General features: G+C 43.3%; 1 pseudogene; it reads left to right on the top strand.

Moving 5' to 3' along the window:
- Positions 1–28,914: 28,914 nt before the first annotated feature.
- On the top strand, positions 28,915–61,275 carry LOC133372817 (2-hydroxyacyl-CoA lyase 2-like; annotated as a pseudogene).
- Positions 61,276–72,089: the final 10,814 nt, after the last annotated feature.

Below are 72,089 nucleotides of genomic sequence, written 5' to 3'. Positions count from 1 at the left end.
AGCCATTAGTAGATAAGATCCTCTGTAGCGCAGAGTGGTAAGTGGCAGTAACTCAGCCGAAGCTCTGCTCATGGCCGGAGTTCGATTCCAACGGAAGGAGGAAGTCGAATCTCCGGTAAAAGGGGTCGAGGTCCACTCAGCCTTCCATCCATCCATGGTCGGTAAAATGAGTACCTGGTATATGCTGGGGGGTAAAGAAAGGCCGGGGATGGAACTGGCAATCCCACCCCATATATATAGTCTGCCTAGTAAACGTCGCAAGATATCACCCTAAGAGTCGGAAACGGCTCGCACTACAAGTGCGGGGACACCTTTACTTTTTTTTTTTAGTAAATAAAATAAATGAGCACACACCTGAAAACAGGTTCTCCCTCACGGATCTAAGGTTAAAGGTAATCACTACCTTCTGGTAGTGAAACCAGCAAATTAATTCCACTTTGTGAAAACTGGTTCATGGCAAACACAAAGAGGTACAATTTGGTAAAAAATCGTTAGGATCAAGGGAAGGGAGGCAAAGTTCTGGTATTATGATAGAACAGCCCCCCATCTTTTTGCATACCATTCCTGTATTTATAAACCTCCATCATAACTTCAAAGCTTTAGAGATTTTCCATCCCAATTTGGGATAATAATAATAATAATAATAATAATAATAATAATAATAATAATAATAATAATAATAATAATAATAATAATATTTAATTTGTTTGTCGCCTATCTGGCAATTAGCCACTCTAGGTGACGTACATTAAAATGAGATAAAATACAAAAATTCAAATGCAATCACATAATAACAATAAATAAAATATTGGACAGTCATCGGTACATATAAAAACAGTTATAATAGCAGCATACGACAGATGACAAAATCATGGAGATTTACCCATCCCAAGGACCTCATAGGCCTGTTGGAATAGCCACGTCTTCAGGGATGGACAAATCAGCCTATTTTTGGTGTCTCTCTCACATGTGTTCAATCATCAGCCTTTTCCCTCCATTTCCTCACTGATATGCATCTCTCTCTGCTTTCTTTAAGAAATCTGCATGAAAAAACACATTGAAATGCATAATGTAAACATTTTAAACACATTTCTCTCTAAAGTTAGCCTTAAAATACATATCTTGAGACAAGAAATGGGTGGCAACATTTGGGAAGTGAGAAAACCACTGGGTAACTATTTGTTTGGTTCAGCACATTAATCTGGGAGATGAAGATTAGGTCAATTCATACTGGGTTTCACAAAGATCAAATCCCCCAGACACTTCCCCTGGCTGTCTCACTTTTCTTTCTCATCCATTGGTTTGCATGCAAAGGTATTTCTCATTAACAAAAGAGTGTTTGTGTCCTGCCTTCTGCACTCTTTCTGCAGTTGGTGGAAGTTGTGTGCAAACATTGCTGCTGCCAGTTCCTCTGACCTTGTTTGCCCATTTGTGACATGAACGGCTTTTCAACTTAGGAGGTTGTGAATGGTAAAGGACTCGTTGTGCCTCAGCCGTTGTGACTCAGCTGTTGTGCCTCTCCATATGTCAGACCGTATCCACCACACCGGCTTTCTCTGCATGATGTCAGTCAACACAAATTGATGTGACCTGACAAGATCCATCCACATGTGACACAAAGACCTGCCACTGTGTGATTAATGGAAGTGTGCTTGGCAACTTCAGTCCAACTTATTGCTGACATTTCCATCACAAAGACTCTGCTTCCAAGTGTCCATTAATGATGCCTCAGCCCCTTCCAGTCACAAAATTGCACGTCAGACACAGACAATGTTTTTATCATCTTTGAGATCTTGCCCTAGCACCCACAAAGCCTCTGAATCCCCCACTCCTGGTCAGTGGATGGTGAGGAGAGCTATTCTTTTCTCCCTTGGGAGAAAAAGGCTTTGATCCAATGGGATGGATACCACGGCGATTGGAAGTCCTTTATCTGCTGCAGCCTTCCTCCACCTTCACAGCCATTGTAACATACACATTGTTATCCTTTGCTTGTTCTGCCGTTGAGGACATTCTTGGATCGTTCTTTGTCTGGTTCCTCCCCCTTGACCTTACCGTCATGGGTGACCCTGCTGGGAGCACATGACTCCCAACGGCATCGCTCACAGGGTTCATTGGAACACGCAAGCACACTCACCACTGCAAGGTGACGATCCAGCGAGGGGTCCCTTGAGAAGTACATAGGGCTACAGGAAGAACTTGGAAGAGTGATGCTCTTTCACACGTCTTTCAGCTCTATGTGTTTTTCAAGGGCCAAATCAATTCTGGTGGATCTGAATTCTACCCAGATCCTTGGAAAAGCTATGTTTGTGCATGCACATGCACAGTAAGGATGTGCTAGAATTCCACTCAATTTGGATTTGGTACCAAATTTCCCATTAATTTGCTTATTCACTATAGCTGAGGATCAGATTTTTATGTAGTGGTTTTCTGTGGCTATTTTCAAAAATGGATATATTTTTTAAAAAAATATATGTACCTAAAATATTGATAGATGGATTGATTCCATAAACGAAGCCACAGACCTGGACTTACAAGATCTGAACAGGGTGGTTCATGACAGATGCTCTTGGAGGTCACTGATTCATCGGGTCTCCATAAGTCGTAGTCGACTTGGAGACACATAACAACAAAAAATATTGATATTCAATTTATCAATATTTCCTTAAACATATCAATATTTGCTTTAAAATATCAATATTAATATCAATATTTTTTCAGGGGGAACGGATTGGAAAACGTAGTAGCTTGCAGACAAAGAATGAATTCAAATCACTACCAGCCTGTTAGGTTGGTGGAATGCTTTTGAACTGCAACCAGCATTGGATCCCATCTCACATTTTTTCTCTTTCAGTGCAGGAAGCTGATCCAAGGGAGGACTCACTCAAATATTCAAATGTGCCTACAGACCTAAAACAGTTGGTGACTCCAATAGCTTTCCAGGATTTCAAACAGGGGCCTTTCCCAACTCGGAGATGCTAAGGATTGAACTTGGGACCTTCTGAATGCAAATCAGAGGCTCTGCTGGTGAGTTATGGCTGGTATGGCTGGTGGTAAGTGTACCCATAAGCAAAGATTGTCTGCTGCACCACCACAAGGTATTCTAAAATCCTTTTTGAATTCTGCAGGGCTTGGCAATGTCAGAGACATCCCTTGAGGCCTGAGCTCTTCACCCTACAGGGCAGAAGCAAAAGGCTTCCCCACTTATGGCTACCAAGACAAACCACCAGTGTGGCTTGGTGCAGCCAGCTATCACAACTCTCCTAAGCAGGACTGGTGCCAGCTATGGTAACCTAAGTGCCTAATAAAGAATGGGTCTTCCAAGAAAGAAGAGACAGGGCCATAATAACTAGTCCTCCTCTGCAGGGCGGTTGGAAAGAGTGGAGGTAGTACCAGGAGCTCCTCTCAGCTCGCACACCTCCCAATTCTTACCTGTATTAATAGGTCTCAGTCCTGCCTAGTCAGGGTTGCTGTAATATGAAAAGTCTTCTTTAGACATATGCCTAAGAGCATAAAGACCTAGCCAGTTTCCACATTGCCCCGAGCTCCTCCAAATGAAAGCCAGATGCAGTGTAGGGTCTTGAAGAGTTGAGAGAACCTGTGGCCCTCCAGATGTTGGACTCCCACCGTTCTTGGACATTGGTCATGCCGGATGGGGCTAGGGGTAGCTGAATACCAACAATATCTGGAGGGCCACAGGGTCTCAAACCCTGCTTGAGAGAGTTGGGTTATGAGTGGGGAGAACCAGCCTCAAATTTGCCACTCAGTCACGGGGGGCCCTGGTAATCTTGGGGCAGGCATCATTTCTTTCAGCCCAACCGACCCTGTTAAGTAGGTTAGGTGGAGAGAGGTGGTTGCTGTGAAGCTAAAGTGGGGACCAGTGGTTGAGAGAACACTTGGAGAAAGGACAGGATATAAATATAATTAATATGTTCTACAGGCATGTGTTTTTGAGGCACCTGTAATCATTTAAATGGGGCAATGTGTCACAGTGTGTTGCTATTGGTTATTATTGCTGCCTTAAATTTTTTTAAAAGCTGGTTTTGCAGTCTAGTTGTGATGGGACTGATTCCACCTGTACTTTTCTTGGATCTGATCTTGGGGTGTGTGTGTGTGAAATAGCTCATTTCTACTGGCCAGAGGTGATGGCTTTGTAATACAGCCAAGGAGAAACACTTTTGAAGCATGCTTCATTGAATAACTGCTTGTGCCTATGCAAAAACTTTGACACAAGTCTTGGCAAAACTGAGAGGGTCAGAGTCTGGACCAGTTTGATGAAAGATAGTTAATTTGGCAGTCTTTTAATTCCGTGGATCATGCCACAAATACTGTCTTTGGCCATTATATGTTGACACCCCCTCCCCAAGGGCTCATTTAGGTGGCCTTAATGAGATTATTTCCTGGCATAATTTTTATTGATGTTTGACAGATTAATGGCCAACTGAGGACCTTAATATTCATGTTGATATTATTGAAGATAAATTGGCTAGCAAAATTTATTAGTGTGTTAAAAAGGATTCATCATTTGCTCCCCTCCATTAACTATGACAATGTTAACTGCTAGAGAACTAAAGATCTTTAAGGGACTTTTTTTAACCGACAATGCTGGATCCAGCTGAGGGCCCATCTAGATGAGCATCTTCCACTCCACAATGGTCAGTCAGATTTTCCCAGGAAGCACACACAGAGACATAGGACATTGAGGCAAATCTCCAACCCCATTGTAATTGGCATTCAGAGGTATACTTCACCCGGACAGGGATCTGTTCCGATCCCGGTTCAGCATGGCCAGTGGTCAGTGATGATGGGAGTTGTAGTACCCCCACACTGCACTAGCATGGTTAAAAATAGACAGTATTTGCATTGATAGTCTCCTTCCCACACATCCATACACCTGCGCTTGTGCGGGAATTAAAAAAAAAGTATACCTTTCTGCACCCTTCCAAAAAAGTGTGTGAAAAGCAAACAACTATTATGAACCAGTCCCTGAAAAGGGGAGGACTTAGGGGAGTCGCCAATGGTAAAGCAAAAAAAAAAAAAAGCCCACATGTATGGACACTTGATAATTGGGTTTTCACAATAATCTGACCACAAACAGGACATAGATCTTGAGGCCATCAACCAAATATGGAAAATGCAGATTTTGCAGTTAGGTATGGATGGGCCCTTAATTTCTGGTCCAGCCCTCCCAATCTCTGCCCAGCTTGCCTGAAGAATGGAAACCAACAAAGGGCCAACTGTTTGGCCTGGATTCAGGGTCTTCCTCTCTCCACAACCCCCCTCCCACCTGCCATGCTACTTGCACCATTGGGCAGGTGTATCAGTACAGGAGGGACTTGGCTCTTCAGTCTTGCAGGAAGAGTAGTCAAGAGATTCCTGACTCCAGGTCAACAGGCTCAGGGTTATGACTTGTTCCACCTCATCAACTGGTGTCACGGTGGCCTGAGGCTCAGCCATATGCACTTTTGACTCAGGATTGGAGTCCAGGACGCAATGCAACTTTCCTTCAGTACTGCTCACTGCTCCCTTTCCTGTCAGATGCTGCTGGCTTAGATGCGGTGATGGTCTGACTCCGCACAAGGCACACTTATGTTCACCTGGCTACATCCATAAATAGCTGCTAATGTGTGTCACAAGAACCCCAGAAGCTGCAACTGCAGATCTGTTAATCACAGCTATTCTCAAGTGTGTTTCTCTGGAGTTCCAAAGCGCAACTGATGCATTAGGAAGGAGCCAGGCATTGCCCCATTTTTTAAAAGCAAACTTGAAGAAATTGTATGATGGCACTGAGATTCTTTTAGTTTGTTTTGCCTGTGTCCATGACAGGATGTGTGCAACACTGCATCCAAAAAAGATTATATACAGCTATTTTTTCCCTCAGAGTAGAAACCACTGCAATGAATGGAACTAAGTTAGTCATGCCCTTTAAGAACATAAGAAGAGCCTGCTGGATCAGGCCAGTGGCCCATCTAGTCCAGCATCCTGTTCTCACAGCGGCCAACCAGGTGCCTGGGGGAAGCCCACAAGCAGGACCTGAGTGCAAGAACACTTTCCCCTCCTGAGGCTTCCGGCAACTGGTTTTCAGAAGCATGCTGCCTCTTTAACATCAGTAGGCCTGCTCTAAGTAGGTCTCGTACTAGAGACAACCCAATACTCTTGATGGCCAGAACTCAGGTAGGATTAAGACGGTTATTGGCTGCGCTAGCTAAATTCTGCTCTGAGGAATATCTAGAAATAAATTATGATAAAACTAAAGTTATGATTTTCACCAAAAAACGCTTAAAACATTGCTGGCGGATCAATGAACATCAAATCGAACAAGTGTCTGCATTTCAATATTTGGGGATGATTTTTCAGTCGTCTGGAACATGGCAACTGCATATTAAAACGGGGGTTGCAAAGGCGAAAAGAACGTTGAAAGCCCTTTTATCCTTCTATTTTAACAAAGGTGGGCAATTCCTCCCTGCAGCCATAAAAGTTTTTGTGCTAAAAATTGTACCCCAATTACTATATGGGATCCAGGTCAGTACTTGTGAAAATTATACTGCGCTGGAGGCTGTCCAAAATAGTTTCCTAAGAACCATACTTGTGGTGCCTTCGTGCATACATAGTTTTATTTTAAGATTAGAAGTAGGATTGGCCTCAATCGAATCTCGAATATGGAGTTACAGAACATGTGCCTGGTTAAAAATATTATTTAACTCGTTAGGACTGGCGCCCTATATTCTATTAGACAACTTCCAATCTACCTGGAAGAGAATGTTAATAGATAAAATTACTAAATTAGGGTTCTCTATCCCAGTAATACTAGAAATGGGCTATATAAAAGCTAAATCGAACATTTAAAGATGTAGACTATCAGCAACATCTAATGCTTGTAACTAAGCAGAAGTACAATTCAAACCCTTATATGCCCATGCGATATCTAACAGAACTTACAATAGCTAAATATCGTAAAGCTTTTACACTGGCTAGGTTTAACATCCTCCCGTCAGCTCTTCTTGAAGGAAGATTTAAGAAAATCCCATACAATGACAGGAAGTGTCCATGTGGGGAAGGAACGGTAGAAACGGTGTCACATGTTCTTTTGCACTGTCCCTTTTATCGAGATCTTAGATCGCAAGTAATATCCCCTATCTTACGATCTATACCGGGCAGAAATGAAGTTTTTTACGTGGATTATCTTCTTGCTGATAAACAACCAGATGTTACTAAGAAAGTAGCAAAATATTGTGTGGCGGCTATTGCCTGTAGAAAACAAATGATAACCTAGATATACAATTAATTTTTAAATTCTTAACTTTTTAGATTTTTAAGTTGTCTTAAATTTTATTTTTAATGAATTTTACTGTATGAATCATGCTATATGTTTGAATTAGTCTATTCTCCATCCCAGTGTTTTCTACTTTTGCATGTTTTCCTCTTGTATTGGTCTTCAACCGTAATAAACAGTATGCTATGCTACCCAATACTTAGACACAATCGTTTGCTTTTTTTTTTTCAGTGTTTTCAATGCATTTCTGTGCATCAGTGATATGGGGGGAGGAGAGAGAGAGAGAAGTAACTGAAATGTAGAAAAAAAATCTACATGTGTGCCACTTCCAGAATTTACTTTTGAAATTCTCCTGGTTAAACTGGAATTCAAGAGGAGTGGGCTGAAAGTCAATAAAAGAACAAAATGGGGTGGAGAGAATCCCTTATCATAGCAGCAAGTTTGCTCCCTGCTGGTAAGAGACAAATGCTCTTATTCAAAGCTTTTTTGCATTGAATCTCCATTCTATAGTTAATGTGCCTTGAAAGTAGAAGCCTTTACTTAATCCTCTGTGCATAGGAAGTGAGGGCTGGCAAGAGATGAGGGCAGGTCAAGGGGGGGCTTTATTAACTATTCATGGCTGCTTGATTGCCTAAGTGGAGGGTGTTGCTTTCAAACACAGTAAGGTGCATTATAAAGGCACTAAAAGCATCATTGCCCATTGCAGCCTGGCCCTCATTGACTCAGGGGAGATTATATAAACTCTGAAGAGAACTTGGTTCTATTGTCTGAACCGGAAAAGAGAGTGAATTGCCGCGAAATGTGTTTGATGATTGCCAAGGAAACGTAACGTTGAGGATTACAAAGAGGGTGTTGAGTGGGTGGAGACAGTGACAAGCGAAGAGGAATCAAGATTCTGACGCTGGGAGTGACTTCTCAGATCTTTCCAATGAGGAGTCCCAGTTGGCCAACCCAACACGCAAAACTCTTTTCTCTCATAGGGGAGGAGGAAGATGGCCCATTCTGTGTTTGTGACAGGCACGGCGACTTCCCCGCCTGCTACAAAGAAGCGGATAGGCAAAGGGTGCTGAGAAGCCATTAGCAATTGTGGTGCATGTCAGCACCAACTGCACTGCGAAATGTATTTATGCAGTACTGGAAGCAGGAGTGGGGTAGCTAGGTAGGGTGTTGAAATCCAGCAACTCCACATTCCCTGAACTGGCAGAACTAATAGTCAGAGCTGTACACAGCCCCCTTAACCTGAACTAATCTGACTTGGGAACAACTTGCCTGAGATCAGGCCCCAATTCTGAGGGCTGGGCTTATATACTACTAGAAGCTGAGGCCTCCAATGAGGTTGAAGGGTGGGAGGTTCAGAGCCAGACCTACAAGTATTTGTGTGAGCAGACCAGAAACAAACAGGTAAGACACAATGGTGTGGGTTTAAACTAGGGCCACTTAATTCAATACTATAGTGATGGAGAATTTGTTGTTTTTCTCCTGTGGGATCTTTGCTGGGGGTCCTTTAAGTAAATTGAAGGCACAGGCTTAAAGCAAAAAGGTAGCCCTTTATTAAAAAAAAAAATAGAACAAGCATATGCAAGGTCAGTCCCCCAGAACACATCCAGGAAGTATCCAAGAGGGACTGCAAAGAGGCACCATGTGCAGTGTCCTTTTATAAGGTACCCTTTCGGCAATCATTTTACCAATCCCCTAAGTTCTTTGTAGTAGTTCTTCCCTCTTGAACTATTTCCAGCCAACCAGATAACTTTATTAAAATGAATACTTGTGTATTCATACCTCCCATCTCTGTTGTATTCATTGATGTCAACCTGTCCCCTTTGCTGATATTACCGCTATTCTCCTGTCATATATTACTGATGATTTTGTACTATGCATTCCATTCCCATCATGGCTTTCTGATCAGCCAAGCTGGGAAGGAACATCCGCAGGACACAACGGTATCTCTAGGACAATAACGGCACATTCCTCTTGACAATTCCATGATGCAGGGCCAATTTTGGTTCACATAGAGTGACTGGAAATTCCATGTGAGAATTCCTCTTACTACCTTGCTATAAAGAAAGATTAATTTTATATCATCATACTATAACCAAAAGCCACATAATATAAAGAATATAATATAAAGAATGATTGGGGAACACAGTGAAGGAAAAGGGGTAAACGGCAGCAAGCCACTCTCCATCAAACACAGAGGGGAGCAGAAAAGTGGCCCACACAATTATTACATTTATGGAATAAAATTATACATATCATGCTATTATAAAAATTGAATATCAAACTAAAACTTTATCTTGTCTTCCACTTCTGATTCTGTTCTGAAGATTTTCCCTTAGCTGCTCCATAATCTCAGAAACCTGGTTTCCAAGATCACATAGTAACAGGTATACTAATCAAGAGACACAATACTAAATAAATGATCTGCAGTCACGCATTTAACCATGTGGCACCGAAAGATGCTCAGGAATTTTGTAACAGGGTGAGCTTAACCCTTTTTCTGCTTGGTACACACAGGCCTGCTTTTAATGCCTGCTGTGTGCGACAAAGGGGAAAGAAACCCATTTTTCCTTCATTAATTTTCAAGGGCCTAAATCGCTTGGGGCCAGGGCCCCTTAAGGGGTTCTCCATCAATAGAGCTTATGATCTGCACAAGGGAAAGTCAATATGTGGAAAATATAGACAGCCAGGCTCCTATGCATGTCATCATTGGACGAGCCTACCCTGTAGTATGGAAAGGTGGCTTCAGTTCCACCCCTTTCCTTGTGTCACACCCTTGCAGGGGAGGGGGAGGCCTTCCTGACTCACACCCCCTTGTAGCCCCACAGCTCCAAGTGGGTGACACAGATATGCTCCAAAAGTGATCTATGCTCCGTCCCGCTTCTGGTGCTGGTGCTTTTGAGGACTGGGGGAGGGCAGCTCCATCTGATATTTTCAGCAGTTCTTCCTCAGGTATCACCCAGAGGGGTCCTCAGCATTGGATTCAGGGGGCTCTGCCTGCTCCTCAAGGTTCGTGACCTATGGGGTGTCTTATTCATCTTCTGAGGAGCCAGGATCTGACACCAGCTTAGGACTTGGCATGATATAGGAGTACCTTAAGGGAGAAAAAATTCTAGCTCAGATGGTGTTTGGAAACAGGCAAATAAAAACGGCCAGTGGGGCTCAGTGGGGCTTGGGTGATTGCCAAAGCAATGTCTGAGTGAGCTCTGGAGGGACTGACCCTGTGATGTGGAGTCTTCTACTTTCTGGTCACTAATGGATGACTTCTGCTTAAGCTCAACCCCCATCAGGCCTTGTTTCGTGCCTGGATCACTCACAGCTTAGTCAGGAGATGCAATGTGGATTGCTCTCAGCAAGAAGTACCAACACAAGAGAACGGAGCAAAACCCCAGATACTCACAGAAAAGGCTGTGGGCAGGAAAGGCTCATTTCCTTCACAGCAGTGCAGTACCTTTTGTACAAGGCATTCATAACCCATACAGCTAGCTGAGGCTCCACTTTCATGTTTTTCCAAGTAACCTTTGTTGCTCCTTTGCAGATTTTGCATCCTTGATTTTTGCCTGGTTACACTTGCTGTGGAGGAAAAATACACCACGGGAATTGACCAAGAACCAAGTGGTTCACAGTTTGTGGGAGGTATTTCATTGCTGACACACCTTGGAAGAAGATTTGTGCGAGAGAGCAATGGTGGAAAGGTCATATTTATTCAAATAGAACAACAGATGATCTGCCAAACAATAACCAAATCGTGTCCTTATGAGACAAGTGGCTTTGAGTTAATGTATATGAGAGAAGTGTCCTCCACTCCCTGGGGACATGTAAACAGTGGCATTCTGTGATGCCAGCCAAGGACTGGGATGCTAAGTGAGCCTTGGATATGTGAATCTGTGCCCCACTGTCCAGTGTTCACCAACATATGCACACCTTGCCTAAAGGGCAGCCCCAAGGACCCCTCAAGCTGAAGTCTGTGGAAGGTGACTCAAGAAGAGCGCCCTTAACCCAGGGATGCTTCAGGATGCCTATCAACTAAACTCTTAAATTCTCTTACCTGCCCACACGGAATGCCAACCAGGCCAAATGTGTACCTACATCAAGAGTAAATCAAAGAACCATATAGTATGGAGCAGGAAAAAAAGAGGACTCCCAGGGGTTAATTAGGGGCTCCCCTAAAATTCCTATTCAGCCCCCAGAAAGGGCAACTAGTAAAAGCCCACATTGTAGGGGGAGGGAGGGAAGGAGACAAGGAAGTGGAGGGGGTGGAGCAGGCGTCAAGAGCAGCCTGATTGCCCCCTCCCTACTGGGCACTCCAGCCTATGAGATCCCCAGGGCTCCTCTCCCCCTGGGAGAGGCCAATTCAAGTCTTCTCCCCAAAAAGTGTGTGTGTGACAAATTCACCTTTCCCCAAAGGATGGGAGCGGCAATAGCTGTGCTGTGGAAAACATTGAGAGTAGGGAAAATGGCCGTACACTTCTGCAAACAAAACAAACACGACAACAAAATCTGGTATTTCAAATGTAAAGAAAAGATAAAAGCAGAATCCACCTATAAGACTTGTTATCAGAATGGTTGCTTAATATATAGCTAGCCTCTGAAGTGCAAGCTTACTAGGAAATTGAAATTATTCATAGACAGTTTGGTCAATAATCCACATTATGGACTGCCTTAGCTCTTTATTTGCAATATTTAGGCCACAGATCATATACCTGCTGGGGAAGATCTATTAAGGGACATTCCTGGTAATAATCCAGAATGTTCAAAACTGATTTTAACATGCATTTCCTGAGATATCAAAGCTGCATCTATCTGGTCAATAAAACACGCCTGAAAAGGTCCTCTGATATGAGCTGGAGCTCAACCTGGGGGTTAAATCTATATATACACGTGAGACTGAGTTATCTCATGAAAGTCACTTTCAAAATACTTGATTTTCATTCTAAGTACTTTCCAACAGATTCACATTCTGTTACATATTAATGTCCCACCCACCCCGCAAAATATGTCTAGAAAGAGGACTGATTAAAAGGAAAAGAAAAACTATCCCGCATAAACCTTGAGACTGCGTGGGCATGAATCACACATGACCAGCAATTGTTTTCTGCCCCTTACCAACCCCATTGAATTTGGCAATTGTGGCAAAAACCCAACAACAGCACCACCAGCAGCAACAACAATAATAATGCTTTGATTTGGATTCCTGCATTGAGCAGAAGGTTGGACTTGATGGCCTTATAGGCCCCTTCCAACTCTACTATTCTATGATTCTACTACTACTTGTACTACAGCCCTGGGAGAGTAGAGAGGTTTAGACCACAGCACCCAGATGGAGCGGCAAATTGCCTACTCCCAGGTCAATCCTCTGATAAGCAGGGACAGGAGACAACTCCCTGCACAGCTGATTCAGCATATGCATTGTATGTGAATGTGGGGTGACAACATCCAACATTAACATGTGCCCACTGGAGGGTTGAAGGGCCAGATCAAGTTATGTACCGCTGCTATAGATAGATAAATAGATAATCTCTTATTGGAGAATCAATGGGGCCCTGAAACAGATCAAAGGGAACACGAGCGGTGCTGTGGACCCAGAAATTACAGAAGCCTTTGAGCCAGCAAGGTAGGCAACATTTGAAATCTTCTTCTGTACTTGGAAGGGTCAAAGGAAAAAACAAAACAGGGCAAGACTGTCTCAATAATCATTGGGCTGGATCTGTTCTGGCTCTCTCAATTTTTCATTTTTCCCTATGTTAAATTCAGTTTCCCATATTTCTACAGCAATGTGCAATATATTTAAAAAACACATGAAAATTCTTCAGATTTTAGTGCAAGTTTCTCGTAATAAACACATGTTTGTATGCAGTTTTGCACTGAGCAGAGGGTTGGACTAGATGGCCTTATAGTCCCTTTCCAACTCTACTATTCTATGATTAATGTACATATTTGGGCAAGCAATTTCTCCTCATAGAATGCATTTTTGTATGTTATTTTCACAACTATGTTCATTTTTATGCACACTCCCCCCTGAAAACACTTGTAAACATGATTTGATTGAAGAACTGCATCCCAAAATCCAGATTTCTCCCTTGGAGAAAGGTATGATAGGGAAGGGCTGTAGCTCAGCTTCGAATGCAGCACATTCCAGGTTCAGTCCCTGCTGTGTCCAGTTTGAAAAGGATTGGTGGTAGATGATGGGAAAGACCTGTGCTTGAGCCTCTGGAGATCTGCAGCCGGTCACAGCAGACCATACTAGATGGACAACGAGTCTGATGTGATATAAGGCCACTTCCCATGTTCTGTCTCCACATTGCAGAGGTTGGAAGCAGGCTGAGCGGGGGTGCAAGTGAAATATACAGGACAAAACCTGGAATAATGAAGTAGTGTGTCACAAGCGCCCCGTGAGAGTGAATAAATTCCAGCAGTAAGGGATTGTACAGTTTGTTCAGTGCAAACAGGATAACTTATGGCCTTCTTTCCCATAAATATCTCCACCTCCATACCAGTATTTTTCCACTGGCACAAGCATTTCCCTGGGGACATAGATGTTCAAGGGATTGTTTTCCATCATGAATGGATGGCATTTCCCCCCAATTGTTTATATGATTTCCACAGACTTGGTGCTTAATTATTACGCACAATATTTGTGTGATCTAGAACTACAGCTCCAGAAGAAACAAACTCAGATCCAAGATTTGTTAACGGACAATGTAGCATCAGAAGAATTGTTTGCAAGGCACTTTGAGGGCATGTTTGCTCACCTTCGTAGCAATCTTGATGCCTCTTCCACAGTATCATTATTATTTATTGCATTTACATCCCACCATTTCTCCAAGGAGCTCAAGGTGGCGTACAGACATGGTTCTCCCCCTCCTCATTTACTCCCCACAACAACCTGTGAGGTAGGTTAGGCTGAGAGGTGGCCCTAGGTCACCCAGCGAGTTTCATGGCTGCATGGGGATTCAAACCCTGCTCTCCCAGGTCCTAGTCCAACACTCTAACCACTACATCATGCTGGCTTTCACTGTCGTCTCCAGTAAGGCATCCAGTGAATTTCAATCCACATTTCAAGCCAAATCTATTTGCACTTCCAAAACAATTTGAGAACTGCCTCCATCTGGCATTCACCAAGAGGGGAGACCAGTTCTCGATATTCTGCCACAAGTGTCAGGGACCGAGACTATCAAAACAAGGAGTAGAAGATTGGTTAAGCCAGTAAACAGTTTGCTTTACAATATGGTTCATCTTAAGAAATAAGCACATGTTATGTAAACAGTGGAAAATCCCTGGCATATGAGTAACCCCAGGAAAAAACCCACCCATGTATAGGAGATGTAAATGAATGAGGGTTGTTGGTAAAGGGCATATCATTAGCAAAATGTGCTAAGCTGTGCAGAATGCAGGCCACATTCTGCTTATGTGAGTGGGTTGGGGGGGTGTTAGCTGACCCTCATCCTTTCTGAACCTTTAAGTGGATGTCCTACCCAGAGTGTGAGACACGAGACGGAGGCGAGACTGGAAGTAATTCTTGTTTTATTAGAGTAACGGTTACATGAAAAGCAGTGTGTTTCATAGACTTAACTATGCTGACTCACTACTATCCCTAACTAGGCTACCTAGGCATATTCTGCAGCATGCAAAGAAAATTGACTCAGCACCCGAGTCAGGGGGGCGCCGCCTTAAGTAGAGAAGGTCTTTGCTCATAATCTCTGACTCCTTCGAAGACTTACCTTCTGACCAACCCGCTTCTCACGGCGTCTTGCGCGGGGCGAGCCTCCACTGACTCATCTAATAGTACAGGTTCGATAGGTGCCAGCTCGGCTTCAGGAGGCGGGGAAGCTTTTGAAGTGCCAGGCGGGGAGTCCTGGGGGGGTGGAGTTGGCATGCGCTCCAGGTCACCAACACCCCCTCTCTCATTGTCCTCGAAAGCCTCATCTACCTCTGATTCCTCCCCCTGCTCTATCTGGGGAAGCTGGGGCTCGACCGACTCCCCTCCCTGATCCCCTCGAGAGAGCTGAGGCTCAACAGTGGGTAGTTCTCATACTCATAGGAAATGACGATCCCTATCTTTACTTAGTTCGCATGTTATTCCCTACGGATAGCAATGTCTCTTGGTATGCACTAGGCCTATTATTGACAGAACATTCTGTACAGAAAAGTTTTGGTGAAAGTTGAGAGGGGAGAATGCATCAGGGTGAAAACTGTTTAGTTTATTGCTTTTCAAAAAGTTTTGAAATTCACAATGAGCCCTTATGCAAAGCCTTGTACTTTTGTCCCGGTCCCTGGGAAAGGGAGGTGGTAGTGGGGGGGAAAGTGTGAAGTTAGAGAGTCTAGAAGGGCATGCAGCCCTGGCTTAGGCCTTTCCCCTTCTTTTCTTGTTAATAAAGTATTTTTTTTAATGACTGGCTTGTCTGTCACTGGGAAGCAACTGAGAAAAGCGGCAGATGTAAGCTAACTACACAAGCACTCTCACATCCCAAGTCACCCCTTCTTTCTCTCCTTACCATGTAATAAACACCAGCAGTACATGGTAAGATATATCCATAGCCTTGTGATGCCACAGCCCCACTCTGGCATGTGGCCTTTTGGAAACTTGTCTAGAAAAGGATGCGGCCTTTGTCCTGGAAAGGGTTCCCCATCCCTGCATTAATGGACAGCCAAACTTTAGCTGGAGTTTGTTTGAGGTGGCGTGAAGGGCCAGAGCTAGCTGGCTGTGACGATTCCTGCCCATTGCTACTTGCACATAGGGTTACCATCATTTTGTCATTTCAAAAAGAGTACATTTGGCTTCAATAAGTGAAAAGTAAGAGTATGCTGTTGCACCATCTCAAAAAGAGTACATGTACTCTTAAAAGAGTACGGTTGGTAAACCTACTTGCATGGCAGTGCATCCCCACCTTCTCCATCGGTGAAGCATCCTATGAACATCTTCTATGTGGGTGGGTGCTTCCACATGGCTATTTCACACAGCCGTTGCCTCCATCGCCGGAAAGAGTGGTCTCTCTGTTGGAAATAAAATTAATTTTTCACCATGGCAGATGCAGCTTTGTTGATAGACTGTGCTGCCATCTGGGAGAACTTCACCAAGGAGGGTGGGCCAGTGATATCAGGGAGCTTCTGTGGCAGGAAAGAAGAGCAAGCAACGAATGGGGATGTTTGTCCCCTTTATGAGGCCAGCTTTGCGTTTATGTGATGGAATAATAAAATCTAGAGCGGGAAAAAAGGAAGAAGTCTGGGATTGTGGAAATATAGTGATTTATCAGCAGAGAGAGAGAGAGAAGAATTCAGCCTCCTCAAGGACCACAGATATAGAAAAGCAATTTTGTTTCCAAACAGGGCTGTAGAACAATTGTCTTATTTTTGAACTTCACAATGGGCAAAATGGTTGTGAGTAAGCACGAAGGATCAATGCAGCTGTTGAGTGGAGGCATTGATCCTGCACAGGGTGGTTTGTAAGTGGTTTTCCTGAAGCTGTTGAGTAAATGCATTGATCCTGTGGGACACAGTGTCAGGCAGGAAGGAGACCTGTGATAATCAGCCTACTCAGTATACAATGAATTCTATTTTGCAAGAGGGGAAGATTCCTGATAGTTGGAAAAATGCTAATATAACATTAATACCTAAAGAGGAGCAGGACCTAACTAAAACAAAAAATTATCGGCCGATATCTTTATTGAATAATGATTATAAAATATTTACAATGATTTTGGCAGAAAGAATGAAAATAAAATTGCAACAATTTATCCAGGAAGATCAATCGGTTCTTTTTACCTAAAAGACAACTACGTGATAACGTCAGGAATGTTTTGAATGTGTTGGAATATTTAGAACAACGAAATGATAAACAAGCAGCTTTGATCTTTTTAGATACTGAGAAAGCGTTTGATAATTTGAATTGGAAATTTATGTTTAAGGTTCTGGAGCAAATGGATATTGGAGATAATTTTATTAAATGGATTAGATCGATTTATACATCTCAGAAGGCACAGATAATTGTCAACGGGGGCTTAATGGATTCATGTGAAATACAAAAGGGTACAAGACAGGGATGTCCGTTATCTCCCCTTTTATTTATCTTGGTCTTAGAAGTGCTGCTTAGAGATATAAGGCAAGATGAAAGGATTTCGGGATTAAAGATAAAAAAAGAAGTATATAAATTGAGAGCATTTGCTGATGATTTGATGATTGTATTAGAAAATCCTTTGGAAGGAATTAATGTATTGATGGATAAATTAAAAGAATTTGGACCGTTAGCAGGATTTAAGATTAATAATCAAAAAACAAAGATGTTGGTGAAAAATTTATCTCTAAGGGAACAAAAAGAGTTAATGGACAAGACAGATTTCACAATAGAGAAAAAGTTGAAATATCTAGGTATTATTATGACAAATAAAAATTCAAAGTTGTTTCATAATAATTATGAAAAATTATGGACAGAGATTAAGAAAGATATGTCAAGATGGGATAAACTACAGTTGTCATTAATGGGTAGAATATCTGTGATAAAAATGAATGTATTACCGAGAATGATGTTTTTGTTTCAAACAATACCTGTAATATCCTCTGATTTACCTTTTAAACAATGGCAAAAAGATATTTCTAAATTTGTATGGCAGGGAAAAAAACCAAGAGTTAAATTTAAACTATTACAAGATTCCAAAGGAAGAGGAGGATTGGGACTACCAAATCTGAGACTTTATTTTGCTGCCTGTTGTTTAGTCTGGATAAAAGAATGGATTTTACTGAGGAATAAGACTATTGGATTTGGAGGGCCACAACCTGAAGTGGGGTTGGCATGGATATCTATGGTATGACAAAGTAAAAGTTAATGTGGACTTTAATAATCATTTTATAAGACGTCCTTTGTTGAAAATATGGAATAGATATAAACCAAGGTTTTGTTCCAAAATACCATTATGTGTCTCAAGTCAAGAAGCGTTCTATAGAAGAAAAATGGCCGGAAAAGAGAAATTGTTAACTTATCAAGAACTATTAGAAAATGTGCATGGAGAATATATAATGAAACAGAGAGAACAACTAATAAAGGAAGGATATAGTTCTCAATGGTTTGCCTATTTACAATTGTTGGAAAGATATAAGATGGATAAGAAAATGTATGGTTTTGAAATAAGTAAATCTGATTTTGAAATATGTCTGTGTACAAATGATGAATGTATAATTGTGAAAATGTATAAACTTTTGTTAAAAATGGAAATGGAAGAAGAACAAGTAAAAGAGTGTATGGTAAAATGGGCAAAAAATTTTGGTTATAACATACAAATTGTTCAATGGGAAAATATGTGGAAAAAAGGATTGAAATTTACACTATGTTACAATCTTAAAGAAAATTTCTATAAAATGATGTATCGTTGGTATATGACTCCAGAAAAGTTGTCAAAAATGTATAGCAATGTTCCTAATGTTTGTTGGAAATGTAAACACCAAGAAGGATCATTGTATCATATGTGGTGGTTGTGTAAACAGGAGAAATCATTTTGGGCACAGATAGGTAGGATGATGCAAAAAATTCTAAAGATAAATATTCAATTAAAGCCAGAATTTTATTGGGTTTTATGGATAAACAAATAGAAAAGAAATATGGAAGAATAATATTATATATGATTACGGCAGCAAGATTATTATATGCACAAAAGTGGAAAATGGAATCAACACCAACAACGGAAGAATGGTTATTGAAATTAATGGACTTAGTAGAGATGGATAAATTGACATGTTTACTTAGAGAAAAATCGACAGATACATTTCTTAAGGAATGGAAGCCTCTCTTAGACTTTTTGCTGAAAGATCAAAATGAAATGATGATAATGGGATTTGACGATTAATTATGGAGAAAAGTGATCTTGTATGTATTAAGGGACAGGTTTGATATATATTATATACTTATAGCTGATCTGCGACAAATTGGAAGTCAAGATTTTTATTGTACTATTACGTTTTTGTTTTTGCCTTTTTTTGTTTTGTTTTCTGAAACTTTGAATAAAAATTATTTAAAAAAATAAAAGATAATCAGCCTACTTTCTCCCAGGAAAATGCAGAAGGTAAATCTTGGTATTTTTGTGGGTTTTCCAGCCTGATGACTGCTTCTCCCTTCTGCCTGATGCCTCACCCCCTGACAGCCCCAGATCTCTCTGGGCCATCAACCCAACCCAATCTGTGGCTGTCTCATCCTGACTCAGCCAATGCCTGAATTCCTCTGAATAGGCCCAATTTGGCTCGGGACTCAGGTGAATCTGGTGCATAGCCCTAATATGTACTACTATAACGCACTCTTTGTGGGGTTTTCCTTGGGATTGCAGCTGGTGTGGCCAGGTTGTCGAGTGGAGCCCTGGCATGCACACATGTTACACCTGTGCTTGCTTGTTCAGCAACATCTGGGGATGGCTGAGAAAAGCTGCTCTGGATAACTCAGGACCAGGTTTCCTGAAAGGCCATCTGTCCCAGTATAGACCATCTGTAAGATCACCTGAGGAATTTCTGCTCATATACAATAGATTGTGGCAGACAGAGGATAGTGACCCCAACAGGGCCTTTTCTGCTGTCACCCCTGAACTACAGAATGCTCGTTGTTCTGCCATACACAAAACAGCAACTGTGACCTTCAGACATCTTTAAAGATATCCTGTTGAACAGGCTTCTTCTGACCCTCTTTTATAAGTTTGAATCCCTTCAATTCCCATTTCATTTGTTCTCATCTCCTTTTACTATTTTTACTTGTATCTGCTATTACTATTTTATTGGTTTCATGTTGTAATTATATGTTTTGTTTTTGTATTGTACACTGCTGAGAGATATTTTTTTAAGTATTATGTGTGTTATAATTGCTTTCGAATGAATGAATGAATGAAATGTGCATTTTATGCACTGAAAGTGCATTGCAGTCAAGATTGAGGGCATCAGATCAGATCCATCTACAGCAAAAAGTGGACAGAATAGATTCCTTCTGCATCCTAGTGCCATTTTCACCTAGCAGGAAGCCAGTTGGAAGATTTCCAGGTAAATATATTGGGTGAAGGAGAAGGGCGTCTTGTCTGTGAACACACCAACACTCTTTGCAGAGATGCTCTGAGGAAGGATTGTGGCAGCTTAAAAAATGTAGAGATATAAACAGAGAGAGTGATGGTGGTTCCATCCGTGTTGGCTCTGGCTCCACTCACCAGTGGATTTGGCTCCACCCATCATTGGCTGTTCATAGGGTTTTTGTGGTAAGAGGTATTCAGAGGTGGTTTACCATTGCCTTCCTCTGAGTTTGGATGCATCTTAGTCTAATGTCTCAGCTTTGAACATTCTGCCTTGGGTGACCCTGCTAGGAGTCTAGCTTCTTGGTCTAGACTCCTGACTGCATTGCTGTCAGCTTCTTCGACACTCTCAAACCCCCTCACCACATTAAGGTGCAAAGACGTTCACTGAACACTAAAGCCAGGAACATTCAGACCATGGTATTCCCGATCTCTATGTGTGGATGTCAAAGTTGGACAGTGAGAAAACCGGGTAAGAGAAAAATCAGCTCTTTTGAAATGTTGTGTTGGAGGAGAGCTTTGCACATGCCATGGACTGGGAAAAAAGACAAATAATTGCATGCTAGAACAAATTAAACCAGAACTATCACTAGAAGCTAAAATGATGAAACTGAGGTTATCATACTTTTGGACACATCATGAGAAGGCATGATTCACTAGAAAATACAAAAATGCTGAGAAAAGCAGAAGAGAGTAGAAAAAGAGGAAAGCCAAACAAGAGATGGATTGATTCCATAAAGGAAGCCACAGACCTGAATTTACAAGATCTGAACAGGATGGTTCACTACAGATGCTCTTGGAGGTCACAGATTCATCGGGTCGCCATAAGTCATAATCGACTTGAAGGCATATAACAACAACAAACCACTGGCTCCATCATCTGGTTGACTTTCTACTTGTGTCAATGGCCCTCCATAGAGAAAAGATTCCTTACCACTGCTGTAAATGAAAAGAGGGAGAGAGAAAATGAGAAGAGACGGAAAACATCTCCGAACTCACCACCACCACAGGTATAAGCCCTCCCTCCTCTCCCCTGAAACAACAGAAACAGATCCTCCACCCCAGTTCTGCACATTCATAGCCATACGAAATGTGCCAGAATCTTGCTTTTAACACCTGTTGTTAATTCAGTAATGCTGGAAGTCTCATTAGGAAAATGCTGCTAATATCCACACAGCAGGGATTTTTTTCTATCCGACTCTGTAAGCCACAAGACCTTTCTAGAGGAAGAACTCATATTGTGGGTTTGTATGTAATGCTGTGCACTAGGGATGGGGTTTGCTGCCTGGTTCCGATCCACTTGTATTCCGATAGTCCAAGTTTCCACTTGTTTTGGCAGTTGCCGATTTGATCTGCTGGTTTATTTATTTATGTAATTTGGTTGCGGAAAAAGTTGCGTAATTTTTAACATAAATGCGTATGTAAATGATCACTGTGTTCCACGTGGTTTATTTTTTCCTATTTATCACACCTACACACTGTTATGAATGCATCAGGTTAGAGGAAATTGTGAAGACAATTACGTAAAATTGGGGGGAAATTTTGGGTAAAAATCCGTGCTGATTACAGCTGCAGCCTGCCGCAAGAAATCAGTGCCGATCCGAAAAGATAGATAGACTGTCAAATTCAGTGGGCATCTGGTACTAAGTCCGATTTAGCAGATATTCTCCCCCATGCCTACTGTGCACCTCATAAATCTGTTCCAGGGGTTCCTCCAACCCTCTGGTGCTTGGGGGTTGCAAAGGGGAGGCGAGGAAGGGGAAATTCTGTTGTGTATTCAGAAGTCTCTTGCCTGAGTGGAACAGCAGCACTACATACAAACCCCAAAGCTGACAGGCAAATATTCCGTTTGTGTCAGTCTTGCCCTTTTTCATTTTCATCTTTATCATCTTTTGCTCTACCTTGGCTTCCCCAGATTTCCACCTATGCAGAAAAAAAAAGTGATTCCAAAACGTCTGATGGCTGATGTACACATACTTTTTAATTACTATTATTCTGGAATAAAACAGAAGGTACTCTTGACCCTGATGGTCCAAATGAATAGCTTTCAGAGCAAGGCTGTTGCTGCGTACTAAGCAGGGTTAAGACATAGACCCAAGGCGTAAATTTGCATATGTTGATTTTAGACAGACAGACAGACAGACAGACAGACAGACAGACAGATGATAGATAGATAGATAGATAGATAGATAGATAGATAGATAGATAGATAGATAGATAGATAGATAGATAGATAGATAGATAGATAGATAGATAGATAGATAGATAGATAGATAGATAGATAGATAGATAGATAGATGGATGGATGGATGGATGGATGGATGGATGGATGGATGGATGGATGGATGGATGGATGGATGGATAGAGATGAAGGAAGGAAGGAAGGAAGGAAGGAAGGAAGGCCATAGATAGATAGATAGATAGATAGATAGATAGATAGATAGATAGATAGATAGATAGATAGATAGATAGATAGATAGATAGATAGATAGATAGATAGATAGATAGATAGATAGATAGATAGATAGATAGATAGATAGATAGATAGATAGATAGATAGATAGATAGATAGATGGATGGATGGATAGATGGATGGATGGATGGATGGATGGATGGATGGATGGATGGATGGATGGATGGATGGATGGATGGATGGATGGATGGATGGATGGATGGATGGATGGATGGATGGATGGATGGATGGATGGATAGATAGAGATGAAGGAAGGAAGGAAGGAAGGAAGGAAGGAAGGAAGGAAGGAAGGAAGGAAGGAAGGAAGGAAGGAAGGAAGGAAGGAAGGAAGGCCATAGATAGATAGATAGATAGATAGATAGATAGATAGATAGATAGATAGATAGATAGATAGATAGATAGATAGATAGATAGATAGATAGATAGATAGATAGATAGATAGATAGATAGATAGATAGATAGATAGATAGATAGATAGATAGATAGATAGATAGATAGATAGATAGATGGATGGATGGATGGATGGATGGATGGATGGATGGATGGATGGATGGATGGATGGATGGATGGATGGATGGATGGATGGATGGATGGATGGATGGATGGATGGATGGATGGATGGATGGATGGTTGTAGTCCAACACCTTAACCACTACACCATAGATAGATAGATATTACATTTATATACCGCCCCATAGCCAAAGCTCTCTGGGCGGTTTACAGCAATTAAAAACAATAAAAAATATACAAATTTTAAAACACAAAAAACAACTTAAAAACACAATTTTTTTTAAAAAAATTAAAAACAATTTAAAAACACATGCTAAAATGCCTGGGAGACGAGGAAAGTTTTGACCTGGCGCTGAAAAGATAACAGTGTTGGCGCCAGGCACACCTTGTCAAGATCATTCCACAATTTGGGGGCCACCACTGAGAAGGGTGGATTAGATAGCTAGATGATTGATGATTGATGATAGATAGATCCTCCGGGCAAAGAAAGATGGCAGATAGCTGGGGTCTCATCAACACTGCATTTTCCAGGGCACTTAGCTGCCCTGTAAGCAAAGGCGTGTGTTCTTTAGCGGTTGTTCGTTTGTTTAAATGGAAGGGAAAATGGGCAGGAGATATGTGGTCCAGGGCAAACGACGTGGGGCTTTGCCCCTTAAAAAGATTTCAAATATTTCATAGTATGAAAGAGTGAGATTTAGCCACCACTGGAGGATCCTGCCCACTGCACCTCTGTGTGAATAACAGAAGTGGAAGAGACCTCAAAGGTCATCTGTTTAGGAGCATAGGAAGATGGTTTATACTTCTTCCATCTAGCTCAGCATTGTCTACACTGACTGGCAGTGGCTCTCCAGGTTCCAGCCAGAGTTCTCTCCCAACCCGGCCTGGAGATGCCAGGGATTGAATCTGAGACCTTCCGCACGCAAAGCAGATGTTCCACAGAAATTTTCCACCGAACCAAATAAACAGTATAAATACATGCAGTCTCTGAGTGGTGACTCCAGGGGTCCCTGCGCTTGCCCAGGGTTTGGTTTCCTTGGAAAGAAGGCCAGTGGAGACTGTGGTGTCTTTGTGATATGTGGTTTATTTATTTACACACATTCCAACCTGAGCTTAGGATGGAAGGGTTCAAGGCATCAGCGGTCCAATTGCTTTTCCGTCAGGCTTACAGGAGGCATCCTACAGCCATGGCGCAGAGAGCCAGCCTCTCTGCCTGCCTCCAGCTCCCAGCCCTTCCTCCAACTCAACTAAAAACACAAGCCTCTCCTTGGCCTCAGGAAGGGGGGGCTCTCTTGAAGAGTTTCAATAACAATATGATCTCCCTGCCTCATTCACCAGTTAATGGGCACTTGATAGGCCCAATAACTTACCTGGCCACTCTATTAGACTAACAAAGGGGACTCATCTGGCCAGCGGAGCAGGTTCTCAAATCCAGGTGCAGGGTTCCAAATCAGAGGCTGGAAGGGGACTTATATTTATTATTTATTTATTTCTTACATTTGTACCCCACCTTTCTTTTCATGAAACCCAAGGCGGCTTACATACGGTTCCCAGGCAGTCTCTCATCCAGGCACTGACCAGACCTGACCCTGCTTAGCTTCAGCAGGGAGCTGGCCTCATGTGCCTTCAGACCATAGCCTGGAACTTATAGAAATCATCCATTTCAACCCCAAACCCATAACAATATTTTCTATCCAACTCTATAAGCCACAAGACCTGATCACTGTAGAAATGTAAGGGCTTATCCAAACGGAGCGGGATAATCCACGGTTTCCATATTCGGTTTGTCATCTGATAGTCCTCACTTTGCCTTTTAGTTCGCTCTTTCCCAATTAAAAAAAATGCTTTTTTGCACCTGCACATGCAGCAGTAAGACCCCTACATTCTTTTTGCTTTTTCCAAGCTCTGCCTCTAAAACCTCCCCCTATCAACCAATTGGTCAGCAAAAAAATTACGTATGCTCCTCTCCCCCTTTGCAACGAAGCACAATATGGCTGTAAAGGAGTTCTCACCTTGGAAGGAAAGGCTGCTGGTCAGTTTCACGCCTGCCTTGTTTTTATTTGTGATATTACACTTAAACGAATGTATGCTTTTCTGCCTTTATTGATATTTAAGGAGATACACACACTGGCAATTGCACTTATTTCTCCAAAAAAGCAAGAAAGGTGTCACACCCCCTTCTCCCTTTCCTTCTCACGGAGAATGAAATTGACAAAGCTTTCCGGAGCAGGCTTGAAACCGACCAGAAACCCATATTTGCGACATTACACTTAAACGAGTGTATGCTTTTCTGATTTGAAGCAAAAACCCCAGCAAGTAGAATGAAATTGACAAAGCTTTCGGAGGCAGGCTGAAACCAACCACCACCCCTTTCTCGCTTGCTGTGCATTGCAGATCTCACCCAGAGCGGCTGCCCAGTTTGCAGGCTGGCAAAAAATAAAAAGCATCTGCGCAGTAGTTGCAGACCCCCCCCCAACACCCCACCATTGCAATGATAGGTTCAATTTTCCCAGGCTTATTCTTGCACATGTGCAAAAGTGCAGATACATGATTGGCTGGAATGAGGAGAAGGGGCAAGGGGAAACGCCCAAGAACCACCCATCAGCTGTAAAGTCCGCGGTATTGCATCCTAACTCCTGAAGGCACAGCGGATGATTCCCAATTTTAAACAGCAAATCGCATTTTTGCCGGTATTGCAAGGAGCGGATTTAACCCACGAAAATGCGTAACAGCGCGAGACGTCATTTGGATGACCGAAAAATTATGAACACACATAGCGGGTGTGTCACACATTTTGCAGTCATCTGGATGAGCCCTAAGAGAACTGAATTTAACGTTGGAAACATGAGAAATGGAGAGAAACAAAAGAGACCCATCATTCCATTCCTTATTGTGGGACACAAACACCTAGTTTACAGCCACCCAGTTTACAATGCACCCTAAGATTTGTATCTAATACTGAGCAAGAGACTCGCCTTTCCTCAGCTCCACTGTGTACCCCATAAAGCACTTCTTTATCCCACTTATAGGCTTCTCACTGATTTTTCAAAGCAGTCTGGACATCTATATTGGAAATCTACTTTGATTCCCCCCCCCCCAAAGTAGTATAAATATTTGGCTGCTGAAAAAGCCAGAAATGTTGAAACACTTCTGGCCATTATGTTTTTAGGAGCACTTATTTTTAATTGGCAGTAGCCAGTTTGTGTTTATATACTTTATAATTGTATGTCGTACCTTAACTCTGTTGCCCTCACACCCAGGAAGAAGTCTCCAAACACAAACATTGGAATAATGTTATATTGATTTTAATAGAACAAATTATGGAGAGCACGCAGGCCAATTCAACCAAATCAACCACATTAAACCATTTGGGCAGGTGAGGCTTTGACTTACTCAGGGAGGGGCATGTAACCTCCTGGGCATGTAACCAGCTGCAGGCTGTGGCTTCCCAGCCAAGAATGAGGAGGAAAACCTGCCTCTTTGCGAGACAAGCCTTGGGTGTGCACGCAGCTTGAGCATCCAGGCCCCACCATACCTGCGTTCACCCCAATGCACAAGGCAAGCCACAAGTGGCACCCCCAGGTCCATCCCAGGCGTCAAGCACCAGGAGATTCCTAGAGGGTGCCGCTAAACCCAAAATGCCTCAGCACACCTAAATCTTTTGCCCCCAACTAGGAAGGGATGGGTGAGACTTTCGATTCAGTTCACATTTCAAGCAGAATTTATCAAATTCGCACTTTCCGAAACAAGATGAGAAGCGAAACACAGCCATCCTTTGAAATTTGCATTTATTAGGATTTTGCGAAGCAGTTCGCCAGCTAAACAGTATTTATAAAAATGCGTGCCTAAAAATGAATATATGACTGAAAATAACGTGCAAAAAGGCATGACGTGATGAGGAACGGCTTGCAAAAAATTTGCACCTTTGTCAAAACTGCCTACAAAAATGTGTTTATTTGGAGAAATTTGCACTAAAACGGTGGGGAATTTTCATGAGGATTTAAAAAAAAGTTTGCAGATTTCTGCAGAAATGTAGAAGACTGAATTTAACCATGGAAAAGTGAGAAACTGAGAGAAATGAAATGGACAGATCTTTCCATCTCTGCCTCCAGCCTCATCACCTGCCTGGACTCCAGACCAACAGGCAAGCAACCATCCCCCTCCTACAGCCACTTGAATTAAACCCCACCGGATGAAGTAGGTTACACAAGAGGGATCAAAACATGGATCCCTCCCCCACCCCAAATTCCTACTCAGTCCCTAAACAGTGACTAGACAAGCTCATACTGAAAAGGTTGGAGGGTGGGGGTGGGCACAGCCAATAAATAAAGAGGGAGATCTGGGGGTGATGCTAGCTTTTAAACCCTGTCCCTCACCCCCCTCCAGATTGGCCATCAGGTCCATGTGACACCCCCCCCAGGACTAAACCACCGGAGTCCTCTTTAGAAGGAGAGGGGTGGAGGCAAATGAGCCACCACAGAAAGCGGGAACAATATTTTTTTCCAAGTTGCATTTGATTAAGGGCAGTGACACCCCCCTTGTCAGTAGTATTTCTGCCTACTAACTGAACATCTTGAGATGTCTTGCAATATATTTTAAATTCAGTAAAACAGGCAGAGTTCCTAAGGAGGGTCAAATGAATGAATGGACTGCCTTCAAGTCGATCCTGACTTATGGTGCCCCTATGAAGAGGGTTTTCCTGGTAATTGGTATTCAGATGGGGTCTACCATTGCCTTCCTCTGAGGCTGAGAGGCAGTGACTGGCCCAAGGTCACCCAGTGCGCTTCATGGCTGTGTGGGGATTCAAACCCTGGTCTCCCAGGTCATATGTGTATATTTTACCCCCTGGTTCTACAATCCAACAAATGTCACTCTGAAGCTGACCTGGAAAAGGCTGCTAAAGCAGCCACAGGTTAGCCCCTCATACAGGTCAGAGCTTCCTTGCTGGGCTGCTGCCAATGCCTCTCACACCCTCTGGCTCTGGAAGCTGGTGCAGCAAGTGCTGGGGGAGCAAAGGTCTAAGTAGTCTCTCTCCAGTCCCTAGAGATTCTTGCAGCTCTAGGCTACCTCCCGGCCAGTGCTGGAAATCCACTACAACAGCACCTCTGACGGATGGCCATGCAGCCTCTGCTGAAAAGCCTCTAGTAATGGAGAGTGTTCTAAGTATGACATCTGACTGGAAGGAGGCAAGCCTAGAGCAGTAACTTATGGAGACCCACCAGTAGTCAACGTACTCTGAGGGCAGGTAACTGTATTGAATCTCTGCACTGAGAGTGATTGAACTATCCAACCTACTTCGATGCAGAGAGTTGGCAGAATTACCCTCTGACACTGATGGAAAGAAGGTGTGGCTAAAGAAAGGAGATGTGGCTGAAGCAGAGACTCATGTAGATATGCAGCAGGTAACCTTTTCCTCTTGGATGATAAGCTGGGCTCCTAGGAACTTTGTTTTTTTTTATTGCATTGGTGTTTTGAAACACTCTAACTGTTCTCTCACAGCAGACACTTTGGGAATCCCTGCCTGCAGGAATGGCCTGATCTCCTAGAATTCAGAATCCTGCCGACTGTGGTTCAGGGATTTTTAAATTACCCATCATCACATAATTTTCAGATCTATCTACCTGGTGAGAATTGGGCCGATGTCGGTATTGAGCTGAAATGTGGGCAGGGGGTAGGGAAAACACGCTTTGGAATAATTTTCAGCCTATTTAAAATGAGCTCATCTTTTCTTTCTTCTGTCCAAAGAGTGAACATCTGTTTGCAAGGGTCCCAGTGAGAGACCAGAAGACAGGTCATGGGGACGTTGCTCCTCCCTCTAATCTAATCTAGCCACATCTAATCGTCTAACTGGGGCAGAACCCATTACTTTCCCATTGAGAGTAGTACAGCATGGATAGATGTTAGCCACAACTGTATGTGCGTTTTTGAAAGCAGATGTCATCTATCCACAGTGGATTCTTTCAGTGGGATGCACTTTGAGATGCGCACCCAAAAAGGCATCCCTTATCCACATTGTGTTCCAATAGATTGTCATGCATAAATGCAGGTGACGTGCTAAAGCTAGATGGGGAGAAAGATTTTCGCTTTGAAATGCGAACCTCACTAAACCTTTGTAAAGTACTGCTCAGCACCAGTTGGCTTTTTTCCTTCTCTAGGCACAGTTTTTCAGCCTCTCAGGGAAATTCTGTTTTATTTTATGTTTTGGTAACAAAAAAAGCCAACAGTAAATGAGACAAAACTGTAAGATACTGTTGAGCGTAATTTTGTTTGCTATGGCATAAACTTGAGCAAGAATTGCATCTGATGTAGAGTTGAAAAGCACAGGGAGATAAATGTCTTAATTGGAATCAATATTAATTTTGTGCAATTTCATTTTCTCCATATTTCACAGCAAATATAATTATCCCTCCAGAGATCCATCAGAAGAAGACACCAGCTGCCAAAACAAACACTGGAAGTGCCCAGGAGGTAGGAATATCATATGTGGGATTTGTTAAACACTCAAGTCCTCTTCAGGGACTCAAAGGGCACTCTAAGGGTTCCTCATCTTGTGGAGGCATCTGAACAAGCTCTTTAAACCTCCATGCTCAACACAGGGTAGCTGGAGTGGCACATGCAAAATGAGGATGTTGGGGACAGGGACAATGTGTGCGCTGTCAGACTCCCAATACATATTGATGCATATTTTGCTTGAACACCACAACAAAGCTTTTGGGTTCATTTGCCATTTTAGTTCTCAGGGACAACCCGTTCTGAAGGCAGTTAACTTATGGCGACCCTATGAATCAGCGAACTCCATCTGTCGTGAACCACACTGTTCAGATCTTGTAAGTTCAGGTCTGTGGCTTCCTTTATGGAATCAATCCATCTCTTGTTTGACCTTCCTCTTTTTCTACTCCCTGCTGTTTTCCCCAGCATTATTGTCTGTTCTAGTGAATCATGTCTTCTCATTATGTCTCCAAAGTATGATAGCCTCAGTTTCATCATTTTAGCTTCTAGTGACAGTTCTGATTTGGTTTGTTCTAACACCCAATTATTTGTCTTTTTCGCAGTCCATGGTATGCACAAAGCTGTCCTCCAGCACCACATTTCAAATGAGTTGATATTTCTCTTATCTGCTTTTTTGACTGTCCAACTTTGACATCCAGACATAGAGACCAGGAATACCATGATCTGAATGATCCTGACTTTAGTGTTCAGTGATACATCTTTTCATTTGAGGACCTTTTCTAGTTCTCTCATAGCTGCCTTCCCCAGTCCTAGCCTTCTTCTGATTTCTTGACTATTGTCTCCATTTTGGTTAATGACTCTGCCGAGGTACTGATAATCCTTGAAACGTTCCATGTCCTCATTGTCAACTTTAAGTTTACATAAATCTTCTGTTGTCATTACTTTAGTCTTCTTGACGTTCAGCTGCAGTCCTGCTTTTGTGTTCTCCTCTTTAACTTTCATCAGCATTCGTTTCAAATCATTACTAGTTTATGCTAGTAGTATGGCATTGTCTGCATATCTTAAATTATTGATGTTTCTCCCTCCAATTTTCACACCTCCTTCATCTTGGTCCAATCCTGCTTTCTGTATGATATGTTCTGCATATAGATTAAACAAATAGGGTGATAAAATACACCCCTGTCTCACACCCTTTCTGATGAGGAACCAATTGGTTTCTCCATATTCTGTCCTTACAGTAGCCTCTTGTTCAGATAATAGGTTGCGCATCAGGAAAATCAGATGCTGTGGCATCCCCATTTCTTTTAAGGCATTCCATAGTTTTTCATGATCTACACAGTCAAAGGCTTTGCTGTAATCTATAAAGCACAGGGTGATTTTCTTCTGAAATTCCTTGGTCCGTTCCATTATCCAATGTATGTTTGTGATATGATCTCTTTGCCTCTTCCCTTTCAAAATCCAGCTTGGACATCTAGCATTTCTCGCTCCATATATGGTAAGAGCCTTTGTTGTAGAATCTGGAGCATTACTTTACTTGCATGGGATATTAAGGCAATAGTTCGATAATTACTGCATTCCCTGGGATGCTGGGGACCTAGAAGGGAGGGTGCTGAAAAGCAACTATATTAGCAAGTCTATCAGCTAGCACTAACACAGTTTTGAATAGGATTCTCTTTAAAAGGCAAAGTAGCAGCAGTGATTTATATTGGATGGATGCTAGGAAGCAGCGACTGTCCCTAATAAACTGGCAGCTTTGGAACATCTTTACTTTTTTATTTTTAACTCTTCTTTCTTCTCTTGCCAATGTACCAGCAAAACCTGACTTTCAAAGGGTTTTTTTTTTAAAAAGGAGACTCTATTTTCACCCAACCCAGCCCTTTCTTTCCACATCTTAAAAGATATCCCACCAATAAGTAATTAAATTTCTGTAACTAAAAGAGACACTTATATCTCTGATCTTTTTCTTATCCATAAGGCCAGCAAAAAGCACCCTAAAGGCTCATTATAACACATCTGATCAGGGCTCCTGCAATGCAAGGAGATATTTACAAATCATACATTGGAGCAGGCAGGATCATTAGACGGCTTCTTCCTCTACCCCCCCCATGTAGTTAAGGCACACAAATATCTCTCTCTGCAAAAAAATCAACCATTGCTTCAAAGCTTCCATTTCGAACAAGAGCTCTGATTCCTGCCAGCTTTTGTTCCCATTCTCAAGCCTGCCTGAGCAGAGATAGAAAGCTAATTAATGCTCCAATGCTTTTTTCTGGGAGGCGTCAGCCCACCCACCCGTGTTGTCCCTGCTGGCATGAGCTATGTGGGAAGTTGCTGGATTCAGTCAGCCTTCTTTCTTCCTCTCCTGTCAGCTTTGTCTTATTCCTGTTGCTGTTGGAGGAGGAGAAAACATGATGAGTTTCTTGTAATTCAAAGGCCACATGCGTCTTGGTAGGCTCTCTGGAGCAACAAGAGAATGCTGGCAATCTGGAGAGGTGCTTGTGCTGAATTTTCCAGCAAGAATTTGGGGGAGAGAAATTGTTGACTGGCCATGAAGAATGGTTACAAAATCACACTGGAGCTGACCAGGAGTGTGCCAATAAAATAGGAAGGATTTATTTAATGCCCAATAAATATGTGCTCAAATGTGAGTTGAATCAACACAACACAACAAAGAGCCGTAGTCCTGTGGAAGAGAACCTGTTTTGCATGCAGGAGGTCTCAGATTCAATCCCTGGCATTTCCAGATACGGTTGGGAATATCTTCTGTCTGAAACCCTGGACAGCGGCTATCAGTCGGGGTTGCACTCCCCCTGAAGGAGCAGGTTCGTAGCTTGGGGGTTCTCCTAGAACCATCTCTGTCCCTTGAGGCTCAGGTAGCCTCGGTGGCACGGAGTGCCTTCTACCAATTTCGGTTGGTGGCCCAGCTACGTCCCTATCTGGACAGGGATAACCTGGCTTGAGTTGTCCATGCTCTGGTAACCTCCAAGTTAGATTACTGCAATGCACTCTACGTGGGGCTGCCTTTGAAGACAGTTCAGAAACTGCAGCTTGTGCAAAATGCAGTGGCCAGATTGGTAACAGGAACCAGACAGTCAGAACATATAAAACCGATTCTGGCCCGCTTGCACTGGCTGCTTTTATGTTTCCGAGCTCAATTCAAGGTGCTGGTTTTGACCTATAAAGCCTTACACGGCTTGGGACCACAATAACTGATGGAATGCCTCTCCCGATACGAACCCACCCGTACACTACGTTCAAGATCAAAGGCCCTCCTCCGGGTGCCTACTCCAAGGGAAGCTCGGAGGGTGGCAACAAGGGAGAGGGCCTTTCCAGTGGTGGCCCCCAAATTATGGAATGACCTTTGTGACGAGGTGCGCCTGGCGCCAACACTGTTGTCTTTTCGGTGCCAGGTCAAGACTTTCCTCTTCTCCCAGGCATTTTAGCATGTGTTTTATACTGTTTAAGTTGTGCTTTAAATTGTTTTTATAAGATCTGTTTTAAATTGTATTTGTTTTAATGTTTTTAGTTACTGTAAACCGCCCAGAGAGCTTCGGCTATGGGGCGGTATACAAGTATAATAAATAAATAAATAAACTCCTTCCAAACATCTCCATGAGTTGCCATGAATCTTACCCCTATTCTTATATATCTGGGAAAGACCTCCCCCCCTCATGAGGGAAAATCCAGGAATTCCCAAATCTGCTCCCTGAACAATTCCCACTTTTGCTACAGCTGCCACAACTCCATGGTCATGGCTCAAAAGACACACATGACTTGGCTGTCTGGGAGAAAACATGAGTTGAAGAAAAACTGGTAGGAAGTTACCATTGCTTTTTGGGGTGAGTTATGGCCTCCAGATCCCCGTCTGTGTGGATTACATTATGTGTATATGTATATGTGCTTTATCAGTGCACCCATACATCATCCTCATCCTCATCCTTATATTATTATTGTTGTTGCTGTTGTTGTTGTTGTTGTTATCATTATCTACTGCTACTACTACTAGGGGCTGTGCCCCTGCTCATGTTGCTTGCAAACCCCACCTACTTCCACCCCTCCAGAACATAGGGGTTGCTGCAGAGAATACCCTCACCCAGGCCACACACACACACACAAATTTCGGAGGGTGGCGAAACTACGAAAAGGGCCCCCTTTGCTGTCCGTAGGGGAGAAAGGGTCTGAAGGTGGCCTCTCAGATGTTTGGGGCCAAGGAAGCTGTTTTGGTTCTAAGCCAGTGTCTGTCATCATTAATGATTGAATGAGGGCAAACAAATTGAAGCTTAACTCATACAAGACAGAGGTGTTTCTGGTTAACTCCCCCTGAAGATACAAGTTCACCATTTGGGTGTACTCCTGGATTCTGCCCTGAGCCTGGATGTGCAGATTTCAGTGGAGGCCAAGAGTGCATTTGGATTAGTCGCGTCCCATTTGGATTACTGTAACACATTCTACGTCGGCGTATCTTTGAAGAATGTTTGGAAACTTCAGCTGGTTCAAAGAGCTGCAGCCAGATTGTTAACAGGGGATGGTTACAGAGAGCACATGACCCTCTTGTTACAACAACTCCACTGGCTAGCGGTCTGTTTCTGAGCACAATTCAAAGTGCTGGTTATGACCTATAAAGCCATATACAGCTCGGGTCCAAGCCATCTGAAAGATCATATCTACCTATATGAGCCTGTCCAATTCCTGAGATCATCAGGAGAGGCCCATCTCTGGTCCTGCCACCCTCACAGGCATGCCTGGTGAGAATGTGGGAGAGGGCCCTCTCGGTGGCTGCCCCCAACTCTGGAACTGCCTTCCTAGAGTTAGACTGGCTCCCTTTCTGCTGTTCTTCCATCAGCAGGTAAAAAACTTGTCTTGTCTGACAAGCTTTTGGGAACCGACTGCAAGGGCTATTAATAGGGTGCTGTTTTACTTATTTTTAATTTGTGGGGTTTTTTTAATTGCTGCTTTAAATGGTTTTAATTCTAGAGATAGTTTCCTTTTAATTATAACTTCCTACACATTTGACTGTGTTTGTTTTCATTTTTGTAAGCTGCCTTGAGTCCCAGTTGTGGGGAAAAGGTGGGATATACTTGAATTAAACAAACAACTAACTAAATAAAGGGACAACCCAAGCTGGGGCCAGTCCGCTCCTCAACATCAGCAGGCATTATCCAGATCCCAGGGAACCAACTGAAGGCAGCTATCACAGGCTTGCCTCTGGTGCTGAGGCTGCTGAATTTTGCTGCAGATGAAAAGACCACCTCCTCAGTCGGTGAAGGCTGCTAGGAGCCAAAGCTGTGGTGGGCAGATGTCAAACTCCTCCCACTCCATTCCCACTCACCAGCAGAGGGCAACCTGACCCAAGGCAGGGGGGAGTGGAGTGGCCTTTTCATCTGTTCCAGGGAAGGGGGTGGAGTTGTGCCCCTACAAAGCCGCATAGGAATAACAGCTTTTCTTCAGCTCGCAGCTTCTGAAACCTTAATCTAACCCTGAGCAGGTTCTAAATCATGCAGGAAGCCTCCAGGCATGGACAGAGTTCCCTGCCGGAGAAGTCATGATCAAATGGGGCAGGGTGGAGCAGCACAGCTTTGGTGTTGGGGCAATATGTATGGACCTGCCCTCCCCTTCCACCACACTTGCCCTCTGCATTTGAGAAAGGCGTGAAGAGTACTGAACCTGTGCAAGTAGCTGAAATGATCGCATACTCTTTCCCCACATCTGCCCCCATTTCCTGACTCTAAGCCAGGAATGGGGAACCATTTATAGACTGAGGGCCACATTGCCTTTTGAGCAACCTTCTGGGGGCCACATGGCAGTGGTGGTTGGGACCGGAGGCAAAAGTGGGGGGAGCAATGAATGTAAATTTTACCTTTGTACAGTAGACTATTTTGTATATATGCTAATTAGAGATGGGATCTGTTGGCTGGTGCTAGTTCAAAAGCATTCTGTCAGCCTAACAGGCCGGTATTGATTTGAATTCATTCTCTGTCCTCTAGCCAATGCTTTCACCAATCCCTTTTCCCTTTCGCAAAAAGTATTGACATTAATATCGATATTTTGAAAGGAAATATCAATAATTTAAAAGGGAATATTGATAAATCAAAGAAAATATCAGTTATCATTCTTAATACTGATATTTTAGAGACAGATTGGGGTTTTCAAAAAAAGAAATTCAAAAATAGCGGTGGAAAATCACTACATAAAAAATCTGAGCCACAACTATAATTAATGGAAAATTTGGTACCAAATCGGAATTGGATGGAATTCTCATCCATCTCTAACACTGACATAGCTCTCCATCCTCCATCCAGGCAAGCAAGCAGCATTATTAAGAGTTCAAGCTCACTTTCCTATCAGGCAAATACTCCTAAGGGCTTGGAGGGTTCCCAATCACTGCTGTAAGCCCTTTGGTCAGGGGCTGCCCTCTGGTACATATAAAGTGCCATCTACTGTATTGTACAACAATGACAGCAGCTGTATACTATAGCCAGCATGGATTTTTCACATTCTTCAATGTTAAATTGAAAATAGCTCCCTTATTTATTTATTTATTTTATTAAATTTCTATACCGCCCCATAGCCGAAGCTCTCTGGACAGTTTACAACATAAAAAATCAATTACAATCTAAAATATACAATTCAGATTTAATACAAAAAGGAGAAACAATACACCACATTTTAAGTAAACATAAGTAAACAATAAATCTCATAACATAATAACAGAATAAATGAAACAAAACCTTCCCATTCTGATGCTTCCCATAAGCTCATTTCAAAACAAAACCTTACAAAATTTATAGTCCTGAACTCAGAAATGCTTGCTTCACAATCCTCTCAATTTTCATGGCGATACACAAAACAGTCAGAGAGAATCGAGAGTTCAAAGTGTAAAAGGAGAGAAAAAAAACTAGACCCCTTTTGGACTTTTTTCTGTCAGAGTTCTCATAATCTGTTGAAATTCATTAAAAATCAGCCATGTTCACAGAGTACCTCTAATCCTATTACTGATTTTGCCCCATACTTTGATCTTCAACATCTGCAGTTTAAAAGTTAAAAAAAAAGCCTGGCTGATTTTTAATTAATTAAAGAAAATTAACATTGAACTGAATGATAAGCCTGGGCATGCTCAGTAAGAACCAACTGTCAGTGTTCTAAAAGCCAGACTCACAGCTGCTGGGCTTGCCTAATCAGGGGGCCACACCCACACCAGACCTTGATTTCACTTGAGACAGTCATAGCTTCCCCCAAAGAATCCTGGGAAGTGTAGTTTGTGAAGGGTGCTGAGAGAAGACTCCTATTCCCCTGAGAGAGATCCAGTGGCCAGAGTGGTTGAACAGTCAGACACTCTGAATGAAGGTCTGTGAGGGGAAAAGGGCATCTCCTAGCAACTCTCAGCACTCTTCACTAACTACACTTCCCAGGATTCTTTGGGAGAAGCAATGACTATCCAAAGTGAAATAAAGGCCTGGTGTGGATGTGGCCAGGGACAGCTTTGCTTTAATTTGGGTGGGAGGCTACATGTGCCTGCTGTAGAATAAAAAGGTGAGGGAAACCCTGAAAAAGAATGATACTGTTCACAATGTTTTCCTTTTGGCAAGGAAAGGGGCTTCCCCTCTGCCCAGGGCCAACCCACCCAATTCCCTCCCCTTTCCCTCTCCTCCCTTTACTGCCCTCCTCCTCCCCCTCCCCTCCCCCAGGTCAGTTTCACCTATCCCAAGCATGATTGCACAGGAATAATCCCACTGAACTCAACAAGCATGCAAATGATCAAACTTGCCCTCCTCTCCTCCTCCCTCCTATTCCCTCCCTCTTGCCCCTTCTCTCCACCTTTCTTCATCCCTCCCCTCCCCTTCCAATCCCTTCCTTCTCCTTCTCATCCCCTCTGCCCTCCCCTCTCCCCCTCCCCCATGGTCAGTTTTACCTATCCTAAGCACCTCCTCCCTCCCATCACCTCCCTTTTGCCCCTTCCCTCTACCTTCCTTCACCTCTTCCCCTCCCCTCCCCTTCCCCTCCCCTCCTTCCTCTCTCCTGCCTTCTGCTCCCCTCTCCCCCTTCCTCCTTCCCTCTACTCTCCCCTCCCTCTCCTCCTCCCTCATGGTCAGTTTTACCTATCCTAGCCATAATTGCACAGGGGTAAATCCCACTGAACTCAATAAGCATGCAAATGGTCAGACCTGCCTTTTCCCTCCTTTCCTCTCCCTTCCTCTCCTCCCCTTTTCCTTCTTCTTCCCCCCCTGCCCACTCCAGGCCTCCCTCCCCATGGTCACTTTTACCTATCCTAAGCATGATTGCATTGGAGTAAAGCCCACTGAATCCAATAAACATGAAAATAATCAAACCTGCCCTCCTCCTCCCCCTTCTGCCTGCTTCCCCCCTCCTCCCCTCCCCATCCCCTGTGGTCAGATTCACATATTCTGAGCATGATTGCAGGGGAGTAAATCCCACTGAACTCAATAAGCATGAAAATGATAGATCCATTCTCAGCCAACTTGCACAGGATCCCATTTCTTACCTCCCAGATTAAAAAACAGAGAAATTCACTAACAGGCAAAAAACCTTTGCGGTTTAAGAACGTACCTATAGCCCACAGATATTTCTATCAAACTTTGAAAAGCAGGGAAAGTGGGCAGCTATAGTGAATGCACCAGGGGAGCAGGAGACCTGACCTCCTCTCTGAGATATTGTACTGCCCTACAAATTGGTCAAAATGCAAACACCATTTGGGTTGGTCTTTCACAGTGCAATCCACTTCCTGTGTAGCTTGGAAGAATTTGGTAACGTCTCTCTGAGCATATGGTGAGCGGTGGCAACACCTGCAATCAGCCCAAAGAACAGAAACAAACATGTGCTGTGATGATCTTGTTTTACCAGGGAGGAAGCAACAATATTAAGACAGTTGATATAATTCAGATAGTCACTTTAAATATGTTTGATGTACATTGCAATTTTAGTGAAGTTTCCTACAGTAAATCATTCTCTGTTGCTTCTGTTTCTGTGAATATGTGAAGTACAGCAGCACTCTGCAACAATTAAAAAAAAGCTTAAAAAACAATTGTGGAATAATGGCACTGACTATTCTGCAGAATAGTTTCCAGTGAACATGAGGAGTGTCTCAGTTTGCACAAGATAAATCAGTGGGAGGTGAAATATATTCTAGCAAAATTCTAGGTGTGCTCTATGTTTTTAATTGACCATGCCCACCTTTCCTTAAGTGGAGTACTTTAAGCATAGCAGGCTGAAAACATGAATCTTGGGCAGGCCAAGTTTGTTTTTCCCAACACCTAGAGTCATTGCTTAAGTAGCAACCTATTGTAATCAGTCTGATTTTACATCAAACTGCAGTTTCAGATTCAACTGTTAATGCACCCAAAATAGAAACAGAACATAACCTCTAGTTTGAAACACAAAATGCTGTCTTCACCATCATATGGCATTGACCAATAAAAAACTGTGAAATTAATAAAAATAAATTTGACACAGATCTCTAGGATGAATAATAAGAGAAATATTATTTTCTAGGTTAGATTCTCTATAGAAATAGTAGTAACACAGAAATGAAGCAAAGTAAGAAGAACACCAACAAACATACAAAACCATAATTCTCCATCTTTGGAGATGGCAGGTGTTGCCACCAATCCCCTTATGCTCAGAGGCACACGTTACAAAATTCTTCCAAGCTACACAGGAAGTGGATTGGACTGTGAAAGACCAACACAAATTGTGTTTGCATTTTTACAAATGTATTTATTTATTTATTATTTGATTTATATCCCGCCCTTCCTCCCAGCAGGAGCCCAGGGTGGCATTTGTAGGGCAGTACAATATCTCAGAGAGGAGGTCAGGTCTCCTGCTCCCCTGGTGCATTCACTGTTGTTGTTATGTGCCTCCAATTTCCCCGCTTTTTAAAGTTTTAAAGTGTTAACATTTTTAAAGTTTGATAGAAATATCTGTGGGCTATAGGTACGTTCTTAAACCGCAAGGATTTCTGCCTATTAGTGAATATACATAATTAATAACATAAATATGCCCTGAAATAGTGCTGTCCATAAAACTCTCAACTCAAGTTGCATTCCAAAAACATCACCTGTTTCCTTGAAATCCATATTGTTTTACACACACGCACACATACACCACCTCAACAATACTTTCCTGAATGATCACTTCAGTAACTCATTAAACACGCCACTTCTTTTGAAAAAAACAGTAAAAGGCTTTGAAGATTGATTTTTACCTTAAGGCAAACATGTTACATTGGGGAAATGACTGTGTGTGCTGAAAAAGGTTTTGATCTGTTTTCCTTTCCATTTTTAAAAATAAGCCTCTGATGTCACAAAGGCTGACATCTCGCTCATTAGGACCCCCCCCAATCTTTTGAGATGTATTTGCCTTGAAGGACAGAGGAGGGGAGGGGAGGGCAGAGAAAAAGCATCCCTGCTCCCAAATTTATTTGGCTTATAGAACTGGATTGGTTCTGTCCGTTTCTGCCATCCGTTTGCACTGTCTGCACTTTAGCAGTGCACATTTTATCATTGTATCTTTCTGTGCTACTGCTTAGAGGTATCTTCTTGCTATTTACACAGCTGATTTATTTTATGATGTCACTGAGCAATGTTGTCAATAACACCCGAACAGGGAGTGGGAGAGAGATGGGATTTGATCAGCAGAAGGGTGTGTGTGAGTGTGTGTGAATTAGCCAGTGAAGGTGAAAAGGGGTCCAAAATTTAGTGTATGGTCCCCTTTCTTAGCCTTCTTCCAGCCTTTGGGATCACACATGTCTACCTGGTGAAATTCCAGGTATATCCCTAGCAAAGCATCAGTCATCCGGGATTTAACCTGGAATTAGGGTGCTGACCTAGCATGTATTCCCAAGATCCAGGTGGATTAGGTGGGACAACTTTCTGAATTGTGCTCCCTGAGCAGTTTAGAACCTGCTCAGGGTTGGGGTTTGGATTCAGAAACTTCCCCCAACCTGGTGCTCTCTAGATGTTTTGGAGCCCACTTCCCAACAGCCCCAGTCAACGTGACCAATGGTTTGGGTAATGGAAGTTGTTGTCCAAAACATCTGGAGGGCATCAGGTCAGGGAAAGCTGAACTGAGAGTAGAACCTTCTCACCTGAGCCCACCTGATTCCTCAGAGACACATCACTGTAGATTTTATGGTCACTGCAGGGATGTCAGTGACTTCCTGTCAAGGCTGGCCCTACCATTAGGCAAAGTGAGGCAGCCCCCTGAGTTGGCAGATGCTCAAGGTTGGCAATGAAATGTTGAGGACTACCCGTGCTAATCAAGCTGCCTGACCCAACCAAGCTTTTTCAGCATTTGGCTGGGTCATAGGGGGGGCTAAAAGCCACCCAAAGATCAGGAGTGGACTGGGAGGTGGTGGGATACTTGTGGTGGGTGGGTGGGGCAGGAGGTGGCAGCAGAGAGGTGCCCCCTCTTTATCCCCTTTAATATAAAAGCTGTGCCACTTCTTCAGACTGCGATGGAGTTCAAATGGGCAGTGTTTCTATCTCCAATGCCCCAATGATTGCATAATCATGCAGTGTCATGATTATGCAGTGTTGTTCCGAGGGCATTATTGCGGGGAAGGTGCCCCCCTCATGCATAAAATACATACACACCTCTGCCCATCAGGAAACAAAGTCACCATCAAATGACTCCCACATTTTAAAAACGTTTGGTAATAAACACTGGGTAAAGGATGAGTGCTGTCAAACTAATTAAGTTCTCAGTGGAAAGATTGCTTGCAATTTATGGATTGTTGTTTACATTACCCTTCTCCCATAAATTGGTCAATAGCAAAACTGGCCGCCCTTGAGAGATTCATCACCTGCTCCCCGGAGGGCAAGGAAAAATAAATCTCACACTAGTAAAACAATCCATAATTCTCAGATGCTGTTTTTCTACTATGCCCTGTGATAACTAATGAGAAATCCCCTTTTGAGTCTCCTTGGCGGGAAAAATGCAGACTTTTGAGAACATGGATTTCATAGAATCATAGAATTGTAGAGTTGGAAGGGGCCTCTAAGGCCATCGGGTCCAACCCCCAGCTCAATGCAGAAATCCAAATTAAAGTATACCAGACAGGTGGCTGTCCAGCTGCCTCTTGAATGCCTCCAGTGTTGGAGAGCCCACCACCTCCCGAGGTCATTGGTTCCATTGTCATACCACTCTAACAGGTAGGAAGCTATTCCTGATGTTCAGTCAATTCTAGCTTCCTGTAACTTGAGCCCATTATTCCATGTCCTGCACTCTAGGATGATTGAGAAGAGATCTGCTGTTTTCAGCAAGGAAGTGAGAGTCCAAGTTGTTATGGAAGTCTGAGACAATTGCTTCAGTTCCACATTCTGCCTCAGCTGATTCCCCCAAGAACAAAGAAGTAGGGTGGGGTAGCTGACATGGTGCCCCCCAGATGAAGTTGTACTACAAGTCCCATCATCCCTGATTAAGTTCATTTATCCCTGTCTAAGTGAGCTTACCATGAAAACCCTATTCATAGGGTTGTCATAAGTTGGAATTGACTTGAAGGCAGTCCATTTCCATTTTTCAAGTGATACCAATTTTACCCACTCCAAAGAAGTGATGATTGAGCTTCAGTCAGATCAATTCAGAACTGATTTGCTATTTATCAGTGTTTTCTGCAAGTGTTTTTGTTCAACCCCTTATATCCAGGGTTGCCCCCCACACCTTTTGAGTTTGTGCAAATCAAAAGTTAAAGGTGCCTAGCACCATAACCCCTAGACCTATTTGGATGAAATTTCTTACCCAGGGGCACATTTCTGATGTCTGCAAAGAAGTGGTACCCTGGAGGAAAGGAGGACAAGGACAAGGAGGGCAATACCATTTGTTCCTGGCAGAGCCATCAACAAGCCTGAGGGCACTGTTGGGACAGCATGTTCCCCGTATTCCCTTTCTGGGGTTGCTTAAGAAAGACCTGTGCACCCCCCTCCCCAAAGGAAGGCAGAAGAGAGGAGGCCAGGGAGCTTGTGCCATCAACTCCTAAAGGCATCAGCAGTCAACCTGAGAGGACTCTGTTGCTCTACATTGGTCTTGCATATTTAAATTAATTTGGTTTTGCATTTTTAAATTCTAAACCATCTTAGGTACCTTGTACTAAATTAAACAGGTACATGAAGTGATAGAAAGGGTTTATAGAACTGTGGGAAGAAGGGAAATTTATACTTGTTGGCTTCTTAATGTGTGTCTGTACATATCTATATATCTATATCTTGATGAAAAAAGTGGAGCAACCAGTTGCAAAGCATTTTAACATTGAGGGCCACAGCCTGTTGGACTGTTCCATAACAGCGATAGAGATGCCAGCAGATCCAGCAGCATTGACTAAAAGGGAGAACCTTTGGATATACTCTCTGGACACATTGGCACCACATGGCCTGAACCTGGAGGACAGTACCAGCATCACTGAGCTTCTAAGCAAATGAAGCCCCTCTGAGCATTCCATCCTCAAACCTCTATAACTGCCACCTTGGTAACAGCATTTGTATGCTAGCTGCTGATGAAGGCAGAAGCCGAAACGTTTTGTTAATGCAATAAAAACCTCTGTTTTGTTAATCGCAATTACATGTATATATCTATATCTATATTTATAATGATCAAGCCTTGTTAACTCTTTTAATCCCTGTGATTGTCTGAATCCGTTAATCTCCATTTAAAGAAACCTGTGATCTCATCAGCTACAGATGTTTTGTGTGCCATCCTTCCAGGACTTTCAATGAGTTCTGATAGCCTCACCTCAAAAAGGATATTGTAGAGTTGGAAAAGGTTCAGAAAAGGGCAACCAAAATGATCAAGGGGATGGGGCTACTCCCCTATGAGGAAACGTTGCTGCATTTGGGTCTTTTCAGTTTAGAGAAAAGGCGAGTCAGAGATGGCATGATAGAAGTGTATAAAATTATGCATGGCATGGAGAAAGCAGACAGAGGGAAGTGTTTCCTCCGTGTCTTCTTGCCCTAGAACTTGTGGACATCCAATGAAGCTGAACATTGGAAGATTCAGGACAGACAAAAGAAAAGCCTTCTTCACGCAACACATAACCTAAGAACATAAGAAGAGCCTGCTGGATCAGGCCAGTGGCCCATCTAGTCCAGCATCCTGTTCTCACAGTGGCCAACCAGGTGCCTGGGGGAAGCCCGCAAGCAGGACCCGAGTGCAAGAACACTCTCCCCTCCTGAGGCTTCCGGTAACTGGTTTTCAGAAGCATGCTGCCTCTGACTAGGGTGGCAGAGCACAGCCATCACGGCTAGTAGCCATTGATAGCCCTGTCCTCCATGAATTTGTCTAATCTTCTTTTAAAGCCATCCAAGCTGGTGGCCATGACTGCATCTTGTGGGAGCAAATTCCATAGTTTGACTACGTGCTGAGTAAAGAAGTACTTACTTTTGTCTGTCCTGAATCTTCCAACAAAATAATCTTCCAACTGAGGCAGAAAGAAGAAGAGGCAGTGGTGGCCACAAACACTGATGGCTTTAAAAGAAGATTAGACAAATTCATGGAGGATAAGGCTATTCATTTCTACCAGCCATGATGGCTTTGCTTGTCAGAGGCAGCATGCTTCTGAAAACCAGTTGCTGTAAGCCTCAGGAGGGGAGAGTGTTCTTGCACTCATGTCCTGCTTGCAGGCTTCCCACGGGCACCTGGTTGGCCATTGTGAGAACAGGATGCTGGACTAGACGGGCCACTGGCCTGATCCAGCAGGCTCTGCTTATGTTCTTATGTTCAATCCATTACTGCCCAAAGCACTGAAGGTGCTCTTTGTAGGATATTCTTGATTGCCTGCTTTTATTTATTCGCTTATTGTTTTAAAATATTTGGAAACTGTCCTTTCTCCAAAGATCCGAGGGTGGGAAACAATAAAGACCATTTAAAATAACAACTATAGCAAAATAAGACCAGATAAAATCCACATTTCAGATCACCATGGAATGGCAGGAAGATCCAGCTGAACATTTAACAAAAGGACTGTGAATGTAGTCATGCTTTCAGGTGGTATCTAAATCCCAGAAGAGTAGGAACCAACCAAATATCAGAGTGGAAGGAGTTCCACAATCAGGGAGCCACCACAAAGCAGGCCTTCTCTTGCACAATGTATAGCTCCTGACGGAGTTTACGAAGGGCCTCACAGGCAAGACCATACAGGGAGATGAGCTTTCTGTTTTGAAAATGGCCCTCTTTGGCTGGCTTGTTTTAACTACATCCAGCTTTAATGGCAATGTGTTTCTTTTTTCCTTTCCAAGTTATCCATACACGTTGATTTGTTTCAGGGCTTTAATATGGTTGACCTGGTGGAGAGGCAACTGATAAAGACAATTTACAAGAAAATAAAGAAACCCACATGAGATCAGAGAGCTGAAAATCCATTCCCTCCCCCCCCCGGTAAGATCCTAGACAACATAACCAAAGGCCTCATTACCACCACAAAGTCGCCACATGAAACGACGAGACATCTCTCCACTCTATAATCTCCTTATTGCTACTCATGGGATAAACTTCACTTGCAACTCTGAAACTACTGCTTTCATTTAGAACTAGCACAGTGGCTGGAGACTGAGGATTAATGGCAATTGATTTGGAAACACGGAGCTCTTTTGTGTGGGGTTTTTTAAAATTATTTTTCTTGATTTCTCCCGTTTTATTTGCTGCTGGGAGAGAGAGAGAGAGAGAGAGAGAGGAATTGAAGTCCCTTAGCTGCTTAGGACTGAAGTGATGCTTAAATCTTTACATGAATGTCCCCCAGCAAATTGTAGTCCAATCATTAAAACAAGCACAGTTACGGAGAAGCCAAGTGCTGTCCCTGGTGTCTTCCAGAATGGCTGGAAAAAGGAATGGGAATGAAGGTACCAAGCCCATCCCCTGATATTGAGGTGCATGCAGGGGTGTAGTCATCTTAGACCCCCTTACTTTTTGGGGAGCCAGCTCCCAGCAGGATCCCTATGTCTCCAGCATCCTATGAGCCAATCAGTATGAAAGGGGAGCATGTTAGCCACTGAGAAGAGTCTTCTAACTTGATCCTTGGTCCTTTCCTGCTGTTTGGAGCCTCTCTATTTGACACGCAGGACATTACCCATGTCATGCCCATCACTGGCCTGCTCCATGCCATCCTTGAGTGCTTTTGCTGGCCTGACATACCCACCACTGGCATGTGGGCCCTGGAATGTGTCCCATGAGGGAATGTGGCCCTCTGGCTGAAAAATGTTGCCCCTGCCTATTGCCCCTGCTTGTGAAATTGGGAAGTTGAGCAATGGCGCAATTACTAACTAACATTTACGTAGTGGTTAGAGTGCTGGATTCTGACCTGGGAGACCAGAGTTTGAATTCCCACACAGCCCTGAAGCTCACTGGGTGACCTTGAGCCAGTCACTGCCTCTCAGCCTCAGAGGAAGGCAATGGTAAGCCCCTCTGAATACTGCTTACAGTGAAAACCCATTTGTAGGGTCACCAAAAGTCAGAATTGACTTGAAAGCCATCCATTTCCATTTCCATTTTACCACCAAGAAAATTAATAAAACAAGCAGCTGCTCTTTATTTTGGCCATATAAGAACTGAGAAGGAAAGGGTTAGGGTGGCCTTGATCAGCACCTTGGCTTTTATGAAGTGTCGACAACTGATTTATGCCCTCAATTTTGTGGCTTCTGTTTCTGGATGTTCACTGGTTAAATGCAGAGTAGATGTGTGATTGTGTTTATTATAGATCGAGTTTGTGGCTCCTTTTTCTTTTTTCTTTAATTACTGCACAGGGGGACCAGTCAGAGAGTGTCCTTTCCTGTGTGTCAGACATTTGAAGCTAAGGAGAGCTGATGGCGGGGGGGTGGGTGGAGAGATAGAGAGAGAAAGTGTGCTCCGGGAATGACCCAGAACAAATGCACAATTGGCCCAGTAGCCCCTTTGCACGTAGACTACCCAGTAGCAGATTGTTTTTAAGAGCAGAGCCCTCTTCAAGCACATTTATTTATTTATTATTTGATTTATATCCCGCCCTTCCTCCCAGCAGGAGGAATACATGTGAAGTGTATTCAAATTTGCATCTGCGGAGGGGGTGCAGGGAGATGAACCCCTGCATGCCTGCCACCCCACAAGCTTCCCAAGTTCAACAGGAAGGTCTGAAGTGGGATTGGTTGAGTTGAACATGCCTATAGTCCTCCCTGCAGTCAGGAAGGCTGCGCGATCAGGGTATCCGATGATGGGCAGGGTGATAAGGTCAACCAGCCAAACATGCTTTCAGTTCCCTTTCAGACCTTCCCACAGAACATGAGGGGGCTGGGGCTGGTATGGGTATCCCCAGACCCCTGCCCTCCAGTTCCAGATTGAGAATGCCTGAAGAGAGTTGGTGGTCTCAGGCACAAACTGGCAGAAGGGTAGTTGCGGGTTGGGATGAGAGAATTTCCCCCTGTTCCATTCCTGCGTCGGTTCTCCGGATTCTCTCTCTCTTCTTTTGAATTCTAATTTTGGTTATAGAAAGTTATAAAATTAATTCTGGAATTGTGGCATGCGTCGTTTGACACAGGTTTCACCCCCTCACACACCAAAAAAACCAATGTGCATATATGGACTGATAGAATAATATATACACTTTAAAGAAAAAGCATATTTGTGGTTTTGCAAGGGCTCCATCTGGCTTAGTGGATCTTTGTGAGCCTAACTGAGAAAAGACCAAAACTGGGAACACAGTTTTGACTCAGTCGTTAAGTTTTAAAACAAACAGCCTTTCATTTTGGAGACTGCACACTCTGCTTTGCTTCCTTGGTACCCAAATTTGAAGTGGAAAGTTGTACTGTCCTCCAATTTCTCAATAATAAAAAAAATCTTCCCCTGTGAAAGAGATTTTTATTTTTCTGCCTTATTCTGAGGGCACTTTAGAAATTCTTCAGAATGTCAGTGGAGGATTTCCAGAGGATTTCCTAAAACAACCCTTTTGGGTGTGTTTAATTTCAATTAAAGAAGACATTTGCTATGAAGTTCAGTGTATGTGTACGCATGTGTGTGTGTGTAAAATCAGTTAGACCAAAGTGACCTAATTTTAGATTCTGCATATATTTTAGATTGTAAGTGTTGTCAGAGGCCAGCTTGAGACATACAAGAAGTTTACTAGACAGCTGCAGCTTCAGCTGATGACTTGTTTGTGAGAACGGGTGGTTAGCAATCTAACATTACATAAAGCACTGACAGGGCCGGGTGTAATTGTTAGGCTGTGCAATTCTGAACAACAGCTAAATCCCCAATTGGCTCAATCTGGGCAGATCCAGGGTTTGACCGAGTTGGATCAAGACATTCCTGGATCCCCCTAGGCTGGGTTCAGCCAACGAAGTGTCCTGGGGCTGTCAGGGGGGCAGGTGTAAAGCAGGAAGAAACCCTAAACTGTGATCCCCTTCAAGGACATTTGCCTGACTGGCAATGGGGCCTTGAACTGTTGAAATGCCTCTTGCATGCCTGGATGAAGAAATGTGTTTGAGTGTGGAGAAAAACCTTTGGCCTTTGCACAGCTGGAATTCACCCTGCTGTGCAAAGGAAAGAGCTGGATCCATTCCTTTCCCCCTTCTGGCTCTGGACCCATTCACCCCTCCATCTTGAAGGACTTTGGCACTAGGAATTTTAGGCTGCAGTATAGGTCTCAGATTGCATAGAGTGCTAGTTCCCCTTTATTCGGCACTGGCTAGGCTTCATCTTGAGTACTGGGTCCAATTCTGGACACCACACTTTAAGAAGGATGCAGACAAACTGGAACAGGTTCAGCGGAGGGCAACAAGGATGATCAGGGGACTGGAAACAAAACCCTATGAAGAGAGACTGAAAGAACTGGGCATGTTTAGCCTGGAGAAGAGAAGACTGAGGGGAGATATGATAGCACTCTTCAAGTACATGAAAGGTTGTCACACAGAGGATGGCCGGGATCTCTTCTCGATCGTCCCAGAGTGCAGGACATGGAATAATGGACTCAAGTTGCAGGAAGCCAGATTTCAGCTGGACATCAGGAAAAACTTCCTAATACTTAGAGAGTGGTATGACAATGGAACCAATTACCTAGAGAGGTAGTGGGCTCTCCAACACTGGAGGCCTTCAAGAGGCAGCTGGACAGCCACCTGTCAGTGTGCTTTAAGCTGGGTTCCTGCACGGAGCAGGGGGTTGGACTCAATGGCTTTATAGGCCCCTTCCAGCTCTACTAATCTATGATTCTATAATTTATGACTGAAAAAGGGTTCCACACCTAACTGAGAATAAAGAATGTTAGATAATAGAAAACTGTCAATTATTTTTAATTTTTTGTTAGAATATAAATTAACGTTATAGATGGCTTAATTTTAAATGGGTAGTTCAGTTATGCATTGGATTATGAATGGGTAGGATCTTTTTTGTTTTGTAATGAATGTTGTAGAGCATGGTCTTGCTGTTATTTTGTAAGGGCTATTGTGAGTGTATCACAATGGATTATGCTATTAGTTTGTTTAAATCATATTTTGAGTGGGGTTCAATTTTTTTTAACTCTAGAATGATATGTCTGGGGATTGGTCATTTGATAAGCCACGCATAAGATTTTGATTTGCATGCGCAACACAGCAGGCAATGCTGTTTGAAGTTGGCATGCAAGTACATAGTGCTGTGCTGAAGTAACCCCTCTCCTGAAAGTTGCCAATATCCTCAACCTGCCTTCGTGGGGAATACATTCTTCCTGTTCACCATTCCCGCCCCCTCCAAGCATTCTCCAATAATTAATGAAAGAAAAGAAATGCGTTCAAAAATTCAGAATAGAGATAATATAGAGATGATAGAGAATTCTCATGGGGGGTGTGTGTGCGGTATACTTTGTGTATATCTTACTTTCGAGGTAGCTGAGGGATGTCCAGGAGTGTCCTTATCTCACCAGTGATCTGCACTCTGCAGCCTGCCCAGGTGCCTGCACTACTTGAAAGCCCCGCCACATCCTCAGCAGGGGAGCCTTGTAGACAGAGCAAGGCAAGGAGGCTGCCTCATAGGCACCTGGCAGCTGTTCACCTATATTTATTTATTTATTTATTTATTATTTATTATTTCAATTTATATACCGCCCTTAGCAGAATAGCTCTCAGGGCGGTGAACAAACAAGATAAAATACAATATATCATATTTAAATATATTTTAAAAAAAGTCACACCTTTTAATGAAGAACATCTTTATCTAACAAAATTTTAAAATGCTTTGAGGAACAGGCAGAAAAATGGAAGCCTCCTTCGCATGGGAAGAAAGGTTTCAAGGAATTGCAGGATAGGTTTCAATACAGTGCTGCTAACACACGATCCCATGAAGGTGGAGGGGAAGTTCCCGGCCTGTGCATGGCCTCCTGACTCAGTGTCGCCCTGGGCTTCTGCTGGGAGGAAGGGTGGGATATAAATCAAACAATAGATAAATGTGTCCTGGATAGGTGTGGTCTACAGAGAGTCCTGAGGGCCACATTCAGCCCCCAGGACTGAGGTTCCCCACCCATGTCCTAAATCACTGTGGCAGTCAATGTTGTGTTTATTCAGCATTAGGGCCTGGTTCGCACATGAATGGGCACTGACACTTGAACACCACACTTGATTACCATATTCTTGCTGTGTCCTTGTCTAATTTGCACACCCTCTGTACATCACACCATTTGTATACCCAAGATCAAGCAGTGGCCGAAAAAATGTGGGTGGACTGTTACAGATATGCCACAGGATCACACAGCTAGAAGATACCTTGGAAATCTAGTCCAACCTCCTGCTCAGTGCATAGAGACCCCCACCTCCTGGGCTAATGTGTGAATAATATTTCTGATTTCATACGTTCCAAATGTTGTGATCCAGCTCTTGGCTTAAAAACATTTCCAAATGAATTAAAATGCATATTTTAGGAGAAAATGCTGTCCGGGATCCACCCATTGTTCCTTTTCCCAGACAGTCTTCAGCAGGGATTGCCTTCCTGTCACCTGAAGATGTCATGGCACCCACAAAAGCCTTCAGTGTCCCCATGGCAGGGAGCCCAGATTCAGAGATTTCACTTAAAAGAGGACGGTTCTATCCTTCCTAGAAAGAAAATTATGGAGCAAAATGTGCAGGTACCCTTCCAAGCAATTTCTGTGAAATGAGCCAGCCTGGCAGCTCCTTCCTGACAAAGTTATTAACCAATGAGTGACGTCAGAGCTGTGATTGATAAGTGAGTTGTTTGGATACCAGGCCATAGGAATCCCTGCCCCCCCAAAACATTTTAGTGTCTTTTTTTTCTTTTAGCCCCTGGAATCTCCATAGTTTGCCCTTTTCCCCGAGCAATCAGGATTCATCTTTGGGATCGCCTGAAATCAGGTAGTGCGTAAAAGTTATTTTCTGCAAATGATACTACACAAAAAAGTGTGGGTAAAGGAGAAAAGGCAAATGTGAAAACTTTGCAAAGAGGCTAAGGCATGCCTCCAGCTTTGCAGGAGCTAAAGACCAGGGACTCATGAAGAATTCACTGTATAGTTAACTTACAGTACAATGGTATACATGTCTACTCAGAAGTAAGTTTATTTGTGTTTAATGGGGCTTACTTCTAGGTAAATTGGTACAGGATGGCAATGCAGGCTTTGATTTAGGGTTGGCATTGGGGAAACATTGCGGTTGTATGGCACACAGAAATTCAACAGGTCAAGCCTTTTCCAGTATGGAAATACAGTTTGACAGAAGCTTCACCATAACTATAATTTTATGTTATGCCACACCCACATGGCAGCCATTTTGTGACTGGCATCCCCAGCACCCTCAAAATTTAAAATGTACCCTGTGGCCCAAAAAGTTTGCCAAACCCTGGTATTCAGAGTTAGAATCATAGAATCATAGAGTTGGAAGGGCTTTGTAGGCCATCGAGTCCAACCCCCTGCTCACAGCAGAAAATCCACAGCTAGAGCATCTCCGGCAGATAGCTGTCCAGCCTCTGCTTGAAGACTTCCAGCGAAGGGGATCCCACCACCTTCCTAGGCAGTCGGTTCCATTGCCGAACTGCCCTTACTGTTAAGAAGTTCCTTCTAATATCCAATCTGAATCTACGCTCCTGCAACTTAAAAACATTAGACCTAGTCCTACCCTCTGGGGCAGCAGAGAACAAATCTGTACCCTCCTCTATGTGACAGCCCTTCAGGTACTTAAAGAGTGCAATCATATCACCCCTCAGCCTTCTCTTCACCAGACTGAACATGCCAAGTTCCTTCAACCTTTCCTCATAAGACTTGTTCTCCATACCGGCTATCATCCATGTTGCCCTCTTCTGAACCCGCTCTAACTTGTCTATATCTTTCTTAAAATGAGGCGCCCAGAACTGAATGCAGTATTCCAGATGAGGCCTGACCAATGCAGAATATAGTGGGACTATTACTTCCCTCGACCTGGAAACTATAGCTCTGTTTATGCAGCCCAAAACAGCATTTGCCTTTTTTGCCGCAGCATCACACTGCTGGGTCATGTTCAACTTGCGATCCACTACAATTCCAAGGTTCTTCTCACATGCACTACTGCTAAGCCGGGTATTTCCCATCCTGTACCCGTGCATTTTGTTTTTGTGGCCTAAATGCACAATCCTGCATTTGTCTTTATTGAATGTCATTTTATTAATTTCAGCCCAATTTTCTAGTCTATCCAGGTCCCTTTGGATTTTATTCCTGTCTTCCATTGTGTTAGCTATCCCTCCCAGTTTCGTATCATCTGCAAACTTCATAAGGCTTCCCTCCACCCCATCGTCTAAGTCATTGATAAAAATGTTGAAGAATATCGGCCCCAGGACAGAACCCTGTGGCACTCCACTCGAAACCTCCTTCCAGTCCGAAGCAGAGCCACCGACGACCACTCTTTGAGTATGGTTTTCCAACCAGTTGTGAATCCACCTGATAGTATTTCCATCTAGTCCGCATTTGACTAGTTTGCTAATCAAAAGGTCGTGGGGGACTTTGTCAAATGCTTTGCTGAAATCTAGATAGATGACATCTACAGCATTTTTGAACAAGGCCCCTGTGATGCGTCCTTCCCTGGCTCTCCCTGTCAGGTTCCTACCTGCTAGTGGTTACTGCCTGTCTCTAGGCACCACCAGGGACTCCACCAGTCCAGACCACACTCTCTTATGGTTTACCTCCCCGCTCTAGCACAGATCTCAACAGATCCCCCTGCTAGGCAAACACCAGTAACGTCCTAATACTAGTATTCCCAGAGACTCTGAATACTGGTATTGTTATTCTCTTCACCGCTGCCACCATTTGTTACAGTTCCCCTTCAGCCTTGGTCATTACCTTACCCTCCCTTCTGGTCTGTGAAACCCCAGCCAAGGATCAGGCCTTTGGTAAACCAAATTAAGTATTTATTACAGATAACAAAGCTAACAAGATTAACAAGATTTCTTCTTAAGGCACATAAGCATATGGTTTTACTCAATACTAATCCGAACTCCACCCCCCTCCTTCTCCACCTCCCTCCTGGCAAACAACTCTCTAAACCCCACCAAGCAACCCACTCAGTTCTCTTCTCACCCCCAGATTTACCTGACATTCTTCCTTTTATACATTCAGCCATTTTAAACACTCAGCCAATCATCCAGCATTCTACTGCCCATTCACTCCCCCTCCTCTTTCACTCCACTTACCATGTATCTTCTAAACAAACAGCACTTACCCTATTTACACTAATACAGGATCATCACAGCCCCCAAAGCGGCGAACAGAAAATACAATACTATTGCTATTGTTACTGATATTTTCTATAGCCTCTGCTGCATGAGGCAGCATCATCTGCAAGCTCCAAAGGTTCCATCCCTCCAAGGCAAGGAGGGGGAACCTGTGATGGCCCTCCAGAGGTTGTTGGACTCCAATTCTCATAAGCTGTCCAGCCTCTGCTTGAAGACATCCAGCGAAGGGGATCCCTCAGCCTTCTCTTCACCAGACTGAACATGCCAAGTTCCTTCAACCTTTCCTCATAAGACTTGTTCTCCATACCGGCTATCATCCTTGTCACCCTCTTCTGAACCCGCTCTAACTTGTCTATATCTTTCTTAAAATGAGGCGCCCAGAACTGAACACAGTATTCCAGATGAGGCCTGACTAATGCAGAATATAGTGGCACTATTACTTCCCTCGACCTGGAAACTATAGCTCTGTTTATGCAGCCCAAAACCGCATTTGCCTTTTTTGCCGCAGCATCACACTGCTGGGTCATGTTCAACTTGCGATCCACTACAATTCCAAGGTTCTTCTCACACGCACTACTGCTAAGCTGGGTATTTCCCATCCTGTACCCGTGCATTTTGTTTTTGTGGCCTAAATGCAGAATCCTGCATTTGTCTTTATTGAATGTCATTTTATTAATTTCAGCCCAATTTTCTAGTCTATCCAGGTCCCTTTGGATTTTATTCCTGTCTTCCATTGTGTTAGCTATCCCTCCCAGTTTCGTATCATCCGCAAACTTCATAAGGCTTCCCTCCACCCCATCATCTAAGTCATTGATAAAAATGTTGAAGAGTATCGGCCCCAGGACAGAACCCTGTGGCACTCCACTCAAAACCTCCTTCCAGTCCGAAGCAGAGCCACCGACGACCACTCTTTGAGTACGGTTTTCCAACCAGTTGTGAATCCACCTGACAGTATTTCCATGTAGTCCGCATTTGACTAGTTTGCTAATCAAAAGGTCGTGGGGGACTTTGTCAAACGCCTTGCTGAAATCTAGATAGATGACATCTACAGCATTTCCACCATCTACTAAGCTAGTTCCAGAAGAGCCTCTTATTTTCAGAGTTGGTGGTTGCTGTGAACCCTAGGAAATTCAGGCAAGTACCCCATCACTCAGACTCTCTCCCTCTGTGCTACAATATAGTGGTTCTGCCCTGTTCTTTTCCCCCTCTCTCAAACTCTGGCTCGCCACTGGACATAACCCACCAAGAAGTCTGTCTCTCTCTTCTCATTCTCCCCTTCGCTGCTCAACCCTCTGCCTTCATCGAAGCGATGCCTCCCAGTATCCCTGCTCCTCTGTCTCCCTTTGCCCCTCAACTCAAATTCTTCCAGCATTTTTTTCTTCTCTGATCCTCTGCTGGGCTTCCCTCTCACCAACCCCTTTTTATGGAGCTGCAATGAGCAAAGGGGAGCATCGACCAATGTGACACCACTCCGCTTCCAGCCGAGCCATATTAAATTCCGACTGGGTCAAAAGCAGTGTCACGTGGAGGCCAGCAGGGACCACATTACTCCTCTCACAAATGAATTTAGACATTCATAAAGGGAGTTTGGTGAACATGGGAGGATGGATCAGATCCAACTGGGCCCCCAGTCAGGGGCAGAATATTGATTCAGATTGGTAGGGAACAAGTTGAGCTATTTTGCAGTTTTCTGGGGTGGAAATAGCTTGCCTTATTTTGAGTCAATTCAGATAATCTCGGAAGCTCATCCACTAGTTTCAGTTCTGTCTGTGATGATCAATCTGTGATGGCATGTTCATGCATGCTTGTTATATTCTGCAGTGGATGAGTGAACTGTACCAAAGCAGTGGCAGATAAGAAATTGTCAAGAGAAATTCATATGAAGCAAAGCAAAGCAAATAATCAGGACAATGAATAAGACTCACCAATGTCAAAATGAGATTTCTATTTTCACTATTTTTATTTTTTTGAATGAAAAGACTGTGCCAGGGAGGGTGGTGGGAACCCACAACAGTCTTCGCAAAAAGGGATTGTGAAGAGCTCCAAAAAGACCTCTCCAAACTGAGTGAATGGGCAGAAAAATGGCAAATGCAATTCAATATAAACAAGTGTAAAATTATGCATATTGGAGCAAAAAATCTTAATTTCACATATACGCTCATGGGGTCTGAACTGGCGGTGACCGACCAGGAGAGAGACCTCGGGGTTGTAGTGGACAGCACGATGAAAATGTTGACCCAGTGTGCGGCAGCTGTGAAAAAGGCAAATTCCATGCTAGCGATAATTAGGAAAGGTATTGAAAATAAAACAGCCGATATCATAATGCCGTTGTATAAATCTATGGTGCGGCCACATTTGGAATACTGTGTACAGTTCTGGTTGCCTCATCTCAAAAAGGATATTATAGAGTTGGAAAAGGTTCAGAAGAGGGCAACCAAAATGATCAAGGGGATGGAGCGACTCCCTTACGAGGAAAGGTTGCAGCATTTGGGGCTTTTTAGTTTAGAGAAAAGGCGGGTCAGAGGAGACATGATAGAAGTGTATAAAATTATGCATGGCATTGAGAAAGTGGATAGAGAAAAGTTCTTCTCCCTCTCTCATAATACTAGAACTCGTGGACATTCAAAGAAGCTGAATGTTGGAAGATTCAGGACAGACAAAAGGAAGTACTTCTTTACTCAGCGCATAGTTAAACTATGGAATTTGCTCCCACATGATGCAGTAATGGCCACCAGCTTGGACGGCTTTAAAAGAAGATTAGACAAATTCATGGAGGACAGGGCTATCAATGGCTACTAGCCGTGATGGCTGTGCTGTGCCACTCTAGTCAGAGGCAGCATGCTTCTGAAAACCAGTTGCCGGAAGCCTCAGGAGGGGAGAGTGTTCTTGCACTCGGGTCCTGCTTGCGGGCTTCCCCCAGGCATCTGGTTGGCCACTGTGAGAACAGGCTGCTGGACTAGATGGGCCACTGGCCTGATCCAGCAGGCTCTTCTTATGTTCTTATGTTCTTATGTCTTCAAAGCAATGAGCACAATTGAAACCATTAGTGTGCTGACTTGCGGCTACGCTCCTAGAACTTCTCTCTGAAAAAGTGGCATTTAAGGCGAATAACCATTTTATTTTCAATTAGGAATTAACATGAAACAGGCACCTCACAGCTGGTGTTTGGCTGCTGAAAATAAACTGTTAAGAACAGCCGACAAAAGAGACATTTCTTCTCTCCTGAAAACTTCCAATTTTTTGTATTGTTTGTTTGTGTGCGTGTTGTGAGGTGCACAATTAACCTTATTGCCACAGGTCCACTTTATACACTACAGCTCTGGAAAATCTCATGGAGAATGAAGCTGGAGCCCATATTCAGAGGTTTCTAGAGACCACTGGCACTTTGCAAACTAATATCTTTAATTAGCCTATGCCCCGCTATATGCAGCGCTGACAAACAAAAGTGTTATGAGGATAATGCATTAATCCACATTTTACAGTTTAAATTATTTTGTTGATGTTCTGTGAGACACCGGTGTGTGAGACTAGGGCCTACGATACAAATCCCTATTCAGATATGAAGCTCATTGGAGTAACTTTTGTCCAATTACCGCCTCTCAGCCTAACCTACTTCACATGATCATTGTGAGTATAAAATGGGGAAGGAGGGAACTATGTATACCATCTTGAGCTCCTTGGAGGAAACATGAACTGTAAATGTAATAATTTAATTTACTTTTTTTTAAGAACCCCATATTGACTTACTTATTATTTATTTCTTTATTAAATTTATATACTGCCCTTCCTCCCAGTAGGAGCCCAGGGCGGCAAACAAAAACAATAAAAAAAACTGTAAAACATCATAAAAACAGACTTTAAAATATATTAAAACAAAACAGGTTTAAAAACATATGAAAACAAAAAGTCTTTAAAAACATTTTTTTAGAAAGCTTTAAAAACATCTTGTTTAAAAAAGAAAGAAAAGATTTAAAAACATATTCAAAAGCAATTCCAACATACATGCAGACTGGGATAAGGTCTTTACTTAAAAGGCTTGCTGAAAGAGGAAGGTCTTCAGCAGATGCTGAAAAGATAACAGAGTTGGTGCCTGTCTAATATTTAAGGGGAGGGAATTCCAAAGGGACGGTGCCACTGCACTAACTGCTTCCTCTACTGTGCAGAACAGACCTCCTGATAAGATGGTATGTGCAGGAGGCCCTCATCTGCAGAGTGCAGTGATCAGCTTGGTATATAAAGGATAAGACGACCTTTCAGATATCCTGGTCCCAAGCTGTATAGGGCTTTGTACACCAAAACTAGAACCTTGAACTTAGCCCAGTAGCTAATAGGCAGCCAGTGCAATTCTTTCAGCAGCAGGGTGACATGTTGGTGATACCCCACCCCAGTGAGCAGTCTCGGTACCACATTTTGTACCAGCTTCAGCTTCCAAACCAACCTCAAGGGTAGTCCCAAATAGAGTGCATTACAGTAATCCAGTCTGGAGGTTATCAGTGCATGATCAACAGTGGTCAGGCTATCCTGGTCCAGAAACGGCCGCAGCTGTCTTACCAGCCAAAGCTGGTAAAAGGCACTCCTAGACACTGAGGTCACCTGGGCCTCTAGCAACAAAGATGGATCCAGGAGCACCCCCAGACTATGAACCTGCTCTTTCAGAGGGAGTACAACCCCATCCAAAGCAGGCAACTGAACAATTATCCAAACTCGGGAACCACCAACCCACAGCATCTCCATCTTGCTACGATTCAGACTCAGTTTATTGGCCCTCAACCAGCTCACTACCGAGTCCAGGCAGTGGTCCAGGGCTTGCACAACCTCTCCCAATTCAGATGTTACAGAGAAATAGAACTGGATATTGTCAGCGTACTGCTGACACCTTGCCCCATATCTCCTGATGACCACTCCCAGGGGCTTCATATAAATGTTAAACAGCATGGGGGACAAGATGGTATCCTGCAGCACCCCATAACACAACTGCCAGGGGGCCAAAAGACAATCACCCAATGCTATTCTTTGAAAACGACCCTGGAGATAGGATCAGAACTACTGTAAAACAGTGCCTCTGATACCCATCTCACCAAGTTGGCCCAGAAGGATACCATAGTCAATGGTATCAAAAGCCACTGAATAAGAATTGTAAGAATAATAGAGTCACACTCCCCATGTCATTCTCCCGATAAAGGTCATCCATCAGGGCGACCAAGGCAAATTCATTGGGTTGGGGAAATTCATGTTTTGAAATAATAATAACAATAACAACAACAGCAACAACAGCATCAGCATCAGCATCAAGTGCCTTTCATTTCAAGAAGAAATACCAAGGTGGTTCACAAACAAATTAAAGCCAACAGCAAAATAACAAGAACAAAACTAATTATAAAATTACAACCACCCATAATTAAAATACATAGTAAAACAACTACATTAAAACATCCATTATTGAAATATACAGTAAACAAGCCTACTAAAATAGTAAAATAGGACTTGTTTGCTCACTAGCTGCTTAACTCACTGTGAAAATACATACCAACGCGTGGAGCTTGGGAAACAAGCAAGGGGAGCTTGAAGTCTTAGTGCATCAAGGCAAATATGACTTCATAGGGATAACAGAAACTTGGTGGGATGACTCCCATGATTGGAATATAGCCATTCAAGGATATAAACTCTACAGAAAGAATAGAAGCAACAGAAAAGGAGGGGGGAGTAGCGTTATACGTCAAAGACAAATGCACCTCTATGGAAATCCAAGAGAGCGAACAAAGGGGTCCGGTAGAGACCATTTGGGTAAAAATAAATGGAGAAACAAATAAAACCGACATGGTAGTAGGTGTCTACTACAGACCCCCTAGCCAAGAAGAGGTGGTAGACGAGGCCTTTCTCCAACAAATCTCTCAAATCTCAAGGAGGCAAGAAGTAGTAGTGATGGGGGACTTCAACTACCCGGATATCTGCTGGGAGACAAACTCTGCGAAGCGCAAAGCCTCCAACAAATTCCTGATGGGCCTTGCTGATAATTTCCTCTTTCAAAAAGTAGAAGAAGGAACAAGGGGATCGGCAATCCTGGACCTGATCTTAACTAACACGGACGAATTGGTCACGGGAATTAAAGCGATCGGTACCTTGGGGGAAAGTGACCACGTAATGCTGGAATTTGTGATTCTGGGGAAAGCCAAAGAAGAATATAGTCAAACATGGACCTTGGATTTCAGGAAAGCCAATTTTAGCAAGCTCAGGGAAATGATGGGTAGGATCCCGTGGCTAGATAGACTAAAGAAAAAAGGAGCCCAAGAAGCGTGGGAGTTCATGAAGAACGTATTACAAAAAGCGCAATCGCAAACAATTCCGAAGAGGAAGAAAAATGGAAGACATCGGAAAAAGCCAATGTGGCTACACGGAAGACTGGTGGAGGAGGAAAAAATAAAAAAGAGCATGTATAAAGAATGGAAGGAAGAACGCATCACCAAGGAAGAGTACCGACAAGCGGCTTGGGCTTGCAGGAATAGCGTAAGGAAAGCTAAAACCCAAACCGCTCTGCAATTTCTGTGCTTCAGTGAAGACTGTCTGAGAGATCACCCCTGTGCTGTGAAAGGCCAAGGCCATTGCCCAGTGTGACACACCAGGTCCTGTGTTTGTAGAGTTCCCTTTGGTTGTGCTGTATCCATATCATCTCGTAGAGAGAGAACTGGTCAAGAACGATGCTTCCAAAGCCTGTTGGGAAAGATTGTTAACTGGTATCTGCACAGTTATTTGCGGAACCTGTTTGCTGGGGCATGGGAGATGTGGGACCTTTCACCCTCGCCAGTGAACGTGCCAAAGGCCACAAAGGAACAGGTGCAACAGTGTGTGGAGCTCATCAGCTGGGCTAAGAAGCCAGTCATCCTTCTTGGCAGCCAAGTGACCCTGCCACCAACTCCAGTAAAAACGCTCAGAGATGCTTCGGAAGAACTGGGGATTCCATGCTTCCTTGGAGGCATGGCTCGTGGAATGCTGGGGAAAAATAGCCCACTGCACATCCTTCAGAACCAATGTGAGGCACTCAAGGAGGCAGATGTGGTCATTCTGGCAGGCACAGTCTGTGATGTTCGCCTGTCACATGGCCATGTCTTAAGCAAGTGCAGCAAAATCATTGCTGCCAAAAGGAACCAGGAACAACTGCTGAAGAATGCAAATTTGTTCTGGAAACCCCACATGGCTATTAAGGGGGATGCTGGCTCCTTTCTGGTGCACTTGAGCCAAGAGTTGAAGCACTATTCATGTCCCCAGGACTTGGTAACAAGTCTGAAGGAGAATGATTACATGAAGGAGAAAGCAAACAGAGAGAAGGCAGAAAAACGGACAGAGCAGCATCTCAACCCCCTGAAGCTGCTGCACCATGTGGATTTCTTGCTTCCTGAAGACAGCCTGCTGGTTGCCGACAGAGGTGATTTTGTTGCAAGTGCTGCCTACGTAGTAAAGCCCAGGGGGCCACTGTCCTGGCTGGATTCAGGAGCCTTTGGGAACTTAGGGATTGGTGGAGGCTTTGCTTTGTGAGCCAAGCTCTGCAGGCCAGACTCAGAGGTCTGGATCGTATATGGAGATGGCTCTCTTGGGTCATCATGGAATTTGACTCCTTTGCGCGACACAAGACACCAGTCATCGCTCTGGTAGGTAATGATGCCTGCTGGAGCCAGATTTCCCAGGAGCAAGTTCCCATGCTCAGTAGCAATGTAGCTTGTGGCCTGGATTATCTGGATTACCATGTTGTGGCAGAAGGTTTAGGAGGAAAAGGTTTCCTGCTCACCTGCCAGAATGAGTATCAAATGGATGATATTATCAGGACAGCACAGTCTGAATGTGGGAAAGGACGGCCTGTCCTCATCAACGCTCTCATTGGGAAAACAAACTTCCGTGAAGGCTCCATCGCCGTGTAGGGGCTAGTTTAGGGTTACAGTATGTGGGATCTGGCTAGGCCGCAGAGCTTCTGCTGTGCATGGAAAAGCTGGCTCATTTGAACTGATCCCAAGCAAAGGGCTCATCAGCCCAAAGGTGTTACTTTTGTGTCAGCAGTCCTGGGAGCTAGGATTCCTACCCCATGCCTTGGCTCATCAGGGCTTCTTGGGATCTTTCTTCGTTATATGTGATTTCCTCTGCTTTTTAACTCTGTTATCCCACCGAGGACTTTGCTTGTGCTCCACCCCCACCAGTTGCACCAAGGGTGTTGTATAAGGTGGACACAGCTAACCAATTTCTTGGTGAATCACTTTGACTTGCCTTGCTGGCAATTTTCTTCCTTCTGGTTATGTCTGACAGGTTGACTTTTTTTTATCATTAATTTTTATTCAAAGTTTCAAAAAACAAAACAGAACAAAACAAAACAAAAAAAACAAATTAATAACTAATACAATAAAATAAAATGTTGACTTCCGATTTGTCGCAGATCAGTTATAGATCTATAATATATAACAAACCTGTCTCTTAATATATTACAAAATCACTTTCCTCCAGTAGTTATCTTAATTAATCATCAAATCTCATTAATATTACTTTATTCTTTCCACAAAAAGTCAAAGAGAGGCTTCCACTCCTTGAGAAATATATCCATCGATTTTTCTCCAAATAAACATGTCAATTAATCCATCTCATCAAGTCTGCTAGGTCCAGTAGTTTCAATAGCCATTCTCAGTGTTAATTCCATCTTCCATCTCCATCCTTGCACCCATAGTAATCTTGCTGTCATAGTCATAGTCATATAATAAAAGTCTGATAGGAATTTCTTTCATCACAAATATTTCCTTGCCATCAATTCCGAATGTACCACTGAAATGTTGTTGTAAAGCTGCATCTCTGCTCCTCCTTTCCACAGAATGCACCATCACATCTCCCGAGAGTTTTTCCATTGTCACACATCTGGAATTAATTCTGTAAACTTTCTCCATTTCAAGTTCCATCAAATCCTTCCAATCCAGGATTTTTTTTGAACTGTTGATTATCTCTAATCTCTTCACCAATTCCTTCAAGGACAGCGCTGAATTCCAAACAGTGATATTTGTCTCCAGGATCCATCAAAGCCATAAAATCCAAATCTTTTTCCAAGTCCATATTTGATATATCTATTCCAATCTCCAGGGCTTGAACCTTTCCTTTAATTTTTCTTTCATCTTCTTTTATTTGTCCAGCCATATCTTTGGTCTCATCCATCTCCCCTCTCACAGAATCCTGAATTTCCTTCAGCTCCTGTCTCATTTTGCCAAATTCAATTTTCATCTCTTGTCTGCTCTGTCTCAGCTCCTGTCTCACCAGCTTAATCTCATTCATTATTTTCTGAAACATATCTAGATAGAGAACCCCTTCCTGTACATCCAGGGTCTCAGCCACCTTCTTGATTGTCATTCTTAACTATTCCCAAGCAAAGAACATTTTATTTCTTTTTCCAGTCACAAAGGAGTTAATCCTCCAAGCCTGCTGACATCACCCTCTAGACAGCACAAACTGCCTTATCTCTTATGTGTCCAAAAGTGCAAAAAAAATTTGTTCACAGCATCCAAAAAATTAGTGGCATAAAAAGTAAGCAGATTTGTCAAAAAAAAAAAAAGTAGATCAGAGAAAATAGTCTCAAATGTCATAAAATCAGATTTCCTCTTTAGATTAGTTGCCCCTCATCCGTTTATATCTTTAAAATGCTCAATTCCATGCCAGCTTTTTGCAATAAAAAACAAAGATAGGCTATTTCGATTTTCTTCCTCCTTAATTCCGTGTATATGAGAGAAAGTTATAACTCACCCAGGGATTCTTTGTTGTTGATCCTTTGACAAATCTCTTTTACTGTAACGATAACAAAATGATAAGAGTAGATAGAAGAATGCTTGCCTGTTAGAATACGTTTTTCTTTAAAGAAAAAAAATGTCTTGCTTAATCAGTTTGAGCTTGCTTGAATTTCCTGGCTCCGTCCAACGTTGCTGGCAGGTCCTTTGTTCCTAATGAATTCAAGTCCCCCAACAAACACAACGAAGCTTGTGGATAATCTCTTCGTTTCTCCCTTGCCTGGGACTTCCGGGAAGGATTGCTTAGCTTGTGCCTGCCTCTGAGACGAGCTCTCGTCTCAGAGGAAGCTTTTTCAGTTTTAAAACCAGCCAAAAGGTTTTTTTTGACTGGTAAAAACTGTCTGACAGGTTGACTTCACTGGTTGATTCAGCTGATGCTTTGGTTGACACAGTGAGGACCAAAAAACACACCCATCCCTCAGTTTCCTACCTTTTTGCTCCAAGCCTGTGTCTTTAAAATTTTATTCAAGGACCCCCAGCAAAAGAACCCAAGGAGAAATACAAAATTCTCCAACAGATGTCCCTTTGATACCGGAAGGGGATGGCGTTTTTACTGAAGCTTTATTGCATCACAGGCCCATGCTAGGAATATTGGGAGTTTGGAATGTGATGCAGTGAAGCTGCTGGTCTCACTGTTACACCTCTGAGAATATAAATACCTTCCCCTCCTTGCACCAGAGGCCTTCGTTTATTTCCAAGGACCCATCAGAAAGCCTCCAAAAAGATGGGGCTTCCTCCTCTTCCTCCCCCTTTCACTCTCTCTCTCTGTCGCTCTCTTTCTCTCTCTCTCACACACACACACATTCTACCCCATTTTCTGTATATGGATATAATATACAACACGCTTGCATTTTTCTCTTTCCTATTGATCTGCTAATATCAGGAAGGCAACTGGCTACAGTGATTTGTGGAAATGAAGCACTCGCAAAGAACAAGACACCATAAAACAAGAAGAGTTTAGGAACGAGTTTAGAAGGGAAAATGCAACAGAATCATAAATATTACACTATATATATTGTAGGGATGGTAATTTGCAGTCAGCTCTTTGTAAGAGCTGCAACCCCTTGGGTCTCTCACTGCTCTGGTTAAAAACGAGACTCTCTAAACCTCACATATATTAAAAAGGATTTGGGGAAATGTTATGTTGGGAGAAGAGAAAGGACGGATAGGACAGACGATCTGAATGGCAAAGTTCATCCCTGATTTGCACAAAGATCTTGGCAGTTCTGAAAGCTTCATGGTAGAGTTTACCCAATTTGTATTTTAAGGGAGGATCCGTGCTTAAGAAGCCGGGGCTTGGGGGCTGTCCCCCTCTATTTAAACAGGAGGTTTCATCTGCATGCTGCCCGCATTGGAGCATGAGGAGATGGGAACGGAGGATTCTGACCATGGAGGCTGATCTATTAGGGCAAGCAGGGCACTGTCCCACAGACTTTGGCCTGCCCTCAGCCAGCCTCTACCAGCCAGCTTCTACCTACCTGCCTTCTTTTTTACAACCAGTCCAAGGCATGGCTCTGTCTGACAGCTTCCTCAGCCTCTTCCTCTTCCTCCTCCTCACAGTGTTGCCTTTGTAGAACTCATCAAGGCAGAGAATGGGGATGAAACTAGAATTGGTTGGCTGTGCCTGGCATTGGCCTCCCTGCCTACCAGTCCCAATGGACAAAAGCCACCACTGGATTCTGAAGATATGAACCTCTATGGAATGGGACCAGAGCTCAGGGGAAGCTAATGGACAACCCCGGGGGGGTGATTAGGGAAGGAAAATAGTGCTAAAATGACAGCATCAAGAGAAGATTATGGGAAAGGTCAGACTCTGGCTGCTTGGCAAATCTAATCTGGAGGTACTATAGTCCAGCCAGAAAAGGCAGAACCAATGAGCAACTAGGGTGGGTGGAGCTAACCTGGAATATGGGAGGATAATGCAGCCTTCTCTGTGTAGCTCTGTGTGACCTACCACAGGGAGGAGCCAGTGATGAGGCTCCCCTGGTTCTAAACCATTCTGTTGTCAGATGTTGAAGTTCCATCTGTTAAGATGTTTGGCATTGCTATCCCACAAGTATGTGAGAAATCCCTTTTGGGTTTTTTATTGTGGGGCAGTGGTGGAGGGAGATACATTTCCCATATGGTGCAATCAAAGGCAAGGCTGATATATTCAATATTTAGTTAATTAACTAAGGTCTCAGGGTGGGTCACAGCAATGTAAAATACAACATTGAAAGCATTCTAAAACAAATGGGTCCTAAAAGTATACATCTCAGGTGTCAAAGGCTGGGGCAAAGAGGTGCATCTTCAGCATTCACCAAAAACTATGTAGTGAAGTTGTCAAATGCACCACTGGGGAAGGAATTCCACAACTTAGGGACTGCCATAGAGAATGCCATCACCACCAATACTTCTGAGGGCAGTAGAACTACCAAGAGGACCCCCTCTGCTGATCTTAACACCCCAGAGGATCTGCAGAGAAGGAGGTGGTCCATCAGATTTCTGGTGCCAAACTCATTTAGAGCTTAAAACACAAATGTGAGCACATTGAATTGGACCCAGAAACAAACTGGCAAAAAATTGTCTCTGCAATGGTGTGTCAGGGGCAGTATGATGTTTCCAGTCTCCCTCTCTGAGGAAACATAGGCAGCTACCTTATCAAATGTCAAATACTGGCCTGGTTAGATATTATCTACACTGGCTGACAGCATCTCTCCCCGGTTTCAGGCAGGAGTCTCTGCCTGCCTTCATGGAGATGCTGTTGGAGATTGAACCTGAGGATAGAGACAGAGACACACTGCAAACTCAGAAGGGGAGGGCTGACCTTCAACATTTCTGACGCCATGGAAACCTCTTTGGCCATTGCAACAGATCTCTGATGTTGGAGAAGGCACTAAGAGTGTGTGTCAGATGGAAAGATCTGTCTGTTCTGGTTCCTTTCATTTCTCACGTTTCCAGTGTTAAATTCAGTTCTCCACATTTCTGGAGAGCCAGTGTGGTATAGTGGTTAAGGTGCTGGACCAGGGAGACCTGGGTTCGAATCCCCACATAGCCATGAAACTCACTGGGTGACCTTGGGCCAGTCACTGCCTCTCAGCCTCATGAAAACCCTATTCATGGGTCACCATAAGTCGGAATCAACTTGAAGGCAGTACATTTACATTTTTCTGCATTTCTACAGCAATCTTGATTTTTTTTAAAAAAAAAATCCTCATGAAAATTCTCCACCATTTTAGTGCAGATTTCTCCAAATAAATACAATTTTGTCGGCAGTTTTGACAAAGATACACATTTCTGCAAGCCATTTCTCATCATTTCATGCCTTTTTGCATGTTATTTTCACTCATTTATTCATTTTTATACACACTTTCCCCTAATATATGCATATGTTGTTGAGTTGGCGAACCACACCCCAAAATTCTAATAAATGCAAATTTCGAAGGATGGCTGTGTTTCAGTTCTCATATTGTTTTAGAAATTGTGAATTTGATAAATTCTGCATGCAATGTGAACTAATCGAAATTCGCACCCATCGCTAGTGTCTGTAGTATTTGGGGGAAAGATTGGACCTGATATCTGACATGCCTCTGAAATGGGGCAAATCATACTGCATCCTTTGAGCTAGAGCTGTGCTTAAGGAAAAAAAAAATCTTGGTCCCATACAGGACTAAAGTCCATCTCATCCTGACCCATTGTTTGTTTTGGTGGGGGGGGGAATCCACAGAAATCTTAAAAGTTTTCATGGAACATACACATTTTACAATTAGTTACTTTATTAAAAACCCACTTCTGGAATGGTATAAGGCCTGGAATGGTATAAGGCCATCAGCCCCAGGCAGCACGGCCACTGGATTGGCCTGATGGGAGTTGTAGTTCAAAAAAGTAACTTTCCCAAGCTCTGATCTTATGTTACTGTGACATTAGCCTAACAGGGCTTTAGATATCTGTTTGGTTGGTTTCCCCTCTCCTCACTCACTGGCAGGATTGCTCTCTTAATTAATTAATTAATAGGAAGAAAAACATCTAAGTGGTTGTTCAGATTGAGTAGGATCACATTGTACCTAATCCAAGGAGCCAGGACTGAAAACAAGCCAAAATAACATCCAGGGAAGGGAGAATGTTGTCAAAAAAGAGTAAAGAACATTGAGCATTTGCACAAATATGATGTTTTTTTCAGGTGGCTTTCCACCTGTTAAGTGAACAACACTTAAAAAGAAAAGAAAACTGAAGGATAGCCCGTGGCACTCTAGATGATAAGAAGAGCCATCATCATCAATAACCTGAAGAAATCAAAGGGACCGTTGTGTTCACACAAGGAAAGCACCAGAGTTAAAGAGACCTCCATGCCGTGTTTTTTTTTTTGTATTTTCCTCTGTGCTGGCAAATTGATGGATGGCAAATGAGTTTGAGGCAACTCATTCCTAATTATCCTGCTGAATTCAATGGAAATAACAGATGCACACAAAGAGAAAAGGGTACGAGAGAACCAGAGATACATTCATTACCAGCTCAAATGTAGTTTGACAGCAGAGCCTCCTGCAATCAAACGGGAGCTGATAGAGAAGGTAAACAAGCAGAGGCTGCCGCTCTCCGCTTGCACCTCCTAGCCCAGGAATCCCCACACTTTGTACTAGGAAAGAATGGCAAAGGTGTCAAGAGAAATAGATAAACAAAAGCCTTAACAAGACACCCCATACTTGGGGGCTCCCTCCCAAGAGAAGCTTGGATAGTTTCAGTATCCCCTCTTTTCAGTGCCAGGTTAAGTCTTGGCCCAGGCATTTTAAAGAGCTTACATGTGGGATTGGGTAGGGATGAAATGGAAATGGACTGCCTTCAAGTCGATTCTGACTTATGGTGTCCCTATGAAGAGGGTTTTCATGGTAAACGGTATTCAGAGGGGGTTCACCATTGCCTTCCTCTGAGGCTGAGAGGCAGTGACTGGCCCAAAGCTGCCCAGTGAGCTTCATGGCTGTGTGAGGATTCGAACGTTGGTCTCCCGGGTCATAGTCCAACACCTTAACCACTAAGTTCTGATTTCACAGCAGACTGATACCATTCAGTACTCTCAAACTTGCTTGTGGATTGGAACACAGCTCTCAGTCAGATTATGCACTTCTCTGCACACAAAATACACAGTTTATATTAAAAGTGCACACAAACGCAGGTGCATACAATGAGATGAGATGGGCCTCTGGCTGAGTGCCAGCGAGCCCCAAAGGGGAAGTACTCTGCTGCTCAAGCCATCCTTAATTTCTTTGGTCTGCTATTTTCATTTGCTTTTAGTTGGGGTTATCCTTGAAAATGGTCTGGAAGCTGCAACTGGTACAGAATGCCATGGCTCGCCTGATTAAAGGCAGCCACCGGCGAGACCACATTACTCCAGTGCTGAAAGAGTTGCACTGGTTACCAGTTGCTTTCCGAGCCCAATTCAAGGTGTTGGTTTTGACCTTTAAAACCCTGTACAGTTTCGGCCCAGTCTATCTGAAGGAGTGCCTCCAACATCATCAGGGATGCCACTTAACAAGATCAGCCTCAAAAGGCCTTCTCTCTATCCCACCAGTTAAAACAGCTAGACTGGTGAGAACTAGGGAGAGGGCTTTTTCAATTGTGGCCCCCACTCTATGGAATTCCCTCCCACATGACATCCGCCATGCCCCCTCCATGATGAGTTTCCGCCGGACCCTGAAAACCTGGCTCTTCAGGCAGGCCTTTGGGGTGGGTTAGATTTTAGTGTTATCGCTGGAATTTTAAGGCTCTTATGTGAATTGTATGTTTTTATTTTGTCTGTTGCCCAGAGTGGCTGGACAGCCAGCCAGATGGGCGACTAATAAATTTAAGAAATAAATAAATAAGCTGAATCGATCAAATTCACACTTTTCAAAATGGTATGAGAACCGAAACATAGCCATCCTTCCAAATTTGCACTTATTTGACTTTTACGATGCAGTTCGCCAACCAAAAAATGTTTGCAAAAATAATGTTAGGGGACAGGGTGCATAAAAATGAATATATGAGTGAAAACAGCATACAAAAATGCATTATATGATGGGAAATTGCTTGCAAAGGTGTGTCCATTTGTCAAAACTGCCTACAAAAAAGTTCTCGTATTATTTTGGAAAGTGTGGATTAGGATTGAAACGCAAACCGAATCGAATTTCCCACCCATCTCTAGTCAGAAAGCCCACCCCCCGCATACTCCTCAGGTGAAGGGGCAATGATGTACCATTGGTCTCCCATCCAGGAGGCCTGCAAGGTTGAACCTGCTTAGCCTTAGCCACAGAACCAGCCTTTATGTTCCCTCAAGCCACTTTCGCTCTGCTGCTGTCAGGTTTGCAGCTCCACAGTGCAGTGAGACTTTCAGGGAGAATAAATCACTGTTCCTTTCACAACAAATCAGTCAACATCTGTCACCCATATGGGATTTGGCCAAAAAATTATCTGCATCATAGCCACTGAGGCAAAACCAAAGGCAACTGCTGCCTCTTTGGATTGTGTAAACAAAAACATTGCAGGTAGACAAGGCCATTCTGTAGGGTTGGCACGTCAGTCCATTTCCCGTCCATGGCTTGTATCCAATCTTATTTATACTCAGAGTAGACCCACTGAAATTAATGGGCATGACTAAGTTAGGTCCATTAATTTCAATGAGTCTGCTCTGTGTGGACCTTAGTTGGATATCATTCCATGTCACTTCTGCATATTCATTCACCCATAGATCTGTTCCACTCTATTTTTGCATCAATCTGAGTTTTTATTTTATTTTTAAATACAATTTTAATACATTTTTTTCCAATTCAGTTCAATGTATTTATTGCTTCTCACTGCCAGAGGAATCCCAAAGCAATGTACAGGACAATAACATATAGAATATGCAATAATAATCCATTAAACTGAAAAAAATATACCAAAAAATTCATCCAGAAAAAAAAATCAGCCAGCAACATAGAACAAACTCCTCACCACATATAAATGAACGCCGAAAATAAATGACCAAAAGCCAAAGCATTGGCACTGCCCAAATGTCAAGGAACAAAGGATGCCAGGGAAGGATATATGATTTCCCAACTGGGTAGAAAAAAGGGAGAAAGGCCGTAGCTCAATGGCAAAGAGAATCAACAGCCCAATAGTAACAAATCAGTGGGACCTGGAACAAAATGTTGCAGCATATCCTTCCTTGTAATAGGAATGATCAATTTCATGGTTAAGGGAGGGCAGTTGCTCAGTGGTTAGAGCATCACACTTTGCCTGCAGAATGTCCTAGGTTTAGTCTCCAGGTAGGTCTGGGAAAGACCCCTGTCTGAAATTCTGGAGAGCCCCTGCCAGTCAGTGTAGACATTACACTGAGGTAGATGCAGCTTCCTAGGTGCCTAAGGATGACAAAGTTGGCACCAAGTTTCTTCTTTTTGGTGATCACTCATGACTGAGTAAGATTGTCTTCCAAAATATAGTCTTTAACAATGGATCTGTCTGAATCTGTATCCACCACCGATGTACCAGACCATGACTAGGGGGTTCTGGATTTCACAGTCGCCATTTGTCAATCGCCATGAGACTTTTGTTATGGAAGACGCCTGTGCGTGAATTTGTTTTATGTGGGGAGATCGGTGCACCACGATCAACACACAACCTTGACAGAAAAAGGCTTTGATCCAATGGCATGAGCACCATGACGAATGGAAGTCCTTTATCTGCTGCAGCCTTCATCCACCTTCACAGCCGTTGTAACATACATGTAGTTATCCTCCGCCTGTTCTGCTGTTGAGGACTTTCTTGGATCGTTCTTTGCCTGGCTTCTCTCCCTTGACCTTACTGCCATGGGTGACCCTGCTGGGAGTACATGACTCCTGACGGCATCGCTCACAGGGTTCATTGGAACACGCAAGCCCACTCACCACTGCAAGGTGACGATCCAGCGAGGGGTGGCATCAAACACGGATGTGTGAATACGTCCATTTCAGTTTCAGTTGTGCAGTCTTCAGTTCAGTGCTTCACATTTCAACATCTGTTTGAGAATGTTTTTTTAAGACCTCATGAACATCCATCAGCATTTCTGTGCACTATACACATTGTATATGCATTTTCCCTAACATAATGCATTCCTGTGTGTTATTTTCACTAATATATGCATTTATGTGCACACTTCCCCATTGCCTGTGCATTTGTGCACACATTACTTGGGGGAGAACTGCAAAATTTGGGTAAGTGCAAATTTCAAAGGACAGCTGTGTTTAGCTTTGCATATTGTTTCTGAAAATGCAGATTGTATGTTGGACTGTTTTTGAAAATGGTTTGGAAACTGTAGCCAGCACAGAGTGGATCATTCAGACTACTGCAAGGGTGGGGGACCTATTAAATTGGTCCGCCCCCGGAGACTAATGAATCCTGAAGGTTTTCAAAAGGCTCTGGGGGATTTTCCGGCTGATAGGACTGGCGCTCCTGTCGAAGCCCTGGTTGATCTGTGGAATGCGGAGATGACCCGGGTTGTTGACACGATCGCTCCTGCGCGCCCTCTCCTGTGTAGAGCTCATACAGCTCCTTGGTATACTCCAGAGCTGAGAGCGATGAAACAAGATAGGAGGCGGCTTGAGCGGAGATGGAGACGAACTCCCGACGGATGCAATTATGCGCTGGTCTGTGCTTCCACCAAGCTGTATGTAGGAGCGGTGAGGGCAGCGAAAAAACAACATTTCGCTGCCAATATTAAATCATCTCTCTGCCGCCCAGTGGAGCTTTTTAGAGTTGTCCGAGGGCTACTCCATCCAGGCCTTCAGGACATGGTAGAATCATCGGTGGCCTGCTGTAATGAGTTTGCTGAGCACTTCCAGCATAAGATCTCATGCATCCGCCGGGACTTAGACTCTCAATTTATAGCAGCTGATCCTAGCGAGGTGTCCGGAGCACAGTCTTGTCATGTTTTATTGGATGAGTTTCAGTTGGTTCAG

The sequence above is a fragment of the Rhineura floridana genome, chromosome 18 (assembly GCF_030035675.1).
Source record: "Rhineura floridana isolate rRhiFlo1 chromosome 18, rRhiFlo1.hap2, whole genome shotgun sequence".
Classification (NCBI taxonomy): Eukaryota; Metazoa; Chordata; class Lepidosauria; order Squamata; family Rhineuridae; genus Rhineura; species Rhineura floridana.
This window is presented reverse-complemented; position numbering and strand designations above follow the sequence as displayed.